This window comes from Erigeron canadensis, chromosome 1, assembly GCF_010389155.1.
Source record: "Erigeron canadensis isolate Cc75 chromosome 1, C_canadensis_v1, whole genome shotgun sequence".
Taxonomy (NCBI): Eukaryota; Viridiplantae; Streptophyta; class Magnoliopsida; order Asterales; family Asteraceae; genus Erigeron; species Erigeron canadensis.
Genome location: NC_057761.1, coordinates 8,630,372 through 8,702,460, shown reverse-complemented (window position 1 = coordinate 8,702,460; position 72,089 = coordinate 8,630,372). Strand labels below are relative to the sequence as shown.

Sequence of the window (72,089 nt, the reverse complement as noted above, 5' to 3'; positions counted from 1 at the left end):
AAAAATGGAATGAAATGCTCCTCACTAAACATGTGTGAAATGTCTGTAGCAATTGGTTACATTGCACAAGAAAGATTGGAAATGGCAAAACAATCCACTTCCTACACGACAATTGGTTACCATGAGCCCAGTAAGTAAGCCCCATAATGGTAGTTGGAAGTGGCCTGCAGATTGGGTACCTAGGATTCCGGAGCTAAACCTAGATGTGCCTATTTTGCAGCAAGATACAAAGGTTAAACTGGTTTAAATTAGTAATAATGGGAATGAAAGGCAGTTTTCTGTGGGAAATGTTTGGAATCGTATTTGGGACAATGGGGTCAAAAGTTTAATGGAGGAAGTTTATCTGGTTTAGTCAGTGCATACCCAACCCTGCTTTCATCATATCCCTAGCAATGAAAGACAAACTACAAACTCAAGATAGGTTGAAAAAACGGTACCCTTCTACAGCTTACTCATAGCTTATTCAGCGTATATTTGGATAGAAATGAAAAGTATAATGGATTGTGCTAGAATACCTAATAAGTGGCAGGAAATCTAAACTCACCTTAGGTCTCCAAGCGGTTCTGTGGTCAACCCTAGAACATTAAACTTTCTGGTGTAATTCTCACCATCAACTTCCACCTTAAGGCCTTTGACAGCTTTTGCGACCTGAAATTGACAATTACAATTTCGGAAACTAGGCACTTGCAAAGAAAAGATGAGCACAAATGATTCTAATACATAACTAAAATTCACTCCTGTAACTTGATTTGAATAACCAAAAATAACAAAATACAAAATCCAGAAAAGGTAACCATAAGTTGCGAAATGTTCAGAAACATCACTAGCCAACATCAGCTAATCACAATATGAAGGTTCAGGCCCAAATATTCACACTCACACACTCACTTTTTGTATGTAAATATGCAGAGAATATAAAGAGAAGAAAAAATGAGAAAACTTTCTGTTACTTTCAAAAGGAAACTTACTTCCCAAACTAGATGTAACATGTGTGGCTTTATATAGCCAACTGACGCAACGTGGGAAACTTAAACATTCTAATTACTTGCTTAGAAAAGTGGTGGATACGAGTATACGACCATGTCTTGTAACTTGCTTTTAACCAGCCGTTGTTTGCATGGGACTTGGTCAAACCATACCCAACTTCCTAATTTATAAAACATGCAGAAAATCTACTATATAATTCAGGGAAACTAAAGTTACTAACTTTGACACATGCTAATTGAAGTAAGACACTTCCTAATTGTAAAGACGACCATTGACTTACTGACCCGAAATCAAGAGTACCCAAACACAATATATTGTAGAAACAGAAATTTACATATAAGATACACATTTTATGATACCTTACGATGTTCTCCGGCTGAAAGTGGCCCTGATGTATCTCTCCCGAGAAACTCTCTAGTAAAATCGTAGACTAACGTGGGCTGATAATAAGCCCTGGCAGACATCTCTGCAAAACAGGGTTATACGAAAAATGTAATCAAAAAAAGTGGAGTAAGGATACAAGACTAAGTACAGGAACCTACGCAAATTGAGGGACATGCCCATTTGAGTTTCTTTGAGAGACTGCTTAAACCCCCAGCAAAGCTCTCCTCCACCTCCAATATCCCTTCTTTCAAAATTTTCAGAAAATAACAATTTTCCTGAGTATGCTTGGCTGCACAATCCATTTGAGATATTTAGAAACTAAAAATAATACTAAAATTTTCTAAACAACATATCTGAAAGAAGGATTTACTCTAGTGATGCAGCCTGCTTGAGCAACAGATTGATACGTTTAAATGTTTGGCGACGCTTAGTCGGGTCAATCTGAAACTCAAAAAAAAAAAAAAAACCCATACGCAAATTTAATCCTTAACACTAAATGACTATAACATTTACACATTACCACTACAACAACCACATACACCTTAATTACACGAATACTTACACATATTATAAAAAATAAAATAATAACAATATTAAATCAATCAACATTTAAGCAATAGTTAGAGCCTAATTCATTTAAATTGTATCAATCCGTTACTAATCATTACCTACATTTAAAAGGTACAAAGTTGATGGACCGCAACACCTAACAAGAGGTGTGGATTGTATATAGAAGAGGATTTTTGTCTGTGTCTACGTAGGAGGAAAGAAGGAATTGAAGGGGATTTATTTTTTCTTAGGTTTTGAAAAGGTTTGTACAATTGATTTATTTTTTCTTAGTCATTTTTCCATCCTCATTCACATCAATCCATATCTTATTAAAAAAATTAGGCTTAAAATTTAAATTGGGTATTTGGTTAAATATCATAATTACATATTTACTGATTTTTTTAAAACAATATAATAATAATATTATTATTATTATTATTTTATTTTTTATATATACTCAATTTTAATTTAAGATTATATTTACTCATTTAATTTATTTAATTAATAACAGTACCAATATCTATATCTATATATATTTCTTTATAAAAATTATCACACCTAATAGTTACACAAGAAATTATTAATTACCATTAATAAATACTTACTATTGAAAGACTTTTTATAAAATACCAAATTTATTTTTAATAAATTAATTTACATTCTAAACATTTATTTTAATAACAACATTTTAAGTCCTAATCTTTTAAAATTTTCACAATCATAATTATATCAATATACACCACCAACAATAATATCATCACCGACACCACTAGACCGAATGTGACGGTATCATGCTCGTTAGTGTAACACCAAATCTACAATTATATAATTTCATTATTCTATCTCCAAACTCCAAAGGCTTAATAAATACGAGTAGAAAACAAATAATCTTCATTTGCCCCATCCCAAATATACAATAACAAAGAAATTTTAATCCCGTTATACATATTGATTTAATTTAATTACGTTCTGCTACACAAATGATTTGAAGACATTTAAGCGTTCTCTATTTATAATACCATGAAATGCTAATCTATTTTCTTAATATAAACTGACATTATTCGTAATAATTATATAATAATACAAAAGTATACTTGTTAAAAAGATCAAAACTATTACTGTATCTCTGAAAAATTCCAGATTTAAAAAAAAAAAAAAAAATATGTCACTGCACCATATACGTGTGATAATACATAAGTTTTAAAATTACAAATGAATTGAAGTCATTCAATTTATTATGCTAACACATGCATTATATGCATTATGATCCATATTAATTTATAATTAAGCGAATACATGATATTACTTACCCAGAATTGTTGTAAGCCATTTTCTGTTAACTCAACGAGGAAATGATTTGAGTTTATCACACATGGCGTTGCTTCTTCCTGACAAACACGTTTGGAGGATTCGCAAAAAGGCGCTGACAAAACAGCAGGCGGACGAGTATTTGCCCCCGCCACTGCTTCTTTGAGGGCAGTTGCGAGCAGGCGGGACCTCGTATTTCTTTGAACCGGCACCATTGCGGTGTTTCTTGGACGTGAAATCACCGGCGGAACCCCAACTTGATCCGCTTCTCTTACCACTTCTCGCATAGCAGTGTCGAAAAGCGATCTTGTTGGTTTATAATTCGGCACCATTGCAGGTGCCGATGTACTGGCGGAGGAGGAATTTGGTTCTGATGATGAAGGATCATTTGGGCGGAGGTTGACACCAGAGTAGGTGGTTCTCCTGGATACCACACGACGGTGGGTTTCTTGATTACTATCGGCTGCCGCATTATCATTGGGGCGCCGGCCACCACCGGAGATGGATTTATCACGGAACATTATGGGTTTCTTGCAACAATGTGGTGGTTTGTTAATTGTCTGTTACGAATACTTAAAAGAGAGTAGCAAGGGAGGGGAATAAAGACTGGTTTTCAAAAAGTTTTTATTTAATTAGTCAATATACATACAGGATTTGTGTGTATATATGTACATATACAATAGGATAAAAAGGTTTACTTACGGTGCATGCCTTAGTTTTAATTAGTCAATATACATACTCGATACTCGTTTTAACATTTTTGCCCCCATGTATTTCTGTTTGATTTTTTTTTCCTATCTATCTATACTTTTTTTATAAAAATTATCCACCCCTTAAAAATCGAAAGTGTTACATAATAATTACATATGAAAATACGAAATTGTCCTTAATAAACAACCCTTATAGAAAAGATTATTAGAGAACAGAGATTACCAAATTTGCTCTTAATAAATTAATTTACACCCAAACTCTTATCTAGCTAATTTACATTTAAGTCTTTATCTCATAAATTGTTTCCACTATTATCTTTACATCAACTTATACAACTCAACATCGGTTGTCGATGTCATCACCACCCGTCACCAACAACACTAAACCGTCGTCTCCGTTACCGTCAACGCATTGGACGGGTACCATGCATGCTCGTGAAAACGTATTACCACAACAATAATCTATACTCTTTTATAAAAGTTATTCACCCCCTTACAAATAGAAAGTATTACTCAAATGTTATATACGATATTACTAAATTGTCCTTAGTAAACACCTCCTATGGAAAAAGTTTTTATAAATTATTAGATTTGTCTTTGATGAACTAATTTACACTTTGAACCCTTATTATATTAATTAACATTTTAAGCCCTTATTTCTCTAAATATTCCACTATCACCTTTATATCAACCAACATCACTTGACACCGGCGCTACCGCCACCACCACCAGTAATACCGTCAGTGACACCACTAAACCGCCGTCCCACCATCACCGTCGCATTGCACGGATACGTAGATTATCATTTTTTTTTAACTTGTTTCAAGTTATGTATCCAAAGATAACTTTTTATATACGTTTACAACATCGTATCATATCATTTAAGTAAAATCGTTGTCACTGTACGTACATTATATAAAAACCAAATCTTTCACGAATTTCAATTTTACGCTATTAGTCATACTCTATATTATCGCTGTTTAATCAGAACCAACCACCGTATAAGTAAATGAGTCACAACTCTGTACGTACGTATCTATTGTATATGAACTTAACGATATTATACGATGTGAAATACATGAAAAACCATACTCGCAAAACCACGTATCAACACTAGTACACTACGGATTTCTTATCCTGATAGCTTGATAAGAAAAATCCAAAAAAATATTTCCTAAATCGAATGGAACTATATAGACTGTAAAAAATTGCATGTAGTTTGAATAAACTCGATCGATCACCCGAACATTAGAAGTCAGAACATCATATCAAGTTCAAGTTGACAAATTACTGCACCTCCTAAATTAACCAAACTAAAAAAGGACCAAAATGATGCCAATAATCAAACCAAATAGAAGCGTCACTACCATCCTCAAGCTTAATTACATGTGACATGTATATAAGTGTCAGCTTCATTCCATGCATCTTACACTCGTCGGACGCCACCAATTATTCCACCGAGTATATGACCAAAATGTATGATAGTAATAAGAGTTATATTACAAAAATCCTCATTAGGTTTGCTATTAGAAATTTTAGGTGTAATCCATACCTTTTCATAAACTAATTTACACCTGAAACTAGTGAAGAAAAAATTTTCTTTCGTGTGTAGTGGTTTTTAGTTTAAATTATGCCAACTGAAAACTTTCATTTCGTGTTTCAAACTTTACTATCATGTGTTGAAGGTAGTCTGGTTGCTCGAGCTGGACTCCCTGGAAGAGTTAAAGCTCATCGGAAATCAGCTTTAAGGTTCCAGTCCTCTTCTCATATATATTTTCGTCCAATTTCGATAAAAATTCACACTCGATCGTATGTATTCCTTTATCACATTGGAGCAGATCTTCAGAACTCCCAAGGAGCACAGGAAATCAAAGCGCCATCATGACCATATTTTTGTTCTCGATTGGTACCATGATTACTAGGTTGGGACTTTCACATTGTAAGGGCAAATGATCGGCATTTTAGCAAAACTTGTAAAAAAACAAGAAATGCTAGTAATTGATGTTTTTTTCGTCTCATATTAATTAGTGTCTTAGTTTGACTTTTTAGTATTTTTTTTTCCAACTTTGACTGAATTTTTTTTTTTTTTGTATTATACAGTATAACACCTTTATATAACATAGATGAATTGATTAAATAATTTTAAATATATTTTTCATTGATAAAACTTTCATCAACTCTGTAATACATAACATAAACGAAGATATTTACGGTCAAAGTCAAAAAACAAGACTTGACCAGTCAAATTATGACAATTAAAACGGGATGGGGAGGTAGTCCGTTTCTTGCCATTCTTATGTCAAGTAAGTTTCCAGGCACTTTATATTCTAGACATAATTGTGAATCTCTCTCTTTGAACGGAAATGAAATTAATGTTGTCACCTATCACATTGTGTATTCTGCCCTGCATCGAGTGAACATCCATATATTAGTAAGGTCTTATGCATCAATTATTAAATATAATGAAATTAGCCATATATCTGCCCAAAACCTATCTTAAACCAACCTGAGAACATCTTCTTCTTCCATTATTGCAAGAATTCAAGACATTAACCTTTAACACTTGAACTCGGCTTTATTTTACTCCCTCGGTCCCATAAATGTCCAATTTTAACTTGTCAAATCTTCTGATATTAAATTTGATGGTTAATATTTTTGTTTGTATTATATAACATCACTTCATATAAAAATATGGACAAATTAATTAGTTTCAAATATATAATTTTCATTAATATAATTTTCATCAACTACTTTATAATACAAACAAAGATATTTATGATCATAGTTAAGAAAAAACTTGTAAGTTAATATTAGAGATCTCAAAATGTAACACCCCGACTAAGGCGGAAACACGAGATGTCACAGAACGACATGGTACAAAAGATTTAAATATAAAACGTCAACACAAGTTTTCAAATGACATGCAAAATCCAAAAGATTACAAATTCACGATGACGTCCAAATCCATTACATAACCAATTTCATAATTAAAATGATCAAATGTTTGCAATACTTGTCCAACCATACAAGCATTATAGAGTCCAAAAGGCGGTCCAAGCTACGCACCTAAAGCTTTAACCTGAAAAGCATGAAGAAGAAGAAGTGTCAACTACGAGAGTTGAGTGAGTTCATAGGTTTTTAACTAACAACGTAAAGTATATATATCCATCATATTCAAAAATTTGAGAGTCACCAAACTTCCATGTATACCTCCAATATATCATTTGAAAAGCGTATGTTCAACTTACTATAATCAACCATAATAAAATCGTTATCATATAACCACAAGGGTATAATTCAATTAACTTAGATGAGTAAATGCTTGAGCCACTACTACTACCATTTTTTCAAAGTCCAATAATAAATATACAAATCTTGCACAAGCTGTCAATCAAGTGCCGTAATAATAATAATAATAATGGGTCATGCCATGGAGACGACCTAAGTAAGGTAGCTAGAACACCCGTGGTCGGACTGGAAGTGGAGGTTGTCACAAAGGCAACCAACCTTCCACCGTTACACTAATGGGTGGGTGGACGAAACCTAGTTGCGCAACTAACTAACTACAGGCCTCCATAATCATATAAATCATTTATCATATAAATAGTAGTGAACCGAAGAAAGCGGTTTGACAGAACTCAAGCTCATCATATAAATCATTTATCATAATGAACATACGAAACAATTTCATTTCATAATCATAATATCAAGAGTCATTTCATATATATGTAATAATAAAAGCAATTTAGCTTATATATCATGCTTTTCACCCCGATAGTTAAAACACATAAAATAGTTTGAAAGGGGGCTATGACTCACTTGATTTGAGAGTGAAAGAGGACTGATCAAAAGTGAGATCTTCGGCTAGTGGTGTCTTTCCTCAAGCAAGCCTAAACCATGGTATTCGAAATATGCATAACGTAAGTGTGTGTTGCATGACTAGTAAACTAGATCATGAGATGTATGCTAGTAGACTTGCCCAACTTTGGTTGTTGTTTAATTATGGAATTCAAGTACATTATGTTGTTCACCTCATTTGGTTGGAAGACATTTGGTAGTAAAGGTCATTCATACGATTTTGTTCGGTTATTGGAATTTCGGTAGTTTAACTTTGTTATATATATATTTTCCATTGCATACTTTGTTTAATAACCATATTTGACATTTGTGTTCTCATAATATTAATGTTGATATATCTTACTGATTTATAATTATTTATTTAATTTAATATTATTTAATTAATTATTTACTTATTTTATTGATTTATTAATTAAATAATTCCTTATAACTATTTTTAAGTCCTTAAATTATCTCTAAAATTCATAGATAATTATAGATGGATTATCTACTGATTTCCAAGCCTTTTTATTTGTATCATTGTGATTCTTATATTTATTTGTGCCTTATTTCTATTTATTTAATAATAATGATTAATTAGTGACTTTTAGTTAATAATTTACTTTTAAATTGTATAGTTCTTGTTCCCTTGCTTGTAATTATTTTTCCCCAGTAGGTTTTGGTCACTTTTATCATTGGTTAAGTAGCTTTGATCAGATTCATGGTTTATATAATTTATTAATTAATTTATATATCTTTTAATTACCATTTTAATTCATTAAATCATAGAAATTCTTACAAATCACCACAAGAGTTTTAGTCCAAAAATTCCAGGCCTTTTTGGAAACTTATATCAACACAAATTCATATCAATTCAACCTCTCTTGTGTCTTGCTTAAATTGAGGATTTTATAACTGAAAATCGTTTACCGAAATAGTGATTTTAGCCTCATTTCTTAGGCTTTTAAGGTACTTCAAAATGGATTTTCATTCTAAATTCAATATTCAAAGTAAGTTCATCATATTTTGGTGGTTCAAGTCGTGAGGGTGGTGGTGGTGTGATATGTGCAATTTAGTGCTTTCGGTTAGTGATTATTTGACTCGAAAAGGCGATTTTTGAGCTTATTCTTGCCATGCATCAAATGACTTGAGTTTTATACTTTTAATATGACATATTTCCAGTATGTTCAACATATTTTCATGGTCATAAAGTTATGGTTCATGTGTGTGCTCAAAATGTATTTTTACAAGCTTTCGGTTTACGATTTCAAGCATATTTTAACTTGTTTTGATCCAAGCTTTATATAATTGATATTTTGTGAATTTTTCCAGAATATTTGCATGACTTTTAACATATTTTTCAGTTGATACAAGTCTCTAACCATCTCATAATCCAAACAACAATCCAACCTTCTTAAATCTAACATGTATGCACTTAAATTAATACTTTTTAACATAAAGCTTTATCCATCTCAAATCCATCAATATGAAAACATGTTTTTATGAAATATTCCAGAAAATATGAACATAAGATTGTATAAAACATGTTCTTCTCTACATGCAAAAAGATTTCCTTACAACTATCAACACAACCAACACTTTTTCATGCTAACTTTTATAGATCTAACAACACAGCATAAAATCCATATTTTATGAAATTTTTCCAGAAAATATAACTTCATAATATATATTAATATGACCATCTTTCACAAGAAAAACCATATCAAAAACTATATAATATATATCTACACTTTTGGGTCTTTAACAAGTTGAATCCTTGTATCTTTCTTCATGGATTCAACATGCATGAGCATGGAAAGAAAGATCCTATCAACTTTGCCCTCATCAAGTGTATATTCAAAAGAAAACATGAAGAAAACATGGACTTTTGATAAAACCTTTTTAATATGAACAAGAACAAGATTAATCTAATAAAGAGATGAAGATATATACCCTTGATGAACACTTTTTTTTAAGATGAAATGGTGCAGATTTTCGTGACTAATATGGCTCCAAAAACCCTTGTTCAAACCTTGAAACAACCCTTAATCTATAGCTTAATCAAACCCTTGCTTAACCTATCCTAAACCCTTATTATTAGTATAAGTTTAAGTTGGATTTTTGCCTTGTTCTTGCTCTCCTTTTGGCTGCCGAAATGGACAAAAAAAGAGAAGGGAGAAGGAGTTTCTTGAGAGAAAATAATGACTAGTATGTGAAGAGTGTGTAAAAATGAGAGTTCCAAGAGTGATTTTATGTGAAAGGAAATTTGAAATGGGTATGTGTGAGGGTGTGAGAGGGGGGGGGGGCGGCCACTTAGGAGATTTGGAGGGGTTTATCCTCTTTTTTTTTATAAAAGTTGCAAGTTTATTTTATATAAGTGTATAAGTGTATGTAATATATTTTGTAACAGTATTATGTGTTTATTAGCAATGTTAAGTGACTATTTACTCTAGTATATGCATGTATGTATGTCGTGTATATATATGTATGTGTATGTACATTTTTGTGTTTTAAATTTGTTACATGGCTTATTAGTTGCATTCTTGTATTTATTTTAAGCATATATATACACTTATAGATTTTTAAACACTTTTATATGCTTTATGAGCTATACATATTTTTAAGTTACTCATGACATTTTTATGACCAAATATTATTTAGTTGGTTTGATGGTACAATTTGTTGGACATTTACAAGGATTTTTAATTGTTATCTCAACTTGTGAGACTCGCTTTATTAATTTATAACTTGATTTGAACATTAAGGTTTTTGTTCAATCTTATTTTATTAAATTGAATTTAGAATTAATCAATAGCTTTAGATTACTAATTTAAGGGTATTATCTATTAACTTCAAGTATAACAATGGCTTGCGGGAACATAGACAACGTAACTAGCACGTATATAATATTAAGAAGTAGGGTTGTTACACAGAAAGTCCAAAAAGAAAGAAAAAAAAAAAAAAAAAAATATATATATATATATTTGGAAAATTTTAGGTCGATCTGGTAAGGGTGGTTCTTTTTTAGTTTTTACCTTTAGGAGGACTATGCAAATATGCGCGCAATACCTCATTATTTGATTAATCCAAAACGAAACTTATACAAACATACAAAACATCCAGCCCACAACCAAATACAACCTATAATATATATATCCATCATCCGATTAATACTCCAATTCTATACCAACAACTATATAGTCAAATACTTTTTTTCAACGGCAAAAATTGTGTAATTAATACTCGTACTAATACTCAAGACCTCAAGTACAAGAAAAAAACTGCATCAAACCAAATACAACCTATATTGGTGGTTTGTTGATCTAATATATATTTATTGCTTACTATAATGTTAATTTTCACAAGTTTTCATCATAAGCCCTTAATTCTATTGTTTTCTTCTTATTGTGAGCTGAGATTTTATGTCTGTATGCTTATTTTGTACGTAAAAAATATTTGAAAAATGATGTCGATAAGTTCTAGCGTTAAACTGTTTGCTGTTAGCTTTTGTCTTGCACGATTAAATTTCAGAAACATAATAGAGATGGCCGGAAAAAAACATACCTCCTTTGGAAGGTCTCGATTTTGGACAGATTTTGTCCTGTTTTCACCCATCTTTGTAGAGCCAGATCTAGTATGACTAGATAAATGATCCGATTCTTTTTGCTACTGTTAGTACTATTTCTTATCTTAAAAGTGGTAAATTATCTCAGTCTAATTAACTCAAAAAATTGGACCTCCATTTTGTCAATAATATTGAAGGCAGAAAGGTCCATCAGCTGTAAATTCTATGTGGCTGAGTACGTATGCGAGACTTTCTGGATGTGTTAGACATATAGCAGAATTCTGGAAGAATTCGAGAAAACTCTTAAGATGTATTCAAATGTTGTGTAAAGAGTTCATGGTCTGATTTACTTGGGATTCAGACGGAAATTTCTCAAAGAAAGCTCAGTTTTTATCAGATTTTAGTTCTTATGACCAGGTTTTATATTAACTTTGAACATTCGTAGAAATTACCATGAGTGATAAAAACTTATGGTTTTCTCCCAAAGTAGTAGTTTGATGAGGTAGCTTTTAAACCCAAGTTGTTTCACTCAAAACCAGAGATTTGGTCATCATATTAAATACGAGTATATATTTTTTTAATTTATTCGCAAGATCATATATATTGATTTAATATATAATAAACATAAAACACTTATTCTAACTAACTAACTACTAAGAATTTCGAGTCAAGATTATCATTAGAACATACGAGTATAAAGATATAAGGTTCTTTTAAAGCTATAACTCTTATGATTAATTGTATGGTGGAGCATCAAACATAGATATGGAAAGTGTGCATATATATGATTGTATGGTCAACCCGCTAATAATGATCCAACTAATTACATGTACAAGATGTTGAGTTAAACTAGTTACATGTACAAGATGTTGAGTTAAACTATTACCAAATAATTAACGTACTTGTTAAGTCATTCACACGCCAATGTATGGTCAATACTTCATAGTTCTTAATTATGTTTTTTTTTTCTAAAAGTGAATTTCGCTAGAAATTTCGTGTTGCGATTCGATAGCGGAAGGTCTAGCATACGTTGTCTTAACCGGATTCGCGCTAGAGAGCTCTCTCGAAGTAGAAATGTCTATTTCAAATACCCAATGAGGGATGAAAACCCCATGCTAATTCATCCGAAAGCACGACGATCAATAGGGGTAAACCCTAAACATGAGTATACACAAGCCAAACCTTCATAAAGGGACTTCCCCATATCCTGCCCAAGGCTTGAACTCAAATGGCCTGGGATGGTATTTCAACCATTGAGCTAATGTTTAAGTACAGTTCTTAATTATGTTAAGTGTCACAACTACAGGTTAAAAAACTATATATTCGTTTGTTCAAAAGTAATTATAGTTTCTGTTAATTTATTAATTGTATGTTTCTTTTACAAAAAAGCTATCATTGTTTGTTCAAACCATGTAAATTTTTCTTTTAAATCATTTTTCACATGATACATATAGTTCAAAAAAAAAAAATCATTTTTCACATATATATATTTTGTTATTGTTGAGTCGTCGTATGGTGACTAATCTAGTTATTATATAAATAAGTATTTCAACATTATACTAAAAATTTTAATAAATTTAAAATGGAATGTTTAGTTGATAAATTCATAAATCACAAATTACAATCAAACATATTTGATAAGATTTTAAGCATGCTTAACGGGTTCCCGCGCCAATGAAGTGGGGATAAAATCATGATAGCAATGACAACGAATATTGTAACTAATCAATGTAAATGCAATAATGTATGTATTTTATGAGTTGATTGATAAATAATATTAATAGGTAAAGAGTGATATATTGATCGTTTCGCATATTTGATATTTTTTGTTGTGGGGGTCGACGGGGGTTTTGGACAGCAACAAGTATAAGTAAAAAAAAAGGGGGGGAGGGGGAGGGGGAGGGATTGGCTCTTGCGGCTGGAAATTGGCCACGCTTCTTTCTCGTTGTGAGTTTGAATTGTTTTATGTTGACTATCCAATGGCAGTGACCTACCCAGCAGCCATTTTACATTTATTGCTATTTTTATCCACTCGCGCTTCTTGAGAGCCGAATAGAATAGAGCCGAGAGGGAAGAAACATTATAAAAAAAAATCTGTGATGAATTTTATTTGCTGAGAAGGCAGACACGCAAGCAGCAGCCGCACTTTTCCAAATTCAGCCAAACTTTGTGAAATTGTGATTTCGCGCGGTTGACTAGTTGACCAGCTAATCAAAGACAAAGTCACAAGACACCCTCTATTTCTAGTGGTGGACGAGCTCAGGGAGAAGCAGCAGATCAGAGGGATATTTAAAGAGGACCACACCTTTGACATCTTACATACTATGATTGTACACCAAACTGAGATTAGGTTTAGAAAAGGGGATGATGAGTGTTTTCGTTGTTTGTTGGCGATTCCCTGAAGGTAGAGTTCGTGTCTCTTTACACCAATCGAATATGATTGATATATGGCCGATTGAGATCGTGCCAATGATTATGGATTTGTTCGATCCTGTTTAGCATACTCATATCAGGATATTACCATATCCCAATATTCAAGATGCTTTTGCCTAATCATCATAGGCTGTGGAAGCTTCGGGACGGAAAGTCATCGTACTGCTGTATGTTGATATGTGAGTATATTGTTGTAGGTTGCTGGAGCATCTCTTATGGAGAGAAGATGACGTCCAGATCTGTGTGTGTGTTTTATGGAGAGAAGGAGAATGAATCTTTAGGTTTAAACTCATCCATATATATATATGGATGGTTATCTTGGAGAATAAGTTTAGGGTTTTAGAGAATATTCTTAATAATATGCCAGATCTGGTATTTAGGACGAGATAAGAGCAAATCTCTTTAATTTAGGAGGAAGAGATTGAGATGATCTCTTCCATATTTAGATAAGGTTTACAGCGGATACCTTCGTCACTTTGTTTAGTTTTATTTGAGCATGCTTTACCTTATGATTAAAATATCAAATATTCTTGTTGCCTCGATAGCTTTTTCATTCGCAGCCAAAAACACATCCAAAAAAATAAAATAAAAAAAAGTCAAAAATCAACATATTTTGATTTTACAACTCGCATTGTGATTCTTATGATGGCATTGCGATTTCGAAGAATCTCGTTACGTTGCGATTTTGTTTGCTATTTTCTGAAAATTCAAAAAACTTGACTAATTTGATATAATCGCAATAATATTTGGCAAATGACGTGATTTTCTCATAAATTAATTTATCAAGATTGTCATTGCATTTCTATTTTTTTCTAAATTTGTAACAAGAGTGTATATTCTTTACATAAAAATATTGAAAAACCTATCAAAAAGTGCTCATATGACATTTTCTCTTCGCATTAAATCACGTCAATTTTTTCTTAAGTAATGGCTCCATGTTACTTTAAGTGACATATCACCATCCACGGCATCATGATTCACTTGGCACTTAGCAAAAAAAATGAAAAAAGTTATGTTAATATAAAGAATCGAAACAGGGTGCTCCATATTAGAAGTAAATGCTAAAGACAATTACAACATTTTGTGAATTTTAGATCCCCTCGTCTAGAATAGAAGTGTAAATGAGACGAGACAACTCGCGAGCTATTCAAATCGACTTCTAAATTATTAAAAATCGACTCGGTCTTAGGCGAGTCGAGTCGAGCTTGAGCTACTCGAGTAGACTTTCGAGTTGAGCTAGAGTCTCAATATAACGTACTCGAAAAGGTCCGAGCTTAATCGAGCTTGTGATTATTTACAATTTTACTCTTGAATATTATATATTTTTACATAATAACTATACTACTGAGCCAAGTTTAATCGAGTTGAGCTTAAAATTGTCGAGGTTTAAAGACTAAAATTGTCGAGCCGAGTCGAGTTCGAAAGTACCGATTCATAAGGCGAGCTCGAACTCGAGCTTGAAAATAAAGGCTCAGTCGAGCTTTGAGCTTTGAGTTTTACAGTGGAGTCAAGTTTGGGCTTGACACTCTGTCAACTCAACTCGGCTCGATTACACCCTTAATCTAGAAACAAGTAACCAAATAGAGTACACGGACACTTCTTAACTAATGGCACTACAATACTTTTTCGGGTAAAACGGAAAATTATAAAAGTAAAAAAAAATATATATATATTTGCTAAACTAATGACAATACTGTCGACTCCGTCTTTTCTACTTTATTCAAATTTAAACTTAATCTTGCATTTAAAGTAATGCCGCTTTAGATTCATATTTAGCAAATTAGAGGGGTTTTGACTTTTTTTTTTTTTTAAGAAATGCTTAATTGACAAACAAATCTTTACTAACAAGGTTTACTAACATATGTGGACCAATGAAAGAATGAGAGTGGGTGAATAAAGAGAAAAGAAAAATAACTCCATTGGTGGTTATAGATGCCACCTATGTTTGTAAACTTTGTTAGTAAAAGTTTGTTTGTCACTCTAACATTGCTCTTTTTTTTTATTAAATTTGATTTTAATCAATTTTGTAACTTTTTCTTTATAATAAATATTAAATACTTTATTTTGTGGCTTTTTTAATTTCTGCTAAATATATTAATGCATTATTCAATCCATATGAATATCCATTGACAGCTATATCTATTCACTTATAATGTATTATTGTTTAGTTAACTTAAGAATGTAAAAGAAAGATGAAGGGAAACAAGTTTTCCTTCCTAAGAACATCTCCAATGGTAACTTGATCAAAAACTTTTTTTTTTTGTTTAAAAAAGTCTTCCAAAAGCTTTTTACCATTGGAAAAGATAACTTTTTTTAAGGATAGATTGAAATTCTTCAAACTATTGATAGAAATAAACATTCTCTTTCATTTATATTTAATTATAATATAATGGTCTTTTGTTAAAAAAAACTCTTCCAAAAGCTTTTTATCATTGGAGTAAAAGCTTTTCCAATAGCTTTTTATAAAAAAGCTTTTACATAACAACTTGATCATAACACCTTAAAAATGAGAAAAAAAAAATTTAAAACAAAAAACCAGTGTTTTAAATACCAGTATGTACCGGCCGGTATTACCCGGAATACCGGATACCGGGTGGTACCCCGGTACAACCATCCCGGTATTTTGTCCGATATTTTCACTATTCAATAACGGCCGGCATTTCCGGTATTACCGGAATGGTAATACCGGTATTTTGATTATTTTTTTAATTTTTTTTAAAAATTATATTTTAACATCCCAAACTTTTCAAGTTTGACTTTTGACGTTGACCGTTAACTTGTCGTTAGTGACCGTTAGTTACTATGTGATTTATATGTAATTGTGTAATTTAAATGATTTATGTGAGATATGTGTTAAAGTGATTTAAAGTAATGAAATTAAAGTGGATAATAATTAATAAAGTCAATTAACGTTCCCGATAAGATAAAAGGGTTGATAAGTATTCCCGTAGGGATTAAAAGAGCCGTTAAGGGCTGAAACAAGTTATAACGAAGTGCGAGGGCCTAGATGTAAAGTTAGGAAAGTTGATTCAGTATATAAAGACCATGATGCACGATCATAATGCATAAAAATCAGTTCCAAAACCCTAGAAAAGTCTTGCACACAAACCCTAGGTCAATTCTTCAATAACTAGTCGATTTCGGGGGATTTCGGAAGGGTTTTTGCTTGGTTTTCGATCCGTTGATCAAACCTACAGGTATTATATCATCAATTGATTGTTGATTAAGTTTTAAAGTAGGTTTTGTCCCTGTAGATTCGACCATGAGGGCTGGGGTTGTTGGAAGTTGATGTTTTTGGTTAAAAACGACGCTTTCGTGAGTAAAATAATTAATAGAGTTGATTAACTATGTCAAGATGCAAAAATTAATGTTTAATAATGTTGTTTATATGTAAACAAGTGAATCCTAGGTGTTTAATTATATCCATGTGTGTTTAATTGTGTTTTTGAATCAAACGTTGCGGTTTCGAGTCGTTTTGATGATCAAAAAGAGGGATTCATTTATGTAATTGATTCAAGGATTAATTGATGTTTTCAAATGCTTAAATGTGACCTATTTGATGTCAATTTAATGGGTGTAATTGTGGTGGAGGTTTGGGAACCGTTCGGAAGGAAATTAAAGAAAGACAAAAAAAGGTTTTGCTGGTCGGCACCCGAGGTGCGGCGCACCTGGTCTTTGGTGCGACGCACCTGGGCTGGGTTTGAGTTTCCTGTTGTTTGGTGCGATGCACTGATGGGGGGTGCAACGCACTTGCAAGTCTGGTGGTCGTTTAAGATTGTTTTAGTGCTCATTTGACCCATAGACCATAGATATAAGTTATGTTGATGTTTTGGGAGCTTGGAGATGTTCTTTAAGGTCCCGTTTATGTTACATGTCGATTATATGTGTGATAGGTAGTCGAGAATTCGAACAAGATATTTTAAAGTTGCTTATTGATCGTTGTGCTCGTCATCAGGTAAGATACATGACTTTTCTCACGCTGGAGGCACAACAAAAGTAGTTTTCTTTAATTAACCTCTTAATCGGATTATCTTATGTGTGTTGGGTTATTTGGGTCATGCGGGAGGTTATATGGGAACATATGCATGTTGAAGTAGTTAATTATGTTGTGATGACGTTTAAAGTTGAAGTAATTATATGCATGCATAGTGTGATGATTACAATGATGTTTCCATGAAGTGTTTATGATATGTGCTGTTGAAATGATTTATGTTGATATGTTGATGTTTAAAGTAAAAGTAAGTATGTGCATATAAAGTATGATGTTTATATTTACGACACCATGATATGTTTATGATATGTGATGTGATGTTGATAAAGTCGTTGATATGCCTAAATGTTGATATGTGATGGCTTATATGTGCACTTAAGTATGAAATGCCTAGTTCACTAGATACACGAAGAAATGTAATGAGATGTGCACGTTAATGTGCTTATACGTTGAAGTAGGTGTAAAACTCATTAGGTAATGAATATACCTAAAGTTAAAGTAAAGTCAAGATGTTGATATGTGATTAGTTTAAGTGAAAGTGTAGCCTAAGCTAATATAAAGTAAAGTAAAGATGTTGATAAGTGATTGGTTTAGGTGAAAGTGTAGCCTAAGCTAATAAAGATAAGAAGTCTCAAGCATATGTTGTGTTAAGCTTAACCCGTGCTAGTTGAAAAGCTAGTGCGTACGTGGTCGCTTGGGTGGCTCCTTGCGGCATAGTTATGTTGATCTAGTGTTTCCGGGTGGAGTGACTAACTACCAATGTTAAAAGCATGACGAGATACTAAAAAGTTGTCGCTTGAGTAATTTCTTGCGGCATAGTTACGTTGATCTAGTATTTCTGGGTGGAGTGACTAACCACCAATGTTAAAGGCATAACGGAATGCTTAAAGTTGATTAAAGTTGATACGTTGATTAAAGTTGATACGCTGATAAGACGATAAGTTGACTTGTTGATAAGTCGATACGTTGATTAAAGTTGATCAAAGTTGATAAGTTGATAAGTTGATTAAGTTACTTATAAGTATGATTTATTGCTGATAGGCACAATTAGAAGTTTACACTCTATATGTGCTAATATATATATACGTGTGAAATGTTTATGTGTGTTATGATATGAGATGTTGATTAAGTTGTAAATGTAAGATGATATGTTGAAATGATATGAATTGTGTTGGAATGTAGGAATAAGTAAAGGTAGGATTATCTTATGATGTTTATGGATACTATGTGATGTGACCATGATTTAATAAGTATAATACGAAGAAGTTTTATGAAAATAAAATGAATAACGTTTTATTAAATGTGTGTATCTTACTTAGCTAACTTTATTAGCTAACACTTGCTTTTACAAAAATGTTGTGTCCTTCAGGATAAGCAGGTTTGAGCTAGGAAATGATTAGCTCGGTGAGATGGGTAGATGCAATAAAGAAGACTAACATAGTTTGTTGAATGCTTAGACTTCCCCTTTTAGCCTTATGTCTTGGCTACTTTCATTTACGATTTATGAACATGTAATCATGATGACATTTATGTTGGTGTCATAACTTGGATTTCATTTATATTGTTTTGATGATACACGTTAGTAACACCATTTTATAAAGGTGTCATCTGGTTACGGATGGAGCAGTTTTAAAATGATCCTTTTTCGCTATTATTAAACGCCGTTAGGCGAAAGTTTTTGAAAATCCAGGTTTTTAAATGACGGGTGTTACATTTAATGTTATGTTTTGTTATTTGTAAACTTTAAAACTTATATTTTGTTATGAAATATCTATTTGATATTATTTTTGAGTGGATTATACTTTTATTTTGACTATTTTCGTTAAATTGTAATAAGTTTTGTAGGATTTCTATAAAAATAAACATACAAAAATTAAATTACCGTGCCGGTACGTACTGACCGGTATACCGGTACCGGGTACCCGACCGGTACGACTAAAATACCGGTATTTAAAACATTGCAAAAAACAACTATACTTCCCCTCTAATCCTATCCATTACTTTCCTTTTTACACTTAAAAAATTTTAAAAATACATTTTATAATTTTCCCTTTTCCTCTACTTTTCTTTCTACCTTTACATAAACTAAACAATTATAACATTTTTTTTACCTACAAATATTTCCCTTAGCTAAAAACCAAAGTAGTTGTATAATGCACATGTTTCATAAAATGGATTTATAATACTTAAAAGACTGATTAACTAATTATATACAAAAATACAAAAAATCCATATAAAGTGATAACCATTTCAAGATATTAATATCATCATTTTTTAACATATTGTATATATATTTAACTTTACACCGTCATTATACAAAACATATATATACTACTAACCATATTCGATACAAAAATAATTTTTAAATAATAATATTATTACATTTCACCATATTTTATCACTAATTATGCTAATATAATCAATAACTAAATGTTTAATCCACACAAAGTTTTTTCGAGAAGGGACCTAGCATACGTTGTTTAAACGAAGTCCACACTAGAGAGCTCTCTCGAAGCAAAAATGTCTATATTATATACGCAATGGGAGGAAAATCTCTACTAGTTCGCCTGAAGAATACAACTATTAATAGGGATAAACCCTTGTGTCTTTTAAGATTCAAACTTAAAGTTACTAAACCTAAACCTTTTTATTGGAGGATTACCTTTGCCAAAACTTTAATAACTTATATCCCGCACAAAGATAATTTAGTAGTCAAATACTCGTATATAAGTTATTAAAGTTATATTTTAGTTTGGGTAGTAAGTTAGTAACTTGTGAAATGGGTAAAAGTTTAAGTTTCATTTTAGGTCGTTTGGCAAAATAGAAATTAAGGTCGCGTTTGGTTCACAGAATTTGATGGAATTGGAATTGAATTTCATTCTTTAGTGCATTTAGTTGCACAAAGAAGAGGGAATCTCATTCCATAGGAATGTAAACATTCCATCATTTGATGGAATCTCCATTCCTTGGGGATGGATGAAGGAATTTCAATCACTTGAATTTTCAAAAAATCAAAAACATTTCGTCAAATTCCATTCCTTCAAATTCCAATTCCTTTGAAAGATTTCATTCTTTCCCAAAACATTATGTGAACCAAACGCGTACTAAGTTTTGATAAAGATTCAATTGGGATGTATTGGATTAGTTGTTTGCTTATTATTATTATTATTATTATTATTATTATTATTACCATTATTATTATATATATCTCTTTGTCTCTCACTCATCTTCTCCACCTAAACAATGACTAAACTTAGGGTTTTCTCCGTCTTCGCCTTCCTTCTACTTCTCCTCTTTTCTTCTTTAATTCTTCAAGGTTCCCATCTCTCTTTTTTTAGTGAAACTTCAGTTTTCTTTATTACTTTTATCTTGTTCCTGTATTATTTCATACCTCTGATTCTTAGTATGTTTATACATACATACATAAACACCATGACGTAAATCAATCAACAATCTTCCCAATTTATACCATCAACTCACAAACACGCCAAAACATGTACAAATTAGTAGATAACACAATCAATTTTCATCATGTACCAATGAATGCAACTAAGTCGATGACGATTAGTAGCAAAGTAACGCAATGCATGTTTAAACTCGGTCTGTACTAATTTTCATCATGTACCAATTTTCATCATGTACTAATTTCATCTGCTTGGATTATCTTATAAAACAAGACCGCAAGGTCCTAAGGTCATGTGCTCGATCACTTCCATATTTAGTAACTTTAATTCAAAACGTAATAGTTTATGATCGGTAATAGGCCGACTCTATTAGGATCATAAACTATTTCACTTTAAGTTAATTTTACTAAATACTTTAGTGGTCAAATACGAAACTACCCTTATTACTCCAAGTCAAGGTTACTTCCTACGGTTTAAGTCTAGGTATCCTATCCGTTAAGATCGAACACCTAAATCCCTTAAACCATGGCTCGGATTCCAAAATTGTAACGCCCGTTAAAATTTAGAAAATTTTTTTTCCGCAATATATATACATATACATGCATAATACTTAAATAAAAATACCTTTATATATAATCATGGACTCACACGACCCGGACTTATATATTTAAAGACACATAAAACATTTTAAAAAAAACTTTGCACTGGCCGTAAATTTATGGTCTCGGACCGTAAATTTACGGTCCAAAATTAGTATGGCCGTAAATTTATGGTCTCGGACCGTAAATTTACAGTCCAACATTTACACTGAGCGTAAAAACTTGGGCGTAAAATGCGTCTAGGATTTTTTTCTTCCTGACCTGAAGCTTTGCGAAAATTCTTTGGCCGTAAAATTATGGTCCAGGACCGTAAATTTACGGTCCTATATATTTACACTGACCGTAAACTTATGGTCTCAGCCGTAAATTTATGGTCCGACCTGCAAAACTCAATTTTAATCGAAACTCACAAATAAACGATTTTCAACACTCAAAACTCATTTTCAAAACACCAAAAAGTGCAGATGTTCACTATACATCATAATTAACATAACAAACTTACCAAACTCAAAATTTACTTAGCGATGACCCAAACGGGCCATGTGCGTTTATATCGCATTAAAAACAATGTTATTAACCATTATGAAACCAAACGACCTCGAATGCAAACCAAATTTTACAGAAACTTCTAACATAACATAAGAGACATAATAAGCCCATTATACTTACAATTATCACACAAAATAGACATATGGGCCAAATGCCTTTTAAAAATATCCAACCCATCTTGTTACGAATAAACAACCATAAAGGTAACATGTCTAACTTAACCGGAATATCAATTTTCCCAAGACCATAACATAAATTTGAAAACAACTAAATTTTAACGTGTCATGACCATATGACCCGATTTAAAATACAAAAAGGGCGTTACTAAGAGCACATGATCGGGATGACTAAGAATATTATCCATAACAACCAACATAATCTACTACTCCAAAAGTTCTTTAAGGTCTTAATCACCTATTCAAGTCTTGTCTTTTCCATGATCACCAATTCCGCCTATAAAATAGGTAACAACTAAAACGTAAGCTTTTGCTTAGTGAGTACAATATACAATCGACACCTTAAACATCATATCATTCAAGTGACATAAAGCACATATAAGGATCCTTATACGATGACAAACCCATGAATCGTCATCCATGACTTGCCACCCACATTCCGAGCAAAAGAGTCCAAGACTCCGCAGCTCACATCAATTGCATATAGTACTCACCTTGGCCACAATCCCGGTAATTTCACAAGACAAATAAGTTTCTCAATAACAAGCCTTCCTATGGTGTACCTATCATTCATCATGTCATAGCGTCATAAGATCAACTATAATCACTTTACAAAGTTCTAGCTCAACCCATATCATCAATCATCTTTTGTGTGGCTCAAAACACATTTTCATCATTCAATTCAAATTATCCTCATTTTCAACTAAAATCATGACATGTATTTATTAATGAACTCAATCATATCATTACATTAGTCATAATACTTTCACTATTTCAATAACAATATAAATCATGAGCCAAACACAATAGTGTAGTTACTATGGGATGAACTAGCTAAAAATTTCACCATCTAGATGTAACAATCGTACTTTTAATATTATATATGTGCTAGTTAGGTTGTCTACGTTTCCGCAAGCCATAGTTATACTTGAAGCTAATAGGTAATGCCCCAAATTAGTGATCTAAAGCTAATGATATGTAAAAGAATTTCCTAATGAAAATACCTCGGAACAAAAATTTTTAGAGGTGATCAATCGATACGATAATAATAACTTAAGGCTCGCAAATTGAGACACCAATCAAAATTCCTATGGATTGCCCAACAAATCAAAAATAAAACCAAATCAATAAGATATGATCATGATAAATAAAATTTTCAACTAAAAATATAATTGGAAGTATTATGTACGTAAAAGCGTCGAAAACTTAATAAGTAAGCATATAAGCTTGAAATTTAATACAAATTTACAACCAATGACCTATGTAACCAACTAAAAATACAAAAATATATCCACACACATAAATATACATGACTTATACACACATATATATATTCCTAACTAAAACAACCAATTACTTACATTTTACTAACAAAACACTTACAAATTAAATCCACACTTAACATATACCTACAATTATACTTATACAACAAAATTTTATAAAAAAAAAAAAAGTAAAACCCCTCCAAATCCCCCCCCCCCCCATGAGGCCGCCCCCCTTTCAGATTTTGCATGCCTTAAGTCTTGGAACTCACCACTCCAACACACACTACACTCCCATTTCACACACACTAATCAATTCTCTCTCAAAACAACTCTTCTTCTCTCCCTTTTCTCTCTCTTTTTCGGCAGCCAAGAAACAAGAAGAACACCAACAAAAATCAACCTTAATACTTGATAATAATAAGGGTTGTAGGTTAGATAAACAAAGGGTTGATTCAAGAATAGTTTAAGGGTTGTTTCAAGTGTTGAATAAGGGTATTCTTGGAGATATAGGCCACGAAAATCTGCCATCTTTCATCATCTAGAAGTGATCTTCAAGGGTATATATCTTCATCTCTTTATTAGGTTAATCTTGTTCCTGTTTATATTAAAAAGGTTTTATCAAAAGATTGTGTTTTCTTCATGTTTTCTTTTGAATATACACTTGATGAGGGCAAAGTTGATAGGATCTTTCTTTCCATGCTCATGCATGTTGAATCCATGAAGACAGATCCAAGGATTCAACTAGTTTAAGACCCAAAAGTGTGGATATAAGTTTAATAGTCCTTGATGTGATTTTTCCTTTGAAAGATGGCTATATTCATACATATTATGAAAGTAATATTTCTGGAAATATTTATAAAAAATATAGATTTTATTGATAAAGTGATGGATCTATAGAAGCTAGCATCAAAAAGGTGGATATGTGTTGATAGATTGTAAAGTAACTTTTTATATAAAAAGATGAACATGATGTATAAATATTTGTATATATATTTCTGGAATATTTCATGAAAAATATATTTTTATGATGATGAATTTTTGATGGTTAAAGCTTTATGTTAAAAAGTATTGATTTAAGTGCTTATATGCTAGATTTAAGAAGGTTGGATTATTGTTTGGATTATGAGATGAAGCTAGGCTTGTCATAAGTGAAAAATGTGTTGAAATCAAAGTTAATATTCTGGAAAAATTATGGTAATAACAAAAATATGATTATGGAACCAAACAAGGCAAAATAGGCTTGAAATCAAAAACCGAAAACTTGTTAAAATGCATTTTGAGCACACACATGCACCATAACTATATGACCATGAAAATGTGATGAACATACTGGAAATATGACATATCCCTACATTATATAAATCTCACTTCAAAATTTGTTAGTTTTTGCCTATGTGGCATGCTTAAAAATGCAAGAAAGCCTAAAAATCATTACAATATTGCTCCTTGGAAGGTCTACGGATTAGTTACTTTTATAAGAAGTTCAAATTTTTTAAAACGGATTAGTTATGCTTTCAAAAAGTTCAAATTTTTGAAAATTTGAAAATGTAACCGTTGGTGTATTGCTTGTGACGGTTACTTCCTAGCATGTCTATGTCTATATAAGGCCACTTCCATTCAGTTTTAAGGCATTTCAAAACGTAAACACATAACAGATCAATTTTAGCATGGCTTCACTAAACCATGTTTCAATTAGAAATTTGCGTCCAAATAATAAGCCATGTACGATAACGGTTAGAATTTGCGGCTATGGAAGCAACCTCTATATGGAGATGTTAATAACATAGGTAGTATTGAGATGATCCTGATGGACGAACATGTAAGTATTCATTGTTTGTAAATTTTTCTTTGTTGATTAGATTACTTTTTAACATAACTTTCTTTCGAATTTATAACTAGCTTTTTAACATTCTAATGTATAAACATTTTCATTTTGACAGTTTGATAAAGTGGTTGTTGTTGCAACAATCGGTTTTATTCCAATCGACCAATTATGGTATTCAATGGAATGTGTGAACTGTTCTCAAGAAGTTAAGTTGACCGATCTCTACATGGATGCAGTCGACATTATTGATGCTTTAAGGGACAACAAAATGTGGATTTGTTGTTCATGTAACAAGGAAAGAGTTCTCATCAATCCTAGGTATATATTTATATTTCATATTAAAACTCTATAATCATTAAGTTGTGTGGTAAAATCATTAAGAAAAATTATTTAGGGCTGTCCGTGCATCGCACGGGGTCTAAACACTAGTTAAAAGTATAAAACTCAAGTCATTTGATGCATGGCAAGAATAAGCTCAAAAATAGTCTTTTCGGGTCAAATAATCACCAACCGAAAGCACAAAATTGCACATAGCACACCACCACCACAATCACGACTTAGGTCATCAAAATATGATGGACATTCTGGACAAAATGAAATAAGAACAAAAATCCCTTTTGAAGCATTTAAATTGGTTGAGAAATGAGGCAAAAATCACTATTTCGGTAAACGATTTTATGTTTAAAAGTCCTCAAATTATAAGAACACAAAAGAGATTGAATGGTTACAAATTTTTATTGATAAAAGTTGCCTAAGAAGGGCCTGGGATTTTAGACAAAAGCTCTTGTGATGATTTCTAAGTGTTTTTATAATTTAGTGAATTTAAAAAGGATTTTAAGGAATAAATAAATCAATAATAAATTATATAAATCATGAACTTGGACAAAATCACATAAATAGGATTAAAATAACTTAAACCTACTGGGGAAAAGTAATTTCAAGGAAAGAACCAAGTTTTACATAATTTAAGAATAACTAACTAAGTTAAAAATCACTAATTAATCACTATTATTAAATAAATAAGTAATAAAGCTTAAATAAATAAATAAATAAATAATATTACAAGTTTAAAAGCATAATACTCAGTAGATAATTAAAATATAATTATCTATAAATTTTAAAGGTAATTTAAGAACCTAAGAATAATTATAAGGAATTATTTAATTGATTGATGAATAAATGGAATAAATAATTAATTAAAATAATAATAAATCAAGGAAATTAATATAGATCAGAAAATATATTTTTAAAATCCAAAATACTACTGTACCAATATCAAATAATAGTACAAAGCAAAGTGTGCAAAAGAAATCTCGCGAATCAAAGCCGAATTACCGAAATTCCAACAGACGCGCAAAAACGCTTAACGCGAAAACTACTCTTACCATCAATTCCAATTTAACCAAACATCTTGAACATCATAATACACCTTGATTCCATAATTAAGTAACAACCAAAGATAGGCAAGCCTACTAGCATAAATCTCATGATCTAGTTCACTAGTTCATGTAACACGCACTTACGTTGTGTATATTTGAATACCATGGTTTAGGCTTGCTTGGGGAACGACATCACTAGGCACACGTCTCGTATTTGATCAGCCCCCATTACTCTCAAATCAAGTGAGTCATAGCCCCCTTTCAAACTCTTTTATGTGTTTTACTTTCGGGTGAAAAGCATGATAAATGAAACTACTTTCTATATATGCAATGTTTCTTGAAAGAGAGTTGTTATATGAAATGATTCTTGATATATGAGTATGAAATGATAATAAAGGATTTATGTGATGAGCTTGAGTTCTGTCAAACCGCGGCGTTCGGTACACTACTATCTACTCCGAAAGTGGAGGCCTGTAGTTAGTTAGTTGCGCAACTAGGTTTCGTCCGCCCACCCAAAGCGTACCGTTGGAAGGTTGGTTGCCTTCGTGACAACCTCCACTTCTAGTCTGGCCCCCGGTGTTCTAACTACCTTAGATAATCGGGCGTCTCCATGGCACGACCCATTATTATCATTGTTATTAATATTACGGCACTTGATTGACAGCTTGTGCTATGAATTGAATTATTGGATTGTAATCGGACTTGAATAAAATGGTAGTAGTAGTGGCTCAAGTATATACTCATCTAAGATAATGGAATTGGACCCTTGTGGTCATATGACAAAGATTTATTTACATGGGTTAAAATTGAGTTGAACGAACGATTATGAAAGGATGAATTGGAAATGTACATGGAAATTGGTGATTCCTAATTTATTTTGTGATGATGTGTATATATATGCTTATTGTATTAGCTAAAAACCTATGAACTCACTCAACTCTCGTAGTTGACACTTTTTCTCCATGCTTTTCAGGTTTAGAGCAGTAGGTTTGCTTATGGACCGCTTTTGGACTTTGTGTTTGCATGGTGAACGAAGACTTGTAATGCAAACAAGTTTATCTTTTATTCGGATTTGGACTTATGTTATGATTTTTAACACTTTACTTTGAACTATGTAATCGTTTAATTTGGAATGGTTTTAAGACTTTAATTAAGATGTTTTCCATTTAATCTTTTGTACCATGTCGTTCTGTGGCATCTCGTGTTTCCGACGTAGTCGGGGTGTTACACTAATTATTTCAAAAAAACAATATCTCAACAATGATCTACCCAAAATATCTAGGGTTTCAATTATGAAATCACTCTATTAAAAAGAAAACCCCAAGTTACATAATAGAAAGAACCCTAATTCTCATGACAATTACTTTAATAAAATATGTAAATCTCATACCTTAATTGAAGAAATTAGCTAGGGATGGGTTATAATCACAATCTTTTCTTCCTCCCCTCTTGCTTAATTTGACACACACCCTCACATATAAATCTCTCCAATTTGAGTGCTAACTACAATTGCTAGTGTAAGTATTTCTTAGTATGGATGATCTTTGGTGTAGATGTAGAAACAAGGAATTTCATTTACAAAAGAAGGATTTAGAAGAATTTAGAATCTTGAATCTGATGGTGGAAGGGTGAGTCACAAGAGAAAGTGGATGGGATTTTCCTCCCCATGCCACGTTTCTTTTAAAAATTTAAGGGTATAATACCCGCTAGCCACTAAGGTCCCAACTAAATTAACTCCATGTCTAAAAATAAAATACTAGAAAGTTACTTTAGTGTCAAAACTATAAAAGGGGTTAATTTTATTTACCTTTTTATTATTGGGATGTTACAATACTTTAATGTTATGTTTTGTTATTTGTAAACGTTAAAACTTATATTTTGTTATGAAATATCTATTTGGTTTTGTTTTTGAGTGGATTGTACTTTTATTTTGACTATTTTCGTTAAATTGTAATAAAGTTTGTAGGATTTCTATAAAAATAAAAATACAAAAATTAAATTACCGTGCCGGTACGTACTGGTCAGTATACCAGTTATACCGATACCGGGTACCCGACCGGTACGACCAAAATACCGGTATTTAAAACATTGCAAAAAACAACTACACTTCCCCTCTAATCCTATCCATTACTTTCATTTTCACACTTAAAAAAATTTTAAAAATACATATTATAACTTTCCCTTTTCCTCTCCTTTCATTTCTACCTTTACATAAACTAAACAATTATAACATTCTTTTTACCTACAAATATTTCCCTTAAAAAACAAATTAGTTGTATAATGCACATGTTTCACCAAGTGGATTTATAATGCTTAAGAGACTAATTAACTAATTATATACAAAAATACAAAAAATCCATATACATGATAACCATTTCAAGATAATAATATCATCATTTTCTAAGATATAGTATATATATTTAACTTTACACCGTCATTATACAAAACATATATATACTACTAACCATATTCGATACAAAAATAATTTTTAAATAATAATATTATTACATTTCGACATATTTTATCACTAATTATGCTAGTATAATCAATAACTAAATGTTTAACCCCCACAAAGTTTTTTCGAAAAGGGACCTAACATACATTGTTTAAACGAAGTCCGCACTAGAAAGCTCTCTCGAAGCAAAAATGTCTATATTATATACGCAATGGGAGGAAAATCTCTACTGATTCGCCTGAAGAATACAACTATTAATAGGGATAAATCCTTGTGTCTTTTAAGATTCGAACTTAAAGTTACTAAACCTAAACCTTTTTATTGGAGGATTACCTTTGCCATAACTTTAATCACTTATATCCCGCACAAAGATAATTTAGTAGTCAAATACTCGTATATAAGTTATTAAAGTTATATTTTAGGTTGGGTAGTAAGTTAGTAACTTGTGAAATGGGTAAAAGTTTAAGTTTCATTTTAGGTCGTTTGGCAAAATAGAAATTAAAAGTTTTGATGAAGGTTCAATTGGGATGTATTGGATTAGTTGTTTTCTTCTACTTATTATTATATATATCTCTCTTTGTCTCTCACTCATCTTCTCCACCTAAACAATGACTAAACTTAGGGTTTTCTCTGTCTTCGCCTTCCTTCTACTTCTCCTCTTTTCTTCTTTAATTCTTCAAGGTTCCCATCTCTCTTTTTTTTAGTGAAACTTCAGTTTTGACCAACCTGTTCAACAAGGATATTCAGTCTTCTTATTACTTTTATCTTGTTCCTGTATTATTTCATACCTCTGATTCTTAGTATGTTTATACATACATACATATATATATATGTATATATATTATTAGATAGATATAGCTGTTGACTGCATGTACCAATTTCACACTCAATATTGTAACTTATTTTATTAGACATATATCTTGTTAATCAGTATGACTCTAGTGATGTAAGGTGCCAAGTTTGCTTTTTTATCATCAAAATGTTGTTAGATTAGACTGTATAGTGTGAGCTCAAGCTTAAAAAAAGTTATGAACTTGCTAATGTTATATGTTGGTACTTGGTTATGTTTTATCTCTAACCGGGTAAAATTACGGGTCAGTTGAAGTCGTTCGAAATGTATGTTTATGCACTACCCTCATTAGTTTAGGTGGTTAAAGAATTTAGATTCTAATTATAGAAAGCTTAAAGATTTGGGAAAAAAATGTGATACAGAGCAACCCAACCTGACCCGTACTGAAAGTGATGAACTTTACGCATCTTGATACGTAATTTAACCTGTTCTTGTTGTAATTTCAACTGTGTATGTCTTCCTTACATATTCATGATTCTGTTCGTAAGATTGTTATTAATTGATGGTGTTGCTCTATAGTTGCTAGATGTGAGTCTGACCCGGATTTAGAAGACGCTGAACTTGTCGCCGAGACTGTTGAGGAAGGAGGAGATCTTGGGTTTGTCGGTGATGATGTTCAGGACTTTGGTGTTGGGAATTATAGTCCAGCTCCTGGTGTGGAAACAGTATGTGTTTTTCCGAAGAATACTGCAAAAGGTAGTAACTTTTACTCGTTTTTTATTTATTTATTAAAGCAGATAATTATTTTGTAAATTTGTTGAACCAATTTTTGCTCATTTAAATAAGCTCTCTATTATGTCTTGTCTGCAGTGGTTTTGGCAGGGAAAGAGACTGAGATTTTAGTTGGAATGAAAAATGAGGGTAGCATTCTCATACTATTTTTTCCCTGGTGTCTTAGCCTGCTTTGTTCCTTATTTTAATATTACTTATTTTTTTCTGATCACATCTACTTGATTCTACTTCGGTAATGCGCGTGTCAGTGACTTATTGGCATGATTTTTTGATTTACTGCTAGTTTTGAGTTTGTATACGCAGAAGTGATCTAACTCGTTAATGTTGCTTCATGATCAGGGGATCAGGATGTGAAGGTGCTTGCTGTCCAAGCCAGTGTCCATCTTCCTTTTGATCATCGTATGTTGGTTCAGAATCTCTCTGTACAGGTAATAGCTTCTCATTGAAAAAATGTTACATATGGTGACTGTCTGACCTAATCTATTGGTAGTTATTGGTCTCTTACAAAGCACTCAACAGAACCCTAAGGATCTGCATTCTGAAAAGGCTTGTTCTATATACTTTTTTTAATCTGGGAGAGTTGACAGTTGTTTTATTTGGATAAACAGAAACGGCGTTCGTTTATCTTAGGATCCAAATAATAGTTGCAGAACCGGTTATCAATTATCCTTTTTTAATCCTAATTTGTGAGACATCTGTTAAACAAAATGTGTCTCTTTTTTCACGAATAGTGTATTTCTTGTCATTTTATAATTTTATAAGTTAGTTGCTTAGATATCACATTCTCTGAACACTTGTGAGTATCATTCTATTAGAACCTCAAACAGCAAAAGCACAACCAAACACAATTTTCTACATCGTACTTGATTACAACTAATTACCTTATTCTTAGCATCATATAATCGTCACTTTAAAAGTCACATCAAAACACTCATAATCTGGCTTAATAAACTTATATCATTTCTATTTTGTCAGGCTTTTAACAATGCATCCGTTCCTCCTTCTGTTCAAGCAACTTTTCCTTATATATTCGCTGTCAGCCAATTCTTACAGGTAGAGTAGATCTATCACTATTGCAGCTGCTCACCAGTATGTATTTACAGCTTAATTTGTTGAGCTTATAAGGTGCTGTATTTCAGGCTGGAACATTTGATCTTGTTGGAACTATAGTTTATGAAATTGATCAGTTGCCGTACCAAAACACATTCTATAATGGTACTATTGAAGTTATCGAAGCTGGTGGGCTTGTTAGCGTCGAGACTGTGTTTCTAGTTTCTCTTGGAATTTCTCTTCTTGTGTTTCTTGCATTATGGGTTCGTGGTCAAATACAAAACCTTTCCAAGGTACTTCTGCTCACCCATCAGAGGAGTTTCGTGGTTTTGGTATACTGTATGAATGCGTGGGCTGGGTAACATTTCAAAGTGGATTATCTTATAAAGCAAGACCGCTTGGGTTTCTCTGGAACATTACATTAAAAAGTAAATTCCTTTTTTTCTATATAATAAAAATTTGAGTGTTAGTTATAATTACTAAACTCTAAATATTCTGGTAGTTATCTATAAATAAAGTGATTTGAGAGATTTTACGTATGGAAGATTCAATTTGGGCGACTTTGACTTCTTTAACTCTTATTATGTTTTTTGGTTTGACCCACCTCACCTGCTAGTAGTAAAATACATCCTGACCTGACACGAAAATATCATAGTAAAAGTGTTTGCCACCTTTATTTTTCTATCATTTTGTGGTTTATGTCTTCCACTCTCTTCACTTCAAGTAAATAAGATCCAATATAAGCTTCATTCTAATTCAAACTGATTAAATGGGACCACAAATGTTTTCCTTATGTGTTTTTCATAATGAAAGAGTAGACCGAGCCCATAGGGGTCGAACAGCCTCCTGTTCATATGCTGAATGCTCTTTTCGCTGGCATACAACATTATTCACTAAAGAGAATTTTAACTTCCTCATTGAAGATGTAAAAGGAAAAATGAAAACCCGAAACCTGGAATTAAGCTCTTTCTTTTTGGTTCTAATTGTGTTGGTTTTTCTCTCAGAAAACAAAGAGGGTGCCAAAGGTGGAAACTGGAACTCGGAACGTTGATGCATCTATGGATGAGTGGTTGGAGGTTGGTATCTCTCACATAACAGCTTACTTAAGTTGATTTGTTCAATATTTAGCTGCGTTTCTCATTTTATATCAAATGTTTTGGTTCTCTTAGATTTTCATTCATTTTTTAGTTTACTTCGGAGCAGTATACTTGTTTTTAGCGGAAACCAAACCATCTGGACATGGTAATGGGCAGTTCGGGAAACAGTTTGAAGTGGTTGGGTCAAATCGAGTAATTTTCAATTATAGGATAAAATGGGTGGGGCTGGATTGGTTGACCTGCCAACACTTCATTTGGTAGTGCTTTATTAACATTAATGTATATATCTTAGGAAGCTCTAAGCATTCCACATTTCGACATTTGCCATATGAATAGATAATGTTGTCACCTCTAGTTAGAGGTTGCAAAATGGGCATGTTGGGTCGCTGCTTGAAACAAGTTGACTGGACTCCTGAGTTTATGATCTGTTGACGCGTGCGGCATTTTTTACCCACTCGATTTTTCTGTGCAACTAATTTTAAACAGCCTTGCCCGTTTGTTTGACTTGCCGGTCAGCAAGTATAACCAATTTGATTTCTCTTTTTTCTTATCATTAAAATGGTATTTAAGACGAGTAATTGATCGATGGTTCTTGTTTTCAGGGAACTGCTTACGCACAATCGAAGGCCAGCAAATCAAAGAAGAAGAAGTAGAGGTGATAAACACCACTCGGACAACTATACTTTGTTTAGTTACTGTTGTAGAATGAGAAAGAAAAGAAAAACATTTACATAGTCTGCTTGATGGTTTTGACAAGTTGAGTCTCGTTTCACTCCTTTAGGCTATTTATAATATAGAACACTCATTTACGGTCTTGTGTTGTTTGAGATGTCGATTGTACATCCCACGTCTACTTTAACATGCTAGATAATGTAGCTTTAGGATACAATTAGAAAACAGAGTATTCGGGATTCAAGTCTTAAGAATGAGCAAACACTATGGACCCACCAATCAACGGGTTTCGGGTTCCAGTCTCAACAAAGACCATATGTTAGTATTTGATGTCGAAGAAAGAAAAGAAAAGGATGAAACAGCACGTTTAGAACTGGTGGCTAGTTCTTTTTATCGAGCCATTGTGCAACAAAAAATATCTCCCCTCACGACACATTAAAATCTTGAGTACGTATGAAAACTTCAACGTTTTATTAGTAACATAACACTTTTTTTTACTTCCTAGTTAGCTCAAGTGGTTGAGCACTTGCCTTACAAGCAAGAGGTCTTGGGTTCAAGATTTAGAAAATACATAGGAAGTCTTCCTATGAAGGCCTGACTTGGGTATACCCAGGTTCAAGTCTGAGTGGACAGGGTTTACCCCTATTGATCGTCGTGCCTTCGGGCGGATTAGTAGGGGGTTTTCCCCCATCGGGTATTTGAAATAGACATTTCTACTTCGAGGGAGCTCTCTAGCGCGGACCCGGTTAAGACAACGTATGTTAGACCTCCCGCTGTCGAATCGCGATACGAAGTTATCAAGCGAAAGTCACCTTTCAAAAAAAAACATAACACTTTTTCATGTTAATAGCTTAGCATTTTCGCATCTCATATAGTTTTAGGTATCCACGTTATTCATCACATATCTTCACTTTAATGTTTAGACTTATTAATTTAGACTCATTAAATGTGCACGTGTCAATTTGTCATGACAATTTACAAAGTTACAATGTGTAGCGAATTAGATTTATAAGCCAAGTAATCATTACATTTTACATATACATATACAATATTATGCATCATTACATATCGAATATCATTACATATCATAGGTAATTACATATCGTAGTTCGTTATATATCATTCGCTGGTGGTTGCATAAAAGCATATATATATATATAAGGAATAAAGGAAATACAAACAAATCTACTAACATTAGCAATAAAATTCACAAGTGTATATCATCACCAACCAAGTGGAAATACAGTAAAACGACTAGTCGGTAGCTAAAAAGTCAACTCGAGTCGTTTGTAATAAAAGAGAGGGGTCAATTGTAATAAAATAAACTATAAGGACAATTTTAATGTAACTTAACGTAGTTTATGCTTGATTGGGGGGTGAGGAAGAAGAAAACACCCAATTGGACACCACAATTATAATAATAAATTAATAATTTTAATTAATTAATTAAAAGAATGACCTGGATCTCATCTATCACTCCATTTCAATTTCTTTAGCTGGCAAATACTTACAATATACACAGATAGATGATGGGTCGTTTATACAACGTTTAATGGGTCGACCCGAATAACCCCTTTAACCCGAACATCCTCACTTAATCAAATCGGACCCACATTCTTGTAGTCTTGTTGGTCTTTCTTCATACTCTGACAAATTTCTCCAGATCCCCATTATTAATATTATTAAAATTATTAAATTTTCTCTCTTCAAATCAAATTTTATTTGTGGGTTTGTTTAGATTGGCGGGAAAAGTTTTGTTCTTTATATGTATGTATATATGTGTGTATAGATAGATATTATTAAAAAGAAAGAAAGAAAAAAAAATTGGTGTGGCAGATAATACAACAGGGCTGATATTGGCAGTGTTATCAAGTGGATTTATTGGCACAAGTTTTATTTTGAAGAAGAAAGGTCTTAAACGTGCTGCTGCCAACACTGGTTTTAGTGCCGGTATGTTTATATGTATATTTATATGTGATTATGTATAGAGTAATTTTAGTTTAGTTCTTTTTAGGGTTTGATTGAATTTTGAGGTTATTCTTGTAAAGATTTACTCTTTGAAGTTGAGAATTTGAGATGTATAAACTTCTGGGTTAGTTTTGGATATTTTGCTAGGATTGTGCTTATTTACTTGAAAAAATAAGCAGCTGTTAAGCTGTTTTTAAGATAGTGCTTATTATTGCTTAATAAACAAGCGATAAGCCGATAAGCACTTAAAAAAGAGAGTGTTTTTCGGTGATAAAAGGAAAAAAGAAGGTTCTTTTCGGTTGAGGGGTAAAGTTATAAGAATTATACTTATGATGGTGTTGACTATTTGAGGGTAAAAATAAAAGGGTTAAAAGTAATCTTATTCTAACCTTTTAGATTTAGGTGGAATCTTTTACAGGAAGGGGAAACTAAGGGTATCTCACTTTTGACTGAAATTATGCTGAATGTTTGATGATCTTTATTTTAGTTTCTTTAATGCATTGTTTCTGAAGGTTGAAAAACGGATAAGATTGGCAAATGCAATTTTTTAAAACTAATGTAGGAAAGAGAACTTGAACCATTATCGATGGCAGATCGTAATGCTGGTGGATATTTAATGGCTGAGTTATGTCTTCAAAGAGTAAACAATTAACCAAACAAGAGATGGATGTATTGTACTTAGCAAATACATGTAAGTCCTAAGGTTCCTAGTGTGAGAGCTGTAATAAGAACACTAAAGTACAGACTTAAGTGATAAGTTTTATAGTATAACATGTAAAGGTAGTGGTTGGTCGAGTATCAATTTTGTTAAATCTGGCGGGGATAATGTGGCATTTTGTTAAATTCAGTAGGTCCAAGTGTTCCCTTGCCTCTTCACTGTTCGTGTCGGCTTTGTGAAAGGCTTTGGATAAGAGGGCATAGGAGCAGGGAGAGGTCCCCTAAACTTATGTATTTTAATGAGTAATGAGTTTCACTATTAGGCTATTTGTTTCATGAACTTATTTTGTATCGTTTCTATCTTATATAACCACTTTGTTGTTTGTATGAAAGGCATTTGTAGTGGATTGTGCAAAGAAAGAAAGTGAAAATGCATACAACTCTTGTCAGTTTATGACTTAGCTTATAGGATTGATAATCATAATTACATAAGACAAACAACTAACTCAATTGATATACATTTGGTGGTTGCTGGGATTTTCATTCTATTTTGTGAACATTGTGGTGCATACTTAAAGAAAAGCTCACATTTATAAGTACAAAATCTGTAACATAATTCTAACATAATTGTTATGCGCAAATTCAAGCGATTCTTATGTAGTCTTTGTTATAGTGCTATGCTTTTACCATGTTGGTCATTTATAAAAGTTAACTTTCCTTTAAAAGTTAACTTTTCTTTCTGATGATATATGTTATGAATATTGCCATATTGGCATGTAGATCACTTTTGATATGTTTCCAAGGTCTAGTGTCACATCGCAATCTAGCATGAGAGTATTCATGGTCATATCTTTTTTCTTGTATTTTATCTTACCATCATGGCTATACATTATATTTACGAAGTCGTCAACCCACAATATAAGTCTGGCTCATATAAAAATAGATAGCATTACTAGCGATGACTCTTGTAGTAATTTTTGATAGTCGTAGGTATCAGTTTGTCTTAAGTCTTTATCCAGACTCATATGTACACTTGGATGCCTGTGTGGTATTAGTTTGATGTAACATGCTTTATATGTGTTTTAGGACATGGTGGTTATACTTATCTACAAGAACCACTTTGGTGGGCAGGCATGACTACAAGTAAGTTGTTATTTGTTAATAACTAAACGCACTCAAGTTCTCACCATTAGACAAACTTTAGTCCACTATGAGAACTGAAGGTAACGTGCTGTTTTGGATTGATGTTGGCTTCAAATAACTACAGTGATTGTCGGAGAGGCTGCCAATTTTGTTGCTTATGCTTATGCTCCTGCTGTCCTTGTAACCCCTCTTGGTGCATTGAGTATAATCGTTAGGTAATGGTTTGAACTCTACCCTTCATGTTTTTGGACTATGCAAGCCTTGATCACACAACTTCTATTTTAATAATGGAAGGCCGTTACCCAATGCGATAGAACAGAATGCGTGAACACTATTCTACATTAACTGATTGACTTCTCTAAACATCATATTTGACTTTTAATTGCAAACATGCCCATCTTGTAAGGATGGGACGTACAAGTGAATTTTTTTTTTTTTAATCTATATACAAATATATTTTTATGCTAGAAAAGCTATTGCTTTGTCCTATGCAACTACATTTTCAAACTGGGGGTCCAGGGCAGGTTAACTTGTTTAGTGTTTTTTTTGCCATACATATATAAAAATGATTAATCGGCTCATTATCAGTTAAAATGGTTTATATTGTGATTCACTTACTCTACTCCACAATCAATACACGCCATGAAAACCTTGATTCTCCAACTAAAATATATGATAAACTTTAACAGTGCTGTTTTGGCGCACTTCATGCTGAAAGAACGCTTGAAGCGGATGGGTGTTGTGGGATGTGTCTCATGTATAGTTGGTTCAATAATAGTGGTTATTCATGCACCTGCGGAATCCACTCCAAATTCGGTAGAAGAAATATGGAATTTGGCAATTGAACCAGGTTGGCTTGGTGATTCTGGTTTTATACATATTTATCACATTTTAACACCTAATTTGAGTGACCTTTACCCTCGCTGAACAGAACACGACAACACGTCTCCTTCTGCCTCAAAACTTCACTTTGGGGCATTTATTCACTTGCTTTCTTTAAAAATCATATTTTGAAATTTACAAAAACATTTATTTATCTTCTGAACACTTGTTACAAATTTGAAAAGCAGAAGAACTTTGAAACAGTATATTCTACAGCTCAATCTATTAAAATCTCTAATCTGATTTTTGATTTTGTAATACCACAAAATTATTTATAGAATGCACATACAGACATCACGTTAATAATCCCTCACTGTATTACCATACAACTTTTCCAGTCTCTGATACAAATCAGTTTCCATCCACAGCATTCCTATTATATGTAGCAGCTACACTATCACTAGTAGCGGCTCTCGTGATGCATTTTGAACCTCGCTATGGGCAGTCAAATATTTTGGTATACTTGGGGATATGTTCTCTAATGGGTTCCCTAACGGTAAGTCCATAGACTACTTTTTCTCACATGAATGTTACATCGTATGACATTAATATAGTATCTGCCTCTAAATCTCTAGGTTGTTAGCATAAAAGCCATTGGTATTGCGATAAAGCTTACTCTAGAGGGAGTTAGCCAGGTTGCATATCCTCAAACTTGGGTTTTTGTTACTGTTGCCGTGCTATGTGTGATTACACAGTTGAATTATCTTAACAAGGTAAAATTCATGTTCTTTCTATACCCATTAAGCCACCTGTGAACTGTCTTGAAAAAGAGTTACAAACCGTTAACCACTAGTTCAAGAGACTCTTGTTAATACTAGTTATTGTAATGTTCCTGGAACTTTAATCTCTAAAGAGGAGTAATCCATCACAAGATTACTAATAACCCAGTGTTTGAAACATTCCAGTCTTGCTCCACTTGTATGAATATGGTAGTATCGTAATTTATCCCTGTTAACTTCACCTGTCTTAACTCAAAATTTCTATCATAAGATAAAATGGTTTAGTTTTAAGTTATCTAGAACAGTGTAGTTTTAATTATGTATGAGCTTTACGGGCCCATATAGTACATGTTGAACTTAGGGGGTTCTTAGTTGTATTTTTAAACTATATATATAAAATATTGTGTAATCAGTATACACAAAAAAGCCTAAACAAAATGTGGTTAGAACTTAGAAGATGGTTTTTGGATGCGCTTATGCTCCTGAAAGTTGTAATAATCTATTGGTGTTGTTGATTAACTAATTCTCATTATCTAATTAAGTAGTAGATGATAAAGGGTAAAATAACGGTAATTAAATAATTTACTTGACATTAAAATATCATTTTATTATGATTGGTATTGACGTAATTAGTAGTTACTCAAACCTAATTATGTAATTTGATAATTATTAGTAGAAGTAGCTTAGCGAAACACCAGAAACTGATTATTGTGACCTGTATAATCACTTTCAAAATGTACATCCAAACACAACAGCTGAGTATATCGAACTTATCTGACCCTTTATATGCCCATAGAGCAGAGCATGAACTCCCCAACATGCGACATCCAAGCCTACCAATTTTGTGTGAACCAAGCAATAGCTTATGCTTGACTTTATTCAGCTCAGCTGAAGTAAAACTTTATTTCTACTAGTAAATAAATTTTTATAGTTTTTTCTTAGATGCCAATCACAGTTTTCACGACCATGTTTATATCTTGGTTGCTTGGTAAATACTTCTTTGTCAATTAACGATCACATGTCACACTGATAACATGTCCAACTTATATATGCAGGCGTTGGATACGTTCAACACAGCACTTGTTTCCCCTATATATTATGTGATGTTCACTTCTTTAACAATCATTGCAAGTGTAATTATGTTCAAGGTAGCTAATTTCCCATAATTTAGTATCTCCGTCAACAAATAAATGAGCATATGATCATATATATATATATATCGTATATCCAGGATTGGAAAGATCAGAGTGCTAGCGACATAGCATCTGAAATATGTGGATTCATCACTGTTCTTTCGGGAACAATTGTTCTTCATTCAACAAGAGAACAAGAACCATCTGTACCACCAGGTACCTTCTATCATAATGTTAATCCATATATAGATTATCAATACAAATTAGGTTTATAACTCCTTTTTTATTATGTCATTAATAAAGGGTATTTTGGACATATGGCAAAAAGTTCAATAACTTTTGAAACCATTTACCAAGTTCAATACTTTTCATAAAACAAAGAAGTGATATTTTAGAGCAAAAAGGTCACTCTTGCTAATTGCTATGATGTACATGTACCAAGTAAACTATCTTATCTTCATGGGAAAAAGTGAATCTATCTTACATATAGTAACTACATCACAGGAAAAGTTCGTATTTTTCTTTCTAGGATGTCCAAATAATGTTTAAAATTTCTTTTGAAAGTTGTTTTAAGTAAAATAATCCATATTGCCAAATTACTACTATGTTGATGGTATAGATTTGGTTGAACACTTCTATTTTTGTTCTCTTGGTTGAAAATTGTTTTGAATGATTGTCAAATAGTCAAACTATTGCATAATCTATGTCAAACATTACAAATTTGTATTCTACATATGTTGTATGACCACCTGCAATTTATCCTGCAAATTTCCATCTCAAAACATGAAAACAATTTCGGCTGCTTATTTTCCCGCTTATCTGCTTATTGCTTCTTTTTTAAGCATATAAGCAATAACAAAAACTTTTTCAGAATCTGCTTATTTTAAGCAGGTATTAACCTGCTAATTTTTTTCAATCAAAATGCACTTGTAAATAAGCAATCCCAAACATCTTTGAAATCATCAATTGAGAAATAGTATGATGTTTGATATTTCGTTCTATAAGATGGTATCATACGTAATACTGGCTAGACCATTTCTGAAATTTTTTGACTTCATCATAATATTCATAGCCATTAGCTCACGTTCTTGCTAGCAATGTACATGTGCCATTGCATTAGGTGCATAACTTGATGCACTCCCAGGCAGCCTTTTTGTGGAAGACACCTAACCAAATCTGCTTACTTTTTGTAGGAACCGTAACATGGTATGGGCAAGATCCCATAAAAACCATCGAGGATAATGAACATTTAATCTCCATTCACAACTCGGATTTTTTTGATTAGAATTCTTGTTTCATTTTTGGATCATCATTTCTTGGAGATATATTTAGAGTACAAATGGGTTGGATGAACTTAAAAGTAGCAAAGGGCTTAAAACCGCCTAACATTGCATCAACATGGTTACATGGGTACAACTTCTCCAACCAATCATCATTCGATAGGTGCATATTTTCGGATATCATTCGTGTTTTGTACATATTTTTTCCTTTTTCCATTTCGTCTGTATGATTCTAGTATGAGGTGTTGGTTTATTAGTTTGTAAAGATCAATTATTCATCTTTATACGTATATTAGATTATTAGTTCATTCATAGTTGTATTAATCAAGAGGGCGACCTACCATTGTATTTCATTTCTCTTATTGACATTGTGTGAATGAGATTTACTGATATTGATAAAAAAAAATAAAATAATAATAATACTGTGATGTTCAAGGACAAAAATAATAATCATTCATAGTATGCTAATGTTCTACTTGATACGAAAGTGAGAACCATGTTAGATGTGTGATCATAGGCTTGCTAAATAATTTGTCAAAGTGTAGTTCAAATTATTTTCGGTTCAAAATTTCTTCGTAATCGTTGTTGTGATTATGTGTTAACGGCTTAAAATGTTTTCTTAAGATTGCTTTAACGAACTATGATGTAATGTGTTTTATATATTTATACTTGTTATGTGTTGTCTTTTACATATTTTTTGGGTGGGATAAATAGAGTACAAACAATCCAAAAAGTACAAAGGGATCAATTTTTACCGTTGGATCAAGCATCTTCTTCCTCCTTCTCCGGTGAGACTGCTGACGCCAGCCACCACCTTCTTCTCCGGCGACCGTCACCACCTCCTCCTTCTTCCTTCTTCTTTCGCGAGACAACCACCGCCACCACCTTCGGTGACATTTTTGGCGACATCTCCGACAATCATCAGTTTCGTTTTCGGGTGGATACGGTACGGGCGTTGCCCTCATCCGTTCTAAATTAGTTGTCACCGGACGCATATGACTATATGAGAATCGTATGCATTTGATGGGCGGCGATCCAAGAGATGATGACGGTTTTTTATGGTATGGGTGAAGCCCTTACTGCCGGCGCCGACGTCGTGGTTGGGGTGGTCGGAGATGATGGTGGTGGCGGTGCTTGTCTCGCCGGAGAAGAAGGAGACACAGCAACCGGAGAAGGAGAAAGGAGGAAGAAGAAGACTTGATCTGAGCCCCTGATCGGACGGTCATGATTGATCCTTTTGTACTTTTTTGGATTGTTTGTGGTCTAATTATTTTTACCTTGTAGAGACATATACATACATATAATTTTTGATATATAAAGTTGTGTTTCGAAGTTTTGAAATTCAAACACGTTAGATTTTTGCAATTGTAAGTTCTCTTTAGACGACCACCACCCAAGTCATCTGGCCAAATGTTATCTTTGCATAACTGGTAACATAAGTGCAATTTCATTTTTGAGACTGTGTAATAAGTAGTCCTTTTCATATTATATGTTTATGGTACATACAGATGTTCTCCACCTATGAAAACAGGTTACTATTTGCACTTAATGCGCCCTTCTGATTGGTTACAATAACAATAAATGATTTTGATACAAATGTCAAAAAGTTCACATTCTTATGGACTAAAGCTCTATCAAGTATGTTGATAACTTGATATCCAAAATGGTATTCATTGTAATACAAGTTTACCACCAAACTTTCTGGCTCAAAAATCATAACACTTTCAATGTCAACAAACACCATCTCTATATTAAATGAGACACTAGTTAATTATATTCCTAAATATAATATGTCCTTACATTTATATAGTGAGTATATAACTTCTAAGCTAAGTTTAAACTAAAATTGCCAAATACATATATACTTGGTAAAAGAATACAACTCAGCTACAATCCACCATTTCTTAACATTCATTTTTTTCTCTCCTCAAATTTTAATTACTTATTTTTTTTCTCTCATCTATAAATTATTTTATTCCTCTAATTCATTTAAAATTTTTTATCTCAAAAACCATATATCAATAAATTATAAAAATTGTATGGGTATTCTTAAAATTTCATGCTATTTCATTAGAGATGTCATTCTATATACTTTCGACGAATTTTTAAATCCGAGGGCAGAACCCGTAGGATTAAGACATTTGACTATCATACTTTATGACCTATCACCCCCATCATCTCACGTAGCGCCGCAACGCGTGTGCACTATCTCTCATATATTTAAACAAGTGAACATGAAATATTTAATTTCCATATAGAAGATTAATAACGGGTTGTCAAACGTAGTTACTTGGTTATTTTGTTTACGGGCCTGCCTATCAAGATCTTGTAGTATCTTATCTTGTGGTACTTAAATGTCATAGAACTTGTGTATATAATAGTGATCCGACCATTTTGCATATGAAAAGGAGTCAACATTTACATTTTATTACATGATTATTCAAGATTTCATTAATTGGTGGACAGTTGAGAGTTTTCACTACACCCCATTCTCCCATTTATTAACTTCGTAGCTTCTACTCTCATTTTCACATTTACAACTGTGATCTCTTTCTCATTCTACACGTACACTTTCCCACTAGTCTTTCAGTTTACAATCTCTCATTTTGGAGAACCATAATGGATTTGGGTCTGGTGGTCACAGTAGCCATTTTGATAGTGGGTTCAGTGATTGGTGGAGCCAATGGAGATGCCATGGTCAGTGGCTCAGTCTTTTGTGACCAATGTAAAGATGGCCAAGTTTCTCTCTTTGATTACCCATTATCTGGTCAGTACACATTTTTCCAGATTACCATATAATGTATTACTTTTACTATATCTATTTTGTAAATGTACCAAATTCTTTTAAAAGAAGCTTTTTTATTTTAAATGTCGGCATAAAACTAAAGGTTCACATTAGTTTTTGAAAAAGTCATTTTCTTGAATATAAGGAATGTTGCATTGTGGTGATAAGAGTGAACAAGTTTGGAAATACATTGTTAACGATGCAAATACATTTTTTTAACAGCAGTGTTAATGGTCATTAGACACCTAGTTAGATTAATATCCAAGCCGAGTTCAAAGCGTTATTTTCATTTACATATATTTAAACTAAATAATTTTTTTTTTTTTCATTATAAAAAAAAGCACATATTTAGGAACAACAAAACTTGAATAATAAAATTAAAAATGATATAGGGAGTATATGACTAAAATCAAACATGGCTAAGAAGAAGATCAAAACATGGATCAATATCGAAGGTGAAAATGAGGAAAAATAATTTGTGTCAATAGTTTAATTAGTTAGACATACTAGTATGATTCTATGAAATGAAGGCCTATATCGTATTAATGTGTAAACATTTATAGGATTTTAATAAACGTATCTTCTAAGATTTTAATGTATACAAACACTTATAAAATTAATATAAACTAAATTCTAAGGATATGGATAAACGGCTAGATACAACAATCTATGTGCATTTATGCCAAGATAACTATAGTCTTAAGTGCTGCTATGTTTGTTTAGCAAAATGCGCGTTCATACATGTTCATAGCTAAATAAATTTTATCTACAAAATATAAAACTATATAGTGAATATACTTTGTAATTAATGTGATATTCACACAATAAAATTTGTAAAAAAATTTACAGTAATTGTTTTTAACAGGAGTAAAGGTTTCAATGGTTTGCCCGGGACAAAGCGGGCAACGTGAAGCTATCAGAGAAGAAACCACAAATTTTATGGGGGGCTATGTAATGCGGTTCGATGGTGCACCGGACATGAGTGCTTGTCGGGCACAAGTTTCTAGCGACGGACAGGGTTGTCAGGCAGTTGCAGGTCCATCAGAAAGCTTAAATCTTGTGTTTCAAATGTTTGATACCGAAATTTATACTGTTAATCATTTGATCTCCCAACCTGCCCAACCAATGGCCAACTGCCAACAGTCACCTTCCCCTGTACCCAAGCCTGAGCCCAAGCCCAAGCCCAAGCCCGAACCAAAGCCCGTGACTCCCACATTGCCACCACCGGCTAAACGAGCAGCGCCTGTTCCTCATCCACCACAACTACCACCATTGCCCCGGTTGCCTCCCATGCCATCCATGCCGTTCTTGGAAGCCTCGGCTTGCCCATATAGGTACATGGTGCCATCAATTTACGTTTGTTTAATGCTATATTGACATTTTCTTGATGCAAACAGAAGAGTGTCCATTTCTTGTTTAGTGTAGGTTTTTAATGTTGTATGTTTATAAGCATATTAATGTTTAATTTTGTCACGAAAAGTCAAATATCATGAAAAGGTCTATATATCATAAGTCAAATTTCATGTATATAGATCAACAATTCTTTGTGGGCATTGCTCTTGGGGTTTTAAATGTTTATTTATTTACAGTAATATGTCAAAAGCTCAAAGTACACTAAATTTTAATTTTCTCTCCGTCCCATAAGTGTTTACTTTGTCATTTTGTGTCTATTTTAAGTTTTGAGCAATCAAAAATGTATCAAAAAGTTATAGATTAGATCTTATTGGTTGATGATGACTTCTACCATTTTTTTAAAGCATGTGGACGATGCCGGAGCACGACTGTTACTGGAGGGTACTAAGGCCAGACCTAAAAGTGGCGTTTGTGTTTGGACCGCTAGCAGGGAGGAAATACGGCAACGATATTACATTGCGTGGAAGCATGAATGGCAGAGGAGATGCTTACAAAACGCTTTTAAGGGAAAGCACAACCGCGCTTCTCAATTCCTACAATAGTATCCAGTTTCCGTACCATCCTCTTGACGTCGTTCAACACCTAAACATGGCTTTAGTAGGAGGATCCACAAGACAAGTTCTGATGACCGCCCTTCGGTTCTTGAGGGCGAATTCGGGGCATCCGGGAAATGTTACTTGCAGGTTCACAACGTGCAAATAAATCTTTTTTAGCATCTATCTATCTATCTAAACTCTAATATATATGAATTACGTACGTTAAGGAACGGATATATATTTTTTGACTTTTGAAAGTCAAAAGAGACAATTATTAATAGTAGTCTTAAACTTTTCATCCATGTGAAAGATCATGGAATATGTATTTACGATTGATGTTGTATTCATCACGATTATAGTAATCTAATATCCTTTTATTATTCTGACTTGAATTAAATGTTATTTGAGATGTTAAATACTTTGGATATAAAATTATGTATAATGCATCTTTATATTTATAAAGAGTAATAATTAATCATTCAATTAGATATGTATCGTTATAATATACTATCTGAATCGCCACAAAGTTCTAAGACTAGTATATGGTGAAACAATTTGTTATAATGATACAAGTACTATTTAACGCATTCTAAGACATTTTCATGCGCACTAAGACGGCAATTTAAACATCAAGAATCGGCCTGCAAGTTTTTTTAAACTTTTCTTGACATTTAGTTGTTTGTATTCATGGAGGGGTGTTTTCAAATTTTGCTTATAAAACAGAACAACCGAGCTACTTGTTAAACGAATTTGTTATGTGGACTTGGTACTAAGCGCTCTAGTAAAAAATAATGAAAATGTCCACTTGGTCATTGGTCTTCTTTCTTTTATCATTGCTCTCGCTATCAACTTGTGACGCCCAAAAAGAAGTCACGATTGCTGAACTCAGGCTCGCGTTTAAGCAGAACCGAATCAGCTCAAGGCAGTTAGTTGAGTTCTACCTTAGGGAAATTAAAAAACTCAACCCGATTCTTAAGGGGGTCCTTGAAGTGAACCCAGATGCATTATATGAGGCCGATAGAGCTGATAGTGAGCGGGCAGCTAAGGTACCTCGGTCCATGGTTGGTTTGCACGGTATCCCTGTCCTTCTCAAGGACACTATTGGCACAAAAAACAAACTGAACACGACGGCTGGGTCATTTGCATTACTTGGGTCCATTGTGGCTCGAGAGGCTGGGATTGTTTTAAGATTGCGTAAAGCCGGAGCTATAATACTAGGCAAGGCTAGCTTGAGTGAGTGGTCTAATTTTCGGTCTCTAAGTGCGCCTAGTGGTTTTAGTCCACGTGGCGGACAAGGAAAGGTTAGTCCTAAAAAGTATTGTCTAAAACAATTCAAAAGGGTCGGTCTTGATACTTCAAGTAGGGATGTGCATGGTCCAGTTTGGACGGTTTTAACTAAAAATCCCAAACCAATACATACGGTTTCATTATTTTTCAAACCAATCCGTCCAAATTGTTATGTCGAACCAAACCAACCAAAACCAATTAATCTGGTTTGGTTTGGACGGTTAAGCGGTCTTTTATTTTTTGAAATTAAATGTACAAAAGCATAAAATAATACGTAGCATCTAAGATTCGATATCATGACATAACAAAATATTCATAAGTCTTATAAGACAAACAAACATAACAATTTAAGATTCGATATATATCATGTCTACAACTTTGACAAATAATAAGTATATACAACTTACATTATTAACTATTAATATAGATATAAACTTACATTTATTAAAAGTAAATGATCCGGTTTGGTTTTACCGGATTGTATAATATCTAAAACTAAAACCAAACCATACAAATGGTTTACGGAAAAAACAAACCGACAGTTTAAAATTTTGATTTAAAACCGACCAATCCGTCCAAATACCCCGGTTTAAATGGTTTAGCCGGTTTGGACCAAACCATGCACATCCCTAACTTCAAGTGCCCAAGACCAAACTGCAAATTAAAAACCCACATACTTAAATGAACTTAAATATATTTTCAATTAACTTTCTTTTATATAACTAAAAGAAAGAAAGAAACCTTGACGGTATATGCCTATATGGGAGGTTAAGATATAAGCAGATCTTAACCCTATCAAGGTTGAAAGGCTACATCCAGTTTCTACCTAAATGATAGAAAATGACCTCTAACCTTTACATGGGATAACTGGATGAGGATTGAACCTATGACCTCTGTCTACAGAGGCCAAAGTGTTTACAACTGATCCAAACCACACTGAACGAATCGTTATAAAAGAAAAACTAAAAATTTTGGTGCCTCTAATAAAAATGGGCCGGGGAAAGGAATCGGATCTGCCCTGTCTGGGCCGCCTCAGTATACTGTGAAAATATTGGTATTAAATGTTTTTATGCTCCTATGTAGAATCCTTACGTTCTCTCAGCAACTCCTTGTGGCTCGAGTAGTGGACCAGCAATATCCGTCGCAGCAAACATGGTGACGGTATCAATTGGGACTGAGACGGATGGCTCTATCCTATGTCCGGCTAGCTTTAATTCAGTTGTTGGCATTAAACCTACAGTCGGTCTCACAAGCCGAGCTGGAGTCATACCAATTTCTCCATCATTAGACACCATTGGGTATACTATTTCGCAATGCTATTGATTTTTCTCTTAATGTGCACTCATTTAAAAGTAATTTTCGTGACATTTTCTATAGGCCGATATGTAGGACGGTCTCAGATGCAGTTTACGTTCTTGAAGCGATTGTTGGATTTGACTCCAACGATCGTGATGCTACTACAAAGGCCGCACGATACATCCCTTATGGTGGTTACACCCAATTCCTAAAAGCGGGTGGGCTCAAGGGGAAGAGAATTGGTATCGTTAGAAACCCATTTTTCGTGTTCTCTAACGGATCAAACCTACCTCAAGTTTTCGAAAACCATTTGAAAACACTAAGGTAACGTTGATCAATACAATTTACTACATTAATTACAAAGAAATAATATACACAAATATAAGACAGAAAATGTATGGTGATATGGTTAGATATTTTTTTTTTTTACGTTGATCACAAAATCTATAGGTATCAAGGGGTAATCTTGATAGATAATTTGGAGATAGCTAATCTCGACACCATATTAAACGTGACTGCAAGCGGTGAAGCTGTGGCCACGATAGCTGAATTCAAGATAGCGATAAACGCTTACTTGAAATCACTCATAACTTCTCCAGTTCGCTCTTTAGCAGAGATCATAGCATTTAATCAAAAGTTTGGAGATTTGGAAAACATTGACAAATTCGGACAAGAAATATTTTTGGCAGCCGAAGCAACAAATGGGATTAGAGAGTTGGAAAAGGCAGCATTCGCGAACATGGCTAGGTTGACAAGAGAAGGATATGAGAAGATAATGGAAGAGAACGGTCTCGATGCAGTGGTGAGTCCCGGTGCCAGTATTTCTCCTGTGTTGGCTATCGGTGGTTTTCCAGCGATTAGTGTTCCGGCTGCTTATGACAATAAGGGTGTGCCTGTTGGTATTTGTTTCAGTGGTTTAAAAGGTTATGAACCTAGATTGATTGAAATTAGCTATGCATTTGAACAAGCTACAAATGTAAGAAAGGTTCCTACGTTTTTACCTTAAAAAAGTCATTGTAGAAGGTCTAATGATATCCAATGAGCACATTTGCATACTTGCAACTTTTTTATTTTTCCATAAACAAAAGCAATGTATATGTTAGTAATTTATAAGCACATCAGTGATGTTGTGAAATAGCAGGCTCAGTTTTACGGATCAACGATAAGTGTTGGGTAGAAGAATAACAGGTCCAAAGAACTCACCAAAATAAGCCCTGTTGGGCTTGCGCACATAGGGAGCAGGCCCAGTGGCAGCTCGCAGGAGATCAACAAAACATCAATAATTCTTTTATGAGTAAAAAATAAATAATTTTTGAGAAAATATTGTTTTTACACTCACATACGAAAAGGTGTTTTTCAGCCTCAACTTTTTAAGTAGACAAACCTATATGACATTTTCATATCTTAGTACTCTTCAATATTTCAATTGTTTACTACTTCTCATTTGTGACAGCTTATCATACATCACGATTGTTGTTTTAATATGCATGTACAATGTGCTATAATATATATGATTACATCGAGCAAATCCATAAGGGTTGATGAATTTTTAGAATGGAGAATTGTTGTGGCTATTATCAGTTTATGACATTAGGGACAGGAGTAATTAATAAATATTAGTAACGGACGGGTACATTTTTTGTAACAAATAGCATTGAGTCTTGAGTTCAAGTTCAGAAACTTAATTCCTTAGTCACAACCGATAATTGGGTCAAAAATATTCTCACATTAGTTGATTTGGACCGGTTTGGGTTGCCAGTAATGTTCCTTTTACTACATATAGCTTGATAATATAGAAACGCTAAAGAACCCGAGGCGTTCAAGTATTTGAGTTGACTAAGACCAACTTTAGACGACAATGTCCGCTATTTTATATTTTCGCAACGATACGTCAACTTACACTTTTCGATTCTCACCAATCGATTCTTATTGGTTTTCAGCTATGCACATGATGAATGATATCATTGATGTTTTTTTTATAACTATATAAGTACGAGATTTATATTACATACGTACAAAATAACGAATTAAAATGATGATATATGTAGTTGGTTATTATCATATCATATAGTTAAGGGAGTTGGTAACCAAACAAGAGGGCACGGTTTTCTTCTATATTGATTCAGTGACCCACTTTAAACAAGATTTGACTTTCAAGCTAACAGTAAATATTCGGAAATAGTATTATTGGTCGCACTGGAATTAATTCTTCTTTTTAAAATCACATTGACTATTTGACTTAATGTTCGTAATAGGAAATGTGTCCAAATTGGTTAGTCATCTTCTCTTATTAACACAACAGTGGGTAAAGTATTAATCAATGTATCATCGTATATAAAACCTTACTTTTTGACACGAATGAAAACCGTGTAAGTAGGGGTATAATAATTATGAGTTACACAACTCTTTTACTCGTGTAACAAAGTTATTTTCAACAGTTTAAAAGACCCATTTTTGTAATAGTGAAACTTCAAATACAATTGCCACTCTATTAGGTCCCATGTATATGGTTCCATATATGAGTCACGTTTATGTTTCTTTATATATTGTAGCTGAACCACTCTTGAATATATTGAATTCACCCACTCCCAACCCTTTGAGCTTCGACCACTATATATAAACCAACCGGCTAGTAGAGCACAAAGACACAACCACAAAAACAAACACAAGATGGTCAAATCCATGGCTACTATTTTCCTCATTTTCTTTTCCGCAATTGTAGCCACGGCTCAAAACTCTGAAGATGTAAGTTGGGCCAAACGGGTTGACACGGGCTCACAAGTCGTAACAACCTTACAATTCTACTTCCATGATACATTGAGTGGTAGCAATCCTAGTGCGGTCAAGGTTGCTCAACCACAATCATCATCCTCTAACTCACTTGGAGGGTTCGGTAACCTAATGATGATCGATGACCCTTTGACCGAGGGACCAGATAAGAATTCTAAGCTCATTGGACACGCACGTGGAATGTATGGTCAAGCGGCCCAAAATGAGCTAGGGTTGATTATGGTTTTAAACTATGGTTTCATTGATGGGATATATAAAGATAGCTCGTTTAGTCTTTTGAGTTTGAACCCGGCTATGCAAACGGTTCGTGAGATGACCATAGTTGGCGGAACTGGACTTTTTCGTCTAGCTCGTGGTTACGCATTGGCTCAAACATATTGGATTGATCCTACTACCGGTGATGCAATTGTAGGATACAATGCAACAGTTGTAACTTATATTTAAGATTTTAAGGGTTGCAATCTTTTCTTTTCTCTTTTTTTATTAATGTTTGTTTTTAGTACCAGGTGTATGTGAGATTCTAATCCTGGAATTTTTAAAGCTTCTTTTCATTCAATTTTACATCATATAATGTAATATTGAAATTTTCCTGTAATAAAGTAGATACCTAAAAATCTAAAATTGCCATTGGGTTGATCTGGCATAGTTGTAACTTGTAGGTTCCATTGTGTTAAACTGGTAAAGTTATATACAGGGCTTAAATTAGAGAGTTGGGCTCAGCTATTAATTTGTGCTCAGCCCATATTTGTGTTATATCTTTTGGGCTAAATATATATTTGATAATATCTTATATAGAGGTGCACAAAAAAAACCGGTTAACCGAACCAATTCGAAAATTAACCTATAACCGTAACTGATTACTAACCGATACAGTAAAAACCGATTATAGGTTAGGAAAAACCGACGGTTAGTAATCGATTTGCACTTTCAAAACCAATAACCGATTCCTAATCGGTTAATCGGTAATCGATTTTTATTTTTAAAGTTAACCGGTTAATCGATTAATTATATATATATATTGTGATTGTTTCCTATTTTATACTTACCAGTGGTGATTATTATACCCAATTTAGCACCGATCGATTCACAAAATCACAATTGCCAAATAAAAACCCAATTTAGCACCGATTTATTCACAAAATCACAATTGCCAAATAAAAACCCAAATAATCAATGGAATGTAAGTTTTGAACTAATATATACATTCAATCATATTACACACATCATCATCTATCTACACATCACACACACACATACCTGTAAACCCATCGTCAGGAAATCACCATAACCGGAAACCCGTCGTCGTTGCCTATCTTTTTCTTGATTTCACCGGAAAATCACCATCTATATCAAGTAACCGATGACGATGGGTTTCTGCTTTCTTTCTTTTCCTTTTCCGGTTAGATGACGATGATGATGACTATGGGTAATCAAGTAGCCGATTTCATGGGTTAGATGACGATGAGCACGTAGTTATTCTGCTTTCTTTCTTTTCCTTTCTCATTCTGCTTCTTCTTTCCTCTTTTTTTCTTTTGGACTTGTGGTTGTGGTTGCGTTTGGTGAGATATTTATATTTGGTCTCAGTCGGTTAAAAAAAAAACCAAATAAGTTAACCGGTATCGGTTAACCGGTTATTATTAACCGGAACCGATTACACCGGTTAAGTTTTTTCCAAACACAAACCGGTTATTAACTGGTACCGGTTAACCGTAATCGTTTTTTTTTTATAAAAAAATAACCGGTTTCGGTTACTAAAAAAAATAACCGAAATCGGTTAACTGGTATTTGCACCTCTAATCTTATAATACAGTCAAAATGAATATCTAAAACTAGTACTTTATACAAACAGTTTATGGTAAAAAAATTTTCCTTTATATACTAAACAGTTTATTTTTTAATAATTATAATATGGGAATTGATTTTTTATTAATCTCATAATATCATTATTAACATAAAAGCCTTTTGTATATACAGAAAAAATTCTTAAGTAATCAAGTAATCAACAATAGCTTTTCTTATAAAATCAAGATACCTCTTATTTCCAACGAACTTAAATAAGTAGTCCTAACTAAACTTCCCAAAAACTAAGAATTACCATTTATTTTCTCAAATAATTATCAATAACCCCTCTCCACCATATATTCAAAAGTCTTTCCAAAACTAATAATAACACCTTAATTTTCACAAATAAAATAAAATAAAACAATAACAACCCTTTTTCTTTGAATAAACTTCACCCATTTTTTTATTTTTGTGTTTTAATGCAAATGCGTATTCTAACATTGAAAATTCCCAAAATGTATTTATGCTTTGTGTTAATAAACTTTTTAGTAACTTTTTTTTATCCACAATTTAGTTCAATTAGGTGTAGTAATAAGATGTAGGTTTTCATTTTTAATTTTGTATAGGGACAAATATTTTAATAGTTTTCGACTTCTCTCAACGTAATAAATCAACCTAATAATCAATCTAATGTCTTTATCACTTAACATGTGTAAACCACTCATTCTCTCTCTCCAAATCTCTTCCTTTAATTATATCAAATGTCATCATCATGTTATTAGGTTGATCATTAGGTTGATTAATTATTTTTTTTGGATTTAATTTTGGTGTGGGAATATAGGTCCCCATGTGCATTCTTGTAAGAGGGGCTGCAATCGTCATCACTAGCGTGGTGGACCTGTAATGTTCATGACCACGAGCCACAACTATTGTGCGGGACTCGTAACCGTACGGGTGGTGGATGGTGTTGAATCGTTTGTGATTGTGGTTACGAGTCGGTTGGGATAATCATTTTATATATTTTGATACTTTAACGGATAAAAAATGTAACTTGATTAATAGTGTGTTAAAAATGTTATCTTAGACTAATGGTTGAAAAATAGTCGGTGGAGTTGACTAAATATCATGTGAGTGCACCAATGTTCAAAGGAACTTTGAAAATGTTTATTTTGTGTTAATTAATATTATGTAATTCAAAAATAACTTGAGGCATTCTTCTTCTTCTTTAAATAAACAAAACAAAAAAAATTCATTAACAATTAATTCTTGTTGAGAAAGTGACATAATTGGAAATAACACCCTCCATATTATAATCAGTATGAAAATATTTTCTTTCTAAAAGGTATCAACAATCAAATGTGGTGTTCTCTTCACTTAAAAGGAAGTTTCATACTTGTGAATGTGAATGGTACCATCCACTCAAGTAAACAAGTTTTTTTCAATTAGAAAAATCATATATAGTGGACCTCTTGACTCACCTCCTTTATATATATATACATGAACACAAATTTACATATATATTGGTTTCATTCTTCAATCATAATAAATTCAAGCTCAAAGTTCATTCATTCTCTAGGATTTTTAATTTTATTTTTTTAAGTTTCATCAATTATCTTTTAAATGCTATAATTTTCACTCTTGCAACATCCCAAATCTACATCTCATTCTTTTGCTCTCAATAGTATTTTGAAAACAAAGTCATAAGCCCCATTTGTAATTTTAATATATATTTTTTTGTCTTTGCACAGTACATACTCATCCTATAAATGAAGAACAAAAGTGTGGTTTTGATGATATGCATAATGGTCATAGCCATTCCATTAGTGCAGAGCATTTCTCAAGGACCAAAAGGAGTGGAAAAATGGTTCAAAGAGCTCCCACTCAAGAAAGAAAAAGTCACAAAACTACATTTCTATTTTCATGACACTACTACTGGACCGGGTCAAACCGCTTATCAAATAGCTGAATCAAATATCAGCTCAACTACGCGTACCCAATTTGGCCGCACGTTCATGTTTGACAACCCATTAACCGTCGAGCCAGATATAAGGTCCATGAGGATTGGTAAAGGTCAAGGATTCTTTGGTGCTGCTTCATTTGACGAACCTAGATTTCTAATGAACTTGAACTTTGTGTTTACACAAGGGAAGTACAATGGGAGCACCCTCCAGTTTCTAGGAACAAACCCGATACTTCATCAGGTTCGTGAGATGTCCATTGTTGGAGGGACTGGCTTTTTCCGACTTGCTCGTGGAATTGCAACAGCTCAAACTTTTTTTCTCAATGATACATCGTCCATTGTTGAATACAATGTTGTAGTAATCCATTATTCTTAAGCTCTACGAACTCACTCGTTGTCTTTATTAAATTGCATCTTAGTTTCATTTTAAACAGCAGAACAAGAAGGTTTTAATGTTTGTTATCTTAATTTCATCGCATTTAAACAAACAATCAAACGTTGTTACATATATTTTTTTGTTTATTACAAGTACAAAAATAAGATAAAAGAGACTAATTAGTCATACAGATTATATTTGTGCAAATAACTCTAGAAGAGTTTTTCATGGTTTTGGGCTTCATGATTGGTTTTCTCCTATCACTACGGCTAGACCTATGTGATTACTCTTTGAGAAATTTTTAGGCATCATGGAATCATGGATATCTCAATGTTTAATAGGATCAGTGGAAACCCCTTTGTTTTGGAGACAGAGTTTTTAACAGTTCCATCCTTGTCGGAGGTCCTTTTAGAAGTAGCGTACCACATTATAAAAGGCAAACGGAATTGAGTACAGTTGTTATTTTGTGGAAGTAATTATATATTATTCAAGTTTATGTAGTTAACTCGAATGACTGTAGGATAATTCAAAGAATTACATTCTTGATTTAGGAAACCCAGAATGGACTAGTTAAGCAGGACAGAACATGTTACAAGCTCGAAAACATTTTTACTAAGAGCTTCATTTGTCAATTAAACCCACTTTTTTTTGTAGGTAGTGGCATTTGGACCCGACAAATCAGAAAACACCAGCCGGGAAGATTCGACATATATGGGTTGTATTACAAAGCTCGAGTAAATACCCGGGCAACAAATTTTGTGAAGCTATCTATTATAGTAGTAAAAGAACACGTACATATCATCAGAGTGAAGTAAAGGTTTGTGACAGACTAATGTCAAGTGTACCTCCATCTTTTTGTTGAAAAATGCTGGTTAGCACAACAAATTTCGTGGGAATAAGAGTGTGCAAAACAACATTATCAGTTGCTGTGTCTATCTACGTTCTTGGGACCGTCGTCTGTTTGTTTCTCCCTAAAAACTACTTTCTGTAGATATTTACACATCATTGCTCGTATCACATACATACATTTTAAAGAGATAATTATGATCAAGTAATAAACTATGCCCTGTTACTCAAGCGTAGGTGCCTAGGTGGTTAACAAAAACGAGCCGCCAAGCTATTTACATACCTTTAAAACAGTCAATCAGTTAAAATAGGCCTCGGTAGTTATTTTGACAGGCATTACTGTTAATGAGCAAGTAACAGAGCACTTTTGCTACAATTTAATAGTCCATGACACATCCAAAAGGTTCATAGTTTTAGAGATACAAAATGGATGGGTCAACCGGGTTGGAAAAGATATTAAGCAAGTGCAGCTTAAAACAGAAGACTTTAGTACGAGTAGACCTGATGGCATACATATTCTGTTTACATGTATTATTTTTATGAAATATCTCATTGTAAAATATGATCACAAAGGTAATAAACTTAAATGGAAGTAAGCAACAACAAATAAGACTTTAACAGTTGAACTGCAGACATATGTGTTTTCACATTTTTGCGATTTTCGTTAATAGATACTAGCATTGTACCCGCGCAATGCGGCGGCGGTGACGGCGATGGTGGTTTAGTGGTGTCGGTGAGGGGTGGTGATCGATGACATCGACAATTGGTGTCGAGTGGTTTAACCGTGTAAGTTAATACAATGGTGGTAGTGATATTTTAGAAGATAAGAGTTTAAAGTGTAAATTAATTTATTAAGGGTAATTTTGGTAATATCTAATAACCTTTTCCTTAAGGTTGTTTATTAAGGGCAATCTAGTAATTTCCCGTCTAACTATTTTCTAACTCTTTCTTAAAATAGGGGGTGAATAATCATTATAAAGGAGTAGTAGATTCCTGTAAGAACTAAAAAGGTAAACAAATATGCTTATCATTACAACAAAACAAATCTAGATTCTTTAACCTTAAATATTTCTGAAATATTAGGTATGGACTCACACCCAAATACTTTTTGGTCAACCCAATCCACACATGTAAATCAAACCACACAACCAGGTTCATTACATAATCTTGATAAATTCCTCCTTACAAAACTAACCGGTGGTGGAAAGAGATCGACTTCCAAGGAAATGAATCTTGCAGTACCTGGATGCCCTTGGAATCTTCAACAACTCTGCACTCAACTGCATTTTTTCCTCCAAGGGTAGGCGGCTATCAAACTTGATTGTTAGCATCGTCAAAACCTTTGCATTCCCCAACAAGTATGCCAAAAATGGTAGACAGGATTTCTGCCCTCTGAAATTTGCAAACTTCATTGTTCTTAGGTTGTTTAGCATACAAGTCGGAACTGACTGCGGCTCAATCCAGTAATAATCTGTTTGATCGTAGGAACGCTATTTGAGCACAAACAAGATAAAGTGACCAAAGTTATATGTAAGAAAACAAAAATAAAAGCATAGCATAAATGAACACAACATGTCAAAGATTTAGAATCAACTAAAGTACCATTATAATACATAAATGCTCCAACCCAGGAGAGTTTTCTAGTATTTGATGAATAAATGGCCAATCCAAACTCTCCCAACAAAATCTGGCATTGACCTCCAAGTGCTTCAAATGCGGAAAATTAGGCATCGGTGTATCGGATGGTGTCTTAATACTTTATATTTAACCATATTTCAATTTCAAGTTCAAACATATATGAATAAATGGCCAATCTAAACTTGCGAGGGGAAGTTTGATCAGAAACAGATACCATGATTATGATGATGAAGACGATGACGAAAGACAATTTATTCGGCTTAAAATCTCTAACAAATTTTGCAACCAGGTATCAATGATTATACATTATAGCGAGTGTTTGGGATTACTGTGCATATAATTTTATCCCGGGTTGGACCCTCCTTAGTAACAGGCCACTTATTCTAATTGGAAGCTAAAAGAAAGGGAAAACAAAATTCGTCTTTTGCAGATTTAACCTCACGGTATATGGAATGTTAAAATGAGTTTTTATTACGGGTTTTGGGGTAATAAAGTGATTATCTTTTTGAAACACTTTTAGGAGGGTTCTCTGTCTCTCCCTCTCTCTCCTCCTCTAACGGTAACATTTTAGTTCTGAGATCTGAGTTTATCCTGGAAATTGTGATTGAGCTTGAGATTGAGAGTTTAATATTGATATTATCCCCATCCGGTTAAGGCTTCCACTCCGGTGGATCTAACCCTATTTTTCACTTTTGGGCTGGAGGTCCCTTTCACTTCGGTGGATCTGAAAGCAGTCTCTCTACCATTGAGTAGGTGTAAGGTCTGTCTACATCATATCTCCCCCGTACCCCAGCTTATACCGGGATTAGGTACCGTTGTCGTTGTCGTCAAAGTGATTATCTTTATGGTCCATCAGACATATCAACTCAATTATATGTCTCAATTATATGTGTTAACATGTAGATGGTTAAAATTTTTTTTCTTTTTTATAGATTCCTTGTATTAGGATCTTCGCTCATATTTGTATTTTCTAATTGAAGAAAACGTGAACATTATGTAAATGACAAAGTCAATATTCATTTAACATATAGAATTATAAGTGATGAAATTACACACAACACATATATATTATGATAGAGGTTGGGTATTGTAAAACAAGTATTAAAGTAAAATAAATAAAACAAGACCTTGACACTTAGATCATGGTTAAATTGATGCACGAAGATTCACGAAGCAATTGGTGTACGATGATTTTCATGATGCACGGTGATTATCACTGAAGACAAAACCTATTGTTTTATTTGTTTTACTTTCGTATTATTCATGTAAGATGTATTATTAATGTGTTACAAAAATAAAATGTGAGAATAATAATAGGTTAAAAATCAAAATAAATAGTTCAACCTAATCTGAGTGTGCACGCATTAGTTGTTCAATATAAAATAAAATTAAAAAACTTGTGATGAATATGTCGTAAACGCCAAAGAGATTTTACCGCAAATATAAAGGATCTGTTAAATTAAATCATGATTTTTTAGCTTGGAAAGTACTTTAACTTGTCACGTTTTACTTTATTAGGGTCTAAACAAAAATCTATCTTATCTAGGGGGAAAAAACCGACTAAAACACCTTTGTTGGATCTACCATCAGGTAGACGGTCTTTTTTAATTTGAAAATGCATTTTCTTTTTAATTAATGCCAGGTGGATATCTAATAACTATAATACATATATACACGTCAGTATCTATCTATCTATTATCATATGTATCTATCTATCTATCTATTATCATCGATCGATCTGCATCTGTATCTATCTATATCCATATATATAATTATATATATATATATATATATCATCTCATCTCAATATATATCATCTGCATCGGTATCTATATATATCTATACTTATATTCCGATTCATTATCAACTCAACCGCCGCCATCCACCTCAGGCCAACCTCCATCTCCAGAGACGACCGCATAAACCCTAGCCGTAATCAATATAAAATACCTGCCATTCTTGTAGTTATCCCTGGATTAGCTTCCGATTTGCTAAAAATCGAAAATATAAACTTGTTTTATGCACGTGTTTGTCAGAAATTTTCCTATCAATATGAATACAGTGGTCTCTATGGTGACTCGGTAACTCCACATAACTTGATAGATTCAAACAAAATTGGTTTGCTTGTGTTGATTGAAAAGCTTGATGATCGCGGTGGTTGAAATGGAGCGGTTGGGAGGCTCCGGCGTTGTGAGCCGCGGGTGTTGGGGTTGCGGCCCGACGGGAAGATTGTCGGTGGGACGTTGAATTCTCTAGACATGATTGATTGATTGATTAGGGTTTGATAATTTGGGGATTTGGTTTTTTTTTTTTTTTTTAGGTTTTAGGGCTTGGATTTAATTTGAAGTTTTATATCTTTGATTATTGTTGGATCTGGAAGGAAGGATGGTATTTGATGGAAAAAAAGGTTTGAAGAAGAAGAAGTCATAAATATGTGAATGAATGTTAATTTTCCAAATATATATATATAATTAAAAAGATAGGGTTAGGTGGAATTTTATTGTACACATGGCTGCCAACTAAGTGTTTACCTGCTACATGTCATGTCTCAGCCGGTCAAATCTCAATATAAATGGTTTAGCCGGTTTTTTTTCTCTAGATAGAACAGATTTTTGTTTAGACCCCAATAAAGTAAAACGTGACAAGTTGAGGTACTTTCCAAGCTAAAAGCCCGCTAAATAATTTAGATTTAGGGATCATTGATGCTAATGAACTTGAAAAACAACTAAACTTGCAAAGTAGTGGCGATGCTACATACAAATTAGGAGTAGCACTACTAGCGCGAGCTACGGGTCCGTTAAAGCAACGTAGTAATTTTTTGAAAAATGATATATTTTTTATTTGTCTTATGCGCCAAATAGTATGAGATATCGGTTAATATAACTAAGTCTAAACTTTTGTAAGATTTTCATAGAAAAAATACTACTTAAAAAAACTTATTTGTGTAACTAAATGAATATTGAAAATTATCAAAAGTGTCAAAAACTCTTCAAATTAATTAGAAATAGCGAAAAATCCTTTAAAGTTATTAAAAGTTGTAACAATCGAGTTGTTATTACTTTACGCCGATACAAAGTTATTGATAAAAAAAACTTATTCTATGGTTACTTTCGCTGCAGGTTCCAGCACTTTTGCAAATGGTACAATTCAGATGGGCCATTTATTTATAAATCTAGAAACTATATCGACCATATCTAACATTTAACATAAATACTAAAAGAGCTTCTTAAATTGTTTTTAAATAAATCACCACTCTTATATGAAAAGTCACTTTAAATTAAGAACTTTAGATTATTTTGATTACATCTTTTTTTTTAAATTATATAACAATTCATAAAAGTCAACTATGTGAGTTATTTACTGTAGCTAAGGGCTACCCCTCATGTGCTTACACATGTTTTTATATTTTTATGTTAGAAGAGGTATAACTTTCATTCACTTTCCATTCCAACATAACTTCCTTTTGCTTTTTCTATTCTTCTAACATCAAACAACATTTTCTATCGGCTTAATCTACTATTTTCTTTATGTTTTTATTACTTGATTGTTAAAAGCTCACTGTAATCGCCATAAGCTACGGGCCTAAATTCACCTTCAGCTACCTAGGACTTGATGTGCGTTTTTATTCTGTCACAAAAATTATATAATGTTATACAAGTAACTATCTTAAAACATAACCACACTAACGAGCAGAGAACCCGATCAATGTAGCATAGTCTAGTGGTAAGCTACAGGATCGTTCACAGGGACGCGTTGCTTTATCTAATTTACTAATATGTGTAATTTTAGCGGTTGTGGGGTTGTCACGATTTCCTATTATACTAATGTAATAAAATGTAAATAAAAGCCGCAACAACTTATTTAGCGAAAGGCTCAGTCTGAAAATAGTTTGAAAAAACAAATAACAGTAATTAAATTAAAATACTTGTTTGGCATCTACGATCTCATAGTACGACCAAATACTATCCTACCGGTTTGCTAAACTGTTGGAAACTTAATCACGGCTCAGATTCTTGTTAGATTCACTTTGCCTAATTACTAGTGTTGTCGTTAGACTCACACTACCCTATAAATAAATTCTCGCTAGATTCATTGTTTAAGCATTAATGACCTAAAGTTTGTGTTACTAATTTATCTTTTAATTACCCGGCTCTTAAGCCATGACCAGATATAATTATCTCTGGTGACCACAATGCTCGTTTCCAAGTCAAAGGAGCGTGTCTGACATTGTTAAGCTTCATGTTCAATTCATCCTAATCATTATAGTTATGGATCCCTCGGTTACAAGTGAATCACTTTTTACTTCTAGTTATAGATCGACTAGTCGTTTTCTTTCCTAGCATATTAGTCCTAGTGTATGATCATAGACAATCATCATAATTAAACTAATATGTTGAGATATAGAACCGTTAACAATATGAATTACTAATAAACATGGATCTACGATAAACTGTAAACACATTCCAACAGATTCTAACAAACACAGTAAAACAATAAACGTCTACATGATCACATTGATCCAAACAAGTATTCAGACTACTAGCTTAGCATTATTAAAGGAATAACAAAGTCTGAGAAGATAAAAGACATTGTTCAACAAAGAAAGATAACTAAAAGATAAAGATCTAGACCAAGAATGAAAAATCGAAAGGCGTTAGAAGCTCCAAAACCTTCTGGAAATCTGTAAAGTCGATCTAGGGTTGATTTCGGGCGGCTAGGGCTGCTAAATTGGCTCTCCCTTAGGGTTTTGAGGGTTAGTTCGACTTAAATAGGTGTTTAAGTCGGTTTCTGATCTAGCCCGACCAGCGGCGCTGGTGGCTGTTGTTTCTTCTTTTGCGTCTTCGTTTGGCTCCCGAATCACCTCCTTGTGTCTTGTAACTTCATAGGCTTCCTTCTTGAGTCACTTGATGCCATTTACCCTAACTCGCATCTTCTGTGAACCTGCATAAACATATGATTCATTAAGTATCAATAGTTCCCGAATAATAACTCATTTAGACATATAAATGAAGCATTTCGATAGGGATTTGACTATGGCTTTCTTACACTTACAGCTTATCAATAATTACCAACATTTGACTATGGCTTTCTTACACTTACAGTTTATCTTTTTTAACGTCCTCTAATTGAATCATTATCACAATAATACAATTAGGACCTTTAGATTATTTTGATTACATCATCTTCCTTTTATAAATTAATACTAATTATCAATAAAACTAATAACAAATAATAATAATTACTAACATTTGACTATGGCTCTCTTACACTTACAACTTACATTTTTTAACGTCTTCTAATTGAATCATCATCACAATAATATAACTATTTCACTTTTACATATTAATTTTTAATATATGTTTATATTCAACGCTTTTTTTTTTATCTAACTAAACTGTATAATTTTGAGGAAACATTGTAATAATGTTTAAAATAAAATTTTTTAATCCTCAAAAATTGTTTACTGGAAATAATAATATATACGAGTATAATGTTTTATATTAGTAATTAATCTATGTAATAATATATGTTTTTCGTTTTGTAGCCAATATACCATTTAAATATTAATTAATGATTTGTCTATAATCGGTTATATTCAAATAAACTTAAACTACATACTAGCATTGTACCCGCATAATGCGGCGGCGGTTTAGTGGTGATGACAACTGTGGTGGTGGCAGACTGTTGGTGGTGGTGAGTGTAAGTAATTAATGCAAAGGGATAATGAAGATATTTTAGAAGATAAGAGATTGGTGGTATAAATTATCTTAAAAAGTAAAACTTATTGAAGTGTTGTTTTGACGGTTTATCTTCTCAAGTTGATCACATATATAATACATTGTTTCATGTTTAGTACAAATAAACTAAGTAATTGATTTTATAAAATTTTAGACTATTTTTACGAGAACTTTTACCGTATGTTTATGGAGCCTTTGATACTAACATAAAAAGAACTATCAAAATATATGTTATTACGTACAAAGATTTAACATGGCTTTAGCCCTAGTGGCTAGGGGTAGCTTTTAAATCCACTCTGTGAGTACTGTGAGTTAGTTTACTCAAAGACTCGAGTTCGAGCTTTGGGGTTCTCATCTCAAAGGCATATTTCATGAGGAGGGGTTAGAGACTAGTCCAGAAATATGTGGTTAGAATTTACTCCAACACGTCTAAATCGAAACTCACTTGCAAAAAAAAATAAATTATATACGTTTACCGGCGTATTACGCGGGATATAATCAAGTTTAAAGATAATGAAAGAGAGAAAACATAGTTAAAAAAATAATAATTCAACATACCTTAATAAAAGGCAATTTTTAAATTATACTTTATTTTGTGAAGCACCCTAGTTATGATTTATGGAATTTTCTCTTAAAAAAACTTAGAAGTTAAAATGATAAAAATAAGAGCTAAGTGCGCCGGAATGTAGTTAACTAATCACCAAAAGGTATTGTGTGCACGAACTCTAGGTCGACTTTATTGTATTCAGGAAACTTGTTCAAGAGTCCTATAGTAAACAAAAGTTACCGAGTAAGAAGTTAGCTGGTCACCACTTTCACGTTGACTGCTTACGTGACATGCACACAATAACTTTTTGGGATTAGTTTATGCACACAATAAAAAGAATATATGAAAATAAACAAGTTTTAAGTGAAGTAACCGGTCCCACATCCATTTTATGTTCACAATAAACATAATTTCAAGTTTCCTTAATACAATAAAGCCGACTTAGAGTTCGTGCACACAATACCTTTTGATGATTAGTTGACTGCATTCCGGCACACTTAGCCCTAAAAATAATTTAAGTTAATTTCTCCGATTTAATTTAATTTACCTTAAATAAAAATTAAGGGTTAATATTATAATGGGATTTCCTAACCTGTACCTACTAGGCACAGGATTTGAACATTAATTGCTATTAGTTTTTTATTTATAAGTGAGGTTCAAAATTAATGAAATTTGGTATCTTTTGTTATTCCCATTCTATCCTTGATTTTATTTGATATCCTATTTAATGAGATGCTATCAAATCTTGGATCCAAAAGTTCGGCTAACTCTTTATTTGATTTTTATTCATCTATTTTTATAAAGTCTAATCATGACATTATTTTACGTATTTCAATTTGCAAGACATAAAAAATGCTAGATATTGATCTCAATACACAAAAGTATGAAAAACTAAAACATTTTCACTTCAAATTGAATTATCAACAAATTACACTTAAAACTTCAAAGAAAAAACAGGATTAAAATTTTGATGCTCTAACATAGCTTCTTTTTTATTTATTTTTTTATTTTACTATCACGTATTGATGCAACATCACCATTGCAGAGTTTTTCTTTTTCATATTATGACCAACAACCTTACAAAGTCGACAAGTTCGTACTTGCTTTGCTAATTCCTTTCCACCTTTCATCCTCTTCTCTTTGGGGCGTCCTTTTGTTTTTGAGATAGGAGGACATTACACCATATCTTCTACATTTTTCGCCATTCCATCATTGCTCGTAGATGCAAGATTCACAAATGATATGTCTTTGGGATGGAAAAGTTTCCTTTTGACTCTATCGTGGAAGCCAATAAGTACGAGGAATGCTAAAACAATTATTATGAATCATGACACTTAAAATGTGTCGACATAATATCCCAACAAACTCGAAATTTTTGCAACTACACTTAGCAACTTTACCATCCCAAACCACCTCATGCTTCTTACTCGTTACCTCTTTATGATGTTTGACTGTAAAATTTTTATATGTGTCTTCATGAACTATATATTGAATTGCTCGTGCGAATTCCTTTTTAAACTTTTTAAAAGCAAATGAGGTCAAAAAATCATGACCTTAGACTTCTAATGGTGAGAATGATCTCATACAAGACCCCCTGTATTTTTCAACCATAGTATCATGAATTTGAGATTGTTCAACATCTTCTATAGCAAGATCAACCTAAAAAGAAAAGATAACGATATAAATTATGGATAAAATAAATTTGTTCGATTAAGAAAAAAACTATTTATTATTTATGAAAGCTTACTTGTCTGATAAATTGAGTTAAACATGTGTCGCGAGAGATAAACCTTTTTATAAATGCATTTATACTCTCCGATCTTCCTGTTGTTGTCATGCCACTAAAAAAGAAACCACGCAGATAAGTTGGCACCCAAAACCGTCTAATCTCATACAACCCTTTCACATGATTATTTTTATCCATATTGTACTTTATGACTATAGATGGTCATTGTTATTCAAATTCTTCAACTATTTCTAATTTATATAATGTATAAAAATATGAGCACCAATTTGAGTACTTACTTCTCAAAATTGAAGTGAACCAACCACTAAATTTAGAAGTGATGCATTGTTATTCAAATTCTTCAAATATAATGCATGTTTTGTGAACAGCATTATATTTGCAATTGCTTCTGTGAGACATAGATCTTGATCTGTCAATATTGTTTTGGGCGATTGTCTCATAAGCGAAACAAATTTCTGCATTTAATAACGACTAAGTTAGATACAAAATAAATTAACGAGATATAAATCTATTAACAATATTAATTAAATTAACAATATATATAATAAATAAATTAATAAGATACAAACTCATACAACTCAAATAAAATTAATTAACAACTTTGTTCGATGTTTAAAAAAAAAATTGAATTACTTTATTGTATAAAAATTGAAATGATAGCTAGGACATGTTAAATGAAGTGTAGCCTGATTATCTAAATGACCAAATGCTTTGGCAGAATCAATGTGTAAGGGTACAAGATTAAACGGTTTTACTTAACATATTTATCCATTTACTTTATAATATGAGAAGAAAAAAAAAAAACTCAACTTCCCATCAAAATGCAAACTTTTTTTAATCCTTTTTATAAACAAAAACACCAACACACATGACGTGACGACATGATTGTTATACAATATTTGTTTTAATGTGATAGAATTTGGAAGGTACCATTGCTTATATTTCTATCTTATGACACAAAACTACAAATTAAGATTTCTTGATGAAAAAAATAGATAAATATATTAACAAGATGTAAGTAAATAAAATAAAATTTTCATTACCTCTAAAAGCCACCTAAACGTGTCTTTTTTCTTATCACGTAAAAGTGCACATCCAAATAATATAGTTCTTCCATGATTGTCAATACCAACAAAGATTCCAAACGGCATGTCATAAGATTTCACCTTGTATGTAGTATCAAAAGCCACAACATCTCCATATTTTTGATATAAGTCAAAACAATGAACGAGAGACCAAAAAATATGTTCTAACTTGTTTTCGCCATCAATTGTAAATGCATATTGAAAATTAGGATTTTCACTCTTGCTTTTTTTGCAATATTCCAAAAGATCTTTTGCATCATTTTGCGCATGCATTTGATGAAGCTTACCAAAAAGATTATGAACATCCTTAGTCAAGAAGTGAAGTTGTCCATGTTATATATTTTTTTCAACATCCATGACACGCATAATTTGTCTCACCGACAAGCCACATTCTTTAAGCATGATTATACAATTTTGATCTTCTTTTGTGATACTTCGATAAGATGGAAGAAAACGTACCTCTTGTGTAGACAACAATTCATGATTATGTTCTAGATTCAAGCTTGTAATGTGCCACTCAATTGGAAAGATTTCATTTGCCCGCCTCAATGTTATTCTCATAAAAGACTTGCATTTACATCTTGTAGAAATTCGATTTCTTTGTACTTTTGAATGATCAACCAACTTGACGTCCGGTTTTCCTTGTCGATGACAAAAAAAATTCCGGCGTTTTTTTTCTCCATTTTTGATGGTAAATCTTCCTTTTCGTATTGAAAATCCATTATTTTTTGCAAAATTTTGATAAAAAACAAAAGCTTCTTCTTCGCTTAGAAAACATTGACCTATGAAAGATTTATCAAAAGAAATTGATTTTATCTTGACTAACACTTGTAATAGTTTCATCAATGGGGATTTCATTCAAATCAAACAAAATTTGTTTATGCATAATTATTGTTTTTTTTAAAAAGGAAATGACTACTAAAACAAAGCTATAGAACAATTATGTTGAAAATATGTATATACATCTTGTTTATAAATGAGAAATAAATGAGAAATTTTGGAGGGAACATTTCAAGAATTATTCTAAAGATTATACTATAATCAGGTTCTTAAAAAGAAAATATTAAAGAATCTTCAAATGATATTTGTTAATTTTGCACTTTGTAAGAATTGATACAATAAGTTAGAGAGGAGTTCGATCAAATCCAATTAGAATAAAAGTCCATTGTATTATATTTTATACATCATTAAAGAAAATATCAAATAAAATCAAGGATAGAATGAGAATAACAAAAGATACCAAATTTCATTAATTTTGAACCTCACTTATAAATAGAAAACTAATAGCAATTAATGTTCAAATTCTGTGCGTAATAGGTACATGTTAGAAAATCCCTATTATAAAATTATAATATGAAGATTAACATAAGATGACTAAAGTAACTTCTCGGAAATCCCATCACATAAAAATCACATGGTGAGATACTTATCTCCTCTAAAGTTACAAGTAAAATTTGGGACCAAACAAGAAAACACACATGTAAAATTTTTTAAAAAATAACATGGTGTCATGATGTTTTTGCAATGCACTCTTTTAAATACAATAACAATCAAATTGCTCGACGTCCCTGTGTGATCCAATCAGTACTCGATTTATGTTCCAAAGGACATATCAATGACGCTGTTAATTCTCTCCAAATTTTGTCAAGTAAAGGTCTACGTTTAGACACTAAATCTTTAGCTTTTATATTACAAAAGTGTGCTGATCACAGATCAGTAAAAGAAGGCAAATGGGTCCATTTACATATGAATGTTACGGGTCGAAAAAGACCCGGTACATTCTTGTCAAATCATTTGATTCATATGTACTTGGAATGTGGCAATTGGGTCAGTGCACGTAAGGTGTTTGATGAAATGTCTGTGAGAAATTTGTATTCTTGGAACAATATGATTTCTGGGTATTCTAAGTTAAGGATGATGAACCCAGCTCGGAGTTTGTTTGATCGAATGGAGGAGAAGGATGTTGTGACGTGGAATACGATGATAATAGGTTATGCACAGGTTGGGGAGTGTGATGAGGCAATGAAGTTTTATAAAGTATTGAGAATGTTGGATATTGGTGTTAATGAGTTTAGTTTTTCTGGGGTGTTGACGGTTTGTGTGAAAAGAAAGGACTTTTGGCTTACGAGACAAGTGCATTGCCAGGTTTTTTATGTTGGTTTTTTGTCGAATGTGGTTCTTTGTAGTTCGGTTATTGATTGTTATGCAAAATGTGGAGAGATGAATGATGCTAGAAAGTTATTTGATGAAATGCCGAATAAAGATATTCTTGCTTGGACTACTATGGTTTCGGGATATGCTAAATGGGGTGACATGAAATTGGCTAGAGGGTTATTTGATGATATGCCAAAGAAGAATCCAATATCTTGGAATGCGGTAATTTCTGGTTATACAAGGCATGGTTTGGGGTGTGAAGCTCTTGAGTTGTTTGCGGAGATGATGGTTAAACGTGTTAAACCTGATCAGTTCACTTTTAGCAGTGCTTTATGTGCTTGTGCTAGTATTGCTTCTATAAGAGTTGGTAAGCAAATTCATGGATTTATGATTAGAACGTATTTCGCACCAAACACTATTGTAGTTGGCTCTCTCATTGACATGTATTCTAAGTGTGGAAATTTAGAACTCGGGCTGCGAGTTTTTAAGATCACGGATTGTAAGCATAACACGATGCTATGGAACACCATGATATCTGCCTTAGCGCAACATGGTCATGGAGAATCAGCAATGGAGCTTTTCTCCTACATGGTTGAATTACAAGTACCCCTAGATAGAATTACGTTTGTCATAGTTCTAAATGCATGTAGTCATTCGGGCCTTGTACAAAAGGGGCTGCACTTTTTCAACACGGTAATGCATGAGCATAATATTATTCCCGATCAGGAACATTATGCATGTTTAGTTGATCTTTTGGGTCGAGCAGGGTGTTTTGATGAGCTGGTAAATCAGTTAACAAAGATGCCTGTTAAACCTGATGCTCTTGTTTGGAAAGCTTTACTGGGGGTCTGTAGGCTCCATGGGAACTTAGAATTAGGAAGAAAAGCTGCTGAACGTTTAATTGAGTGTGAACCTCAGTTGTCTGTAGGGTATGTTTTGCTATCAGGTATATATGCTGCATCCGGGAAGTGGGATTCTGTAGCGAAAGTGAGAAAACTTATGAACGAAAGAGATGTGAGTAAAGATGCAGGAATTAATTGTTTAGAAAATGAGAACAAGTTTCATGCTTTTACGGTATCAGACAAGTCACATACTTCAAAAGACGAAATCGATTCAGTTTTGGAGATTTTAGCTACTCAAATGGAAAAGGATGTATCCTTTCTTGATGCTTGAAGGTAATGCTTCTGTGTGCCTTCATTTGGATTTCAAGAATGAGATTAACTATATATATTTTTTTACTTACTATATTGGAGATTGATTTAAAGTTCATAGATTAGAAATCTAGCCAAGTTAGTAATAGATGGTCACTTTTGCATTAAAAGCCTCCTTGATGCTAAGACTTGGGTAGTTGGGTATTATTAGATATGGTCTGGCTTCATAAGAAAACGATTACGAGAAAACTTAAGGCACTTATGATAATATTTTATCTAAGTTATCAATTTGTTTCTAAAACTTTTGACATAGTTCAGATATGGTCATTTAATTTTTAAAATTTGTACATATATAGTTATTAGAAAATTTTAAACTTTGGTGCCATATGCGAACAAATTTTGAAAGCTTACGGCATAAAGTATTATGTGCATATGTGACAAATTTTAAATGTCCGTAAACTAGGTCAATAAAAACTTAAAAGTGCAACTGTGTACAAGATAAAAAGTACTTGAAGTATGTTAAATTGGGAACTTGGGTAGTTTATGTAAAATGGGATGTTAATATTGAGTAGCCTAGAGAACAAACCTAATGACAAAATCAAGCTTACATAACAAAAATATGGGTGACTTCAATCCAAATCCTTTTAGTCAGGGTAATAAACTCAGGTCATGACAGGGTTGCTTCTGGTAGACTATGGGCTAGTGTGAGGGTAATAAACTCGGGCCATGACAGGGTTGCTTCTGGTAGACTATGGGCTAGTGTGAGAGCTTGCAGCTGCTCGATGGAGTCATTTCCTGGAAACTTGACCTCTATTCTATTACATCATGACTTGTGACATGAACAAAAGTTAACTAATGAGTGGCAATCTTGATAAAACTATCAATATTTAGTTACATACGTGAGTCACATGACAAAATGTTAAATTGAAAGAAATCTCGTGAAATGGGAAAGCTGTAATCAAATACAAGATCAAACTGATGAATCTACAACTAGTACTTGTGTATTTTTCTTTTTCTATTTCTGCCATTTGTTTTTGCTTCTATATCACAAGATTGCTGGTTTCCTTTGCAAACAACTCCTCTGTCTAGCAATGCTAGGCTTTCGGCATATGTTTCCATGTCAATAATGTCAGAAATATAACTGGAGGGAAATGGGCTGTCTCCTCTTTCTGGATTATAAACAGTGAGCCCTAATTCGTATTTGTGAAGCAAGAAATCACCATCTGTCAGTTCCAAAACTCGACCTACTCGTTGATCAAATGACCAGGTTATCGATCTAACAACCTTAGACCAACAAGTACTGTTATTTCTCTCCCTTCTCACCCAAATCCAGTAATTAGAACTTGTTGTATAAAGGAC

The 72,089-nt window shown here is 32.9% G+C and overlaps 9 protein-coding genes and 1 long non-coding RNA gene across 11 annotated transcripts in view; 7 read left to right on the top strand and 3 right to left on the bottom strand.

Annotated features, from left to right (window-relative positions):
• Positions 1 to 2,120, bottom strand: part of LOC122607154 (protein argonaute MEL1-like) — a 5,961-nt gene extending 3,841 nt beyond the window's left edge. Inside the window, exons 1-5 of the mRNA XM_043780082.1 lie at positions 2,044 to 2,120; positions 1,742 to 1,818; positions 1,530 to 1,660; positions 1,347 to 1,453; positions 545 to 648 (exon numbers count right to left, since the gene is read on the bottom strand). Of these exons, the coding sequence (XP_043636017.1) occupies positions 545 to 648; positions 1,347 to 1,453; positions 1,530 to 1,551 (233 nt within the window). The 5' untranslated portion in view covers positions 1,552 to 1,660; positions 1,742 to 1,818; positions 2,044 to 2,120. The remainder of the gene's footprint in view (positions 1 to 544; positions 649 to 1,346; positions 1,454 to 1,529; positions 1,661 to 1,741; positions 1,819 to 2,043) is intronic.
• A 27,860-nt stretch (positions 2,121 to 29,980) lies between these two features.
• Positions 29,981 to 33,958, top strand: LOC122609785 (translocon-associated protein subunit alpha). Its single transcript, XM_043782731.1, has 8 exons — positions 29,981 to 30,097; positions 30,786 to 30,962; positions 31,077 to 31,127; positions 31,338 to 31,426; positions 31,974 to 32,051; positions 32,138 to 32,341; positions 33,053 to 33,124; positions 33,748 to 33,958. The coding sequence occupies exons 1-8, from the start codon at positions 30,025 to 30,027 to the stop codon at positions 33,796 to 33,798; spliced, it is 795 nt and encodes a 264-aa protein (XP_043638666.1). The 5' UTR covers positions 29,981 to 30,024; the 3' UTR covers positions 33,799 to 33,958.
• Positions 33,959 to 35,275: 1,317 nt separating this feature from the next.
• LOC122607252 (probable magnesium transporter NIPA6) lies at positions 35,276 to 41,952 on the top strand. The gene is made up of 9 exons (XM_043780193.1): positions 35,276 to 35,767; positions 37,529 to 37,585; positions 37,710 to 37,800; positions 38,275 to 38,435; positions 38,836 to 38,963; positions 39,043 to 39,180; positions 40,242 to 40,334; positions 40,418 to 40,535; positions 41,513 to 41,952. Exons 2-9 carry the CDS (start codon positions 37,576 to 37,578, stop codon positions 41,602 to 41,604), a joined length of 831 nt encoding a protein of 276 aa, XP_043636128.1. The 5' UTR covers positions 35,276 to 35,767; positions 37,529 to 37,575; the 3' UTR covers positions 41,605 to 41,952.
• A 2,096-nt stretch (positions 41,953 to 44,048) lies between these two features.
• LOC122585017 lies at positions 44,049 to 46,725 on the top strand. The gene is made up of 3 exons (XM_043757117.1): positions 44,049 to 44,366; positions 45,250 to 45,718; positions 46,142 to 46,725. Exons 1-3 carry the CDS (start codon positions 44,219 to 44,221, stop codon positions 46,497 to 46,499), a joined length of 975 nt encoding a protein of 324 aa, XP_043613052.1. The 5' UTR covers positions 44,049 to 44,218; the 3' UTR covers positions 46,500 to 46,725.
• A 405-nt stretch (positions 46,726 to 47,130) lies between these two features.
• LOC122605635 (probable amidase At4g34880) lies at positions 47,131 to 49,922 on the top strand. Its single transcript, XM_043778623.1, has 4 exons — positions 47,131 to 47,634; positions 48,704 to 48,918; positions 48,998 to 49,240; positions 49,367 to 49,922. The coding sequence occupies exons 1-4, from the start codon at positions 47,131 to 47,133 to the stop codon at positions 49,920 to 49,922; spliced, it is 1,518 nt and encodes a 505-aa protein (XP_043634558.1).
• Positions 49,923 to 51,576: 1,654 nt separating this feature from the next.
• Positions 51,577 to 52,217, top strand: LOC122603890 (dirigent protein 23-like). The gene has a single exon (XM_043777078.1). It carries the CDS (start codon positions 51,587 to 51,589, stop codon positions 52,148 to 52,150), a length of 564 nt encoding a protein of 187 aa, XP_043633013.1. The 5' UTR covers positions 51,577 to 51,586; the 3' UTR covers positions 52,151 to 52,217.
• Positions 52,218 to 55,025: 2,808 nt separating this feature from the next.
• On the top strand, positions 55,026 to 55,916 carry LOC122585144 (dirigent protein 22-like). The gene has a single exon (XM_043757249.1). The coding sequence runs from the start codon at positions 55,255 to 55,257 to the stop codon at positions 55,822 to 55,824; it is 570 nt and encodes a 189-aa protein (XP_043613184.1). The 5' UTR covers positions 55,026 to 55,254; the 3' UTR covers positions 55,825 to 55,916.
• Positions 55,917 to 57,700: 1,784 nt separating this feature from the next.
• Positions 57,701 to 59,397, bottom strand: LOC122585450. The gene is made up of 2 exons (XR_006321707.1): positions 58,273 to 59,397; positions 57,701 to 58,160 (listed from the first exon to the last, which is right to left on the bottom strand). It is a non-coding gene; the product is annotated as an uncharacterized LOC122585450 (long non-coding RNA).
• A 9,541-nt stretch (positions 59,398 to 68,938) lies between these two features.
• On the top strand, positions 68,939 to 71,757 carry LOC122585252 (pentatricopeptide repeat-containing protein At2g21090). 2 transcript variants are annotated; one of them, XM_043757373.1, is made up of 2 exons: positions 68,939 to 70,754; positions 71,422 to 71,757. In XM_043757373.1, exon 1 carries the CDS (start codon positions 68,950 to 68,952, stop codon positions 70,750 to 70,752), a length of 1,803 nt encoding a protein of 600 aa, XP_043613308.1. In that variant the 5' UTR covers positions 68,939 to 68,949; the 3' UTR covers positions 70,753 to 70,754; positions 71,422 to 71,757. The 2 variants fall into 2 exon arrangements, with proteins under 2 accessions (XP_043613308.1, XP_043613307.1); XM_043757372.1 differs by having other exon boundaries at positions 71,407 to 71,757.
• Positions 71,721 to 72,089, bottom strand: part of LOC122605537 — a 901-nt gene continuing 532 nt past the window's right edge. The window contains exon 2 of the mRNA XM_043778527.1: positions 71,721 to 72,089. This exon is cut by the window's right edge and continues 332 nt beyond it. Within this exon, the coding sequence (XP_043634462.1) occupies positions 71,721 to 72,089 (369 nt within the window).

Bases quoted from the DNA above. Each gene is read 5' to 3' on its own strand.
- LOC122609785 (XM_043782731.1), top strand. From the start codon at position 30,025: ATGACTAAACTTAGGGTTTTCTCTGTCTTCGCCTTCCTTCTACTTCTC. The intron at 32,052-32,137 runs GTAGAGTAGATC...GCTGTATTTCAG, and splicing joins CTGTCAGCCAATTCTTACAG to GCTGGAACATTTGATCTTGT. The intron at 32,342-33,052 runs GTACTTCTGCTC...TTTTTCTCTCAG, and splicing joins AAATACAAAACCTTTCCAAG to AAAACAAAGAGGGTGCCAAA.
- LOC122607252 (XM_043780193.1), top strand. The intron at 38,964-39,042 runs GTAAGTCCATAG...CTAAATCTCTAG, and splicing joins CTCTAATGGGTTCCCTAACG to GTTGTTAGCATAAAAGCCAT. The intron at 40,335-40,417 runs GTAGCTAATTTC...TCGTATATCCAG, and splicing joins CAAGTGTAATTATGTTCAAG to GATTGGAAAGATCAGAGTGC.
- LOC122585017 (XM_043757117.1), top strand. From the start codon at position 44,219: ATGGATTTGGGTCTGGTGGTCACAGTAGCCATTTTGATAGTGGGTTCA. The intron at 44,367-45,249 runs GTCAGTACACAT...TGTTTTTAACAG, and splicing joins CTTTGATTACCCATTATCTG to GAGTAAAGGTTTCAATGGTT. The intron at 45,719-46,141 runs GTACATGGTGCC...ATTTTTTTAAAG, and splicing joins GCCTCGGCTTGCCCATATAG to CATGTGGACGATGCCGGAGC.
- LOC122605635 (XM_043778623.1), top strand. From the start codon at position 47,131: ATGTCCACTTGGTCATTGGTCTTCTTTCTTTTATCATTGCTCTCGCTA. The intron at 47,635-48,703 runs GTTAGTCCTAAA...GCTCCTATGTAG, and splicing joins CACGTGGCGGACAAGGAAAG to AATCCTTACGTTCTCTCAGC. The intron at 48,919-48,997 runs GTATACTATTTC...CATTTTCTATAG, and splicing joins CCATCATTAGACACCATTGG to GCCGATATGTAGGACGGTCT.
- LOC122603890 (XM_043777078.1), top strand. From the start codon at position 51,587: ATGGTCAAATCCATGGCTACTATTTTCCTCATTTTCTTTTCCGCAATT.
- LOC122585144 (XM_043757249.1), top strand. From the start codon at position 55,255: ATGAAGAACAAAAGTGTGGTTTTGATGATATGCATAATGGTCATAGCC.
- LOC122585252 (XM_043757373.1), top strand. From the start codon at position 68,950: ATGCACTCTTTTAAATACAATAACAATCAAATTGCTCGACGTCCCTGT.